The sequence below is a fragment of the Mytilus galloprovincialis genome, chromosome 6 (assembly GCF_965363235.1).
Source record: "Mytilus galloprovincialis chromosome 6, xbMytGall1.hap1.1, whole genome shotgun sequence".
NCBI classification, from domain to species: domain Eukaryota; kingdom Metazoa; phylum Mollusca; class Bivalvia; order Mytilida; family Mytilidae; genus Mytilus; species Mytilus galloprovincialis.
In genome coordinates, this window is record NC_134843.1 from 61,269,826 (window position 1) to 61,341,914 (window position 72,089).

At 32.6% G+C, this 72,089-nt stretch overlaps 1 protein-coding gene and 2 long non-coding RNA genes across 3 annotated transcripts; 2 read left to right on the forward strand and 1 right to left on the reverse strand.

The window, feature by feature from the left end:
- Positions 1-6,206: 6,206 nt before the first annotated feature.
- On the forward strand, positions 6,207-7,864 carry LOC143078240 (uncharacterized). Its single transcript, XR_012979127.1, has 2 exons — positions 6,207-6,354; positions 7,382-7,864. It is a non-coding gene; the product is annotated as an uncharacterized LOC143078240 (long non-coding RNA).
- A 7,146-nt stretch (positions 7,865-15,010) lies between these two features.
- On the forward strand, positions 15,011-38,441 carry LOC143078637 (uncharacterized protein KIAA1958-like). Its single transcript, XM_076253484.1, has 3 exons — positions 15,011-15,737; positions 36,173-36,646; positions 38,407-38,441. Exons 1-3 carry the CDS (start codon positions 15,011-15,013, stop codon positions 38,439-38,441), a joined length of 1,236 nt encoding a protein of 411 aa, XP_076109599.1.
- On the reverse strand, positions 21,692-28,726 carry LOC143080040 (uncharacterized). The gene is made up of 3 exons (XR_012979600.1): positions 27,813-28,726; positions 26,665-26,866; positions 21,692-26,369 (listed from the first exon to the last, which is right to left on the reverse strand). It is a non-coding gene; the product is annotated as an uncharacterized LOC143080040 (long non-coding RNA).
- Positions 38,442-72,089: the final 33,648 nt, after the last annotated feature.

Here is a 72,089-nt window from a genome sequence, read left to right on the forward strand (position 1 = left end):
CTACTGCAAATCATCTCAACTATCTTGGGGTAGGGATTTCCAATTAACCTTAAACAAATGAAAATAAAGTATGGTTTTGGAGGGTATAAGATTACAAAAAGGCTATTTTAGTCATGGATATCAACGTGTCAACTTAATCTAGCACACACATGTATATGCCTGGTATTTATGATGAGCACCAAAATTCCTGTTGATGGTGAATAGAAATAAAATAATTTCTTAGACTTCTACAGTTCGGTATTTAAGCCTTTGCCAAAGTTTGGTACCCCTTTGACTGTTATTGATGTATAAATATGCAGCAGCGATTGGTCCAAATAAAGACGTTTAATATAAAGCTTGTGTAGAATGTGAATTTTCCGAAGTGTATGACAAACGAAATGAGGACTGAAATAATCTATTCAAATTGATTGTTCGCTAAACAAATATCTCTAGTTACAAGAAATATTATCACTCCGTTATATGTATCACAGTCATGTCCACTATCTATTTGACTATTTCGCTTTTGACAGAATCATAACCATGAAATATACCGGTTACCGGGCCACGAGAAGTGATAACAAGAATAACAGAGTTGCTTACCCCTTCAACCATGATTTTATTTCGTTTAGAGTTAATGCAGATATAATTGTAAAACATACATATTTGTTTTTTTAACTTGGATTTAATGCTTTGGAACTGACTTTGGAGAAATGACGTTTGGGTTTGGCAATATGAACAACAAATCTTGAAGTACAGAATTTATTCATGCAAGTAAATTTAGCCTAGACAAGGTAAAATAAAAAAATGTTCATTTAAAATGCAAGACGTGGAATATTAAAGGAAACAGTTCTGTCTAGAATTATTTTATCTTTTTTCCCCAGCAATATATCGGGAGGTAAATTAAACCATCAAATTAAAATACTAGTATAATTGATACAATTTCAGCAATGTATCGGGAGTTAAATCAAACTATCAAATTCAAATATTATTGATACAGTTTCCATCCAGAGAATGTTGTTCTGCTATGATTCTCCTTGCTCAAGATTTTACCCTGGTGAGCATAATTATTTCTGACGTAAACTTCCATGCCTTCAGATACGTATTTGATGACAAACCCTGTTGAGCATGCGTCATCTAATTTCGTTTCCGTGTCTGTATGCAATACTCCAATGACGGAATTGCTCCTCATTAATTCTGTGCCGTATTCTCCGTAATTCAAAGCACCGCCGTCAGTAGAACGTGAATCGACACAAAAGGTCCATGTGATCCCGTAAACACCGGATGAAGGTGCTGTAAACTTTCCTGTACTGGTACTATATCCTGCACCGTAATTTGCCTCTGTTCTGTCGAATTTAATGATGGCTCCGTCTGTCATAGATGTACTTTGTGAATTGGCACTGGCTTCAGTAATATACGATGAAAATGCAACGTTGCAAGAACAACCTAATTATGAAAAAAAAATGATGTACACAAAATTATCCTATATTTACCACTTAAGAATAATTTTTTTATATTTATTGGATTTTTTTATGTTTGAATATCCTGCAGGCCAAATGTTCATCTTTTGGCAAAACAATTGTAAAAATATATCTTTTTTTAATAATATTAACATAAGGACACACAATTTTTGACTCTACATTGAATAGCATAAAAGAAAAAGGTTGAAATAGACGTTTATTTGTATATGTATTTTATATATAGTAAATCGCTTAATAAACCAGTCTATGAAAAAAAACCACTTTGTACCAGTGAATTTGTTATAGTCTTAAACGCCGGAGATCGTTGATTCGATCCGTTTGACCAATTCAATCGAACATTTAATTTGAAAATGGTTGCTTCTCCGCTAAGAAGTTAGGAGGATAAGTATGAGCAAAATAGGATTTACATGCCATTGCTGGATAAATTGTATTTTTAAAGGATTTACTGTTTGAGGTATATCGCATGAAAAAAAGCTGAATTAAAATGATTCATATGAATTTCATATTTCATTTAATTTCAAAAGATCTCTTCCTTAATATTTTTGAAATATCGCCTGCCGGAAATTTATCATTGATCAATTAGACTCACTACGTATACGAGCTTTGTTTTATTATTATGTTCTTGAGATTTTTTTGTACTATAAACTTGTGAACTAGGACGTAAAAAATCCAACTAAACAAGTTAGAATAATTCCAAGTATATTCATATGGCACAAACATGTTGCCGTCATGACATCGCATATGCATGCAAGTTCGTTTCTGTGTGTGTTGTATTTTAGTGTTGTGTCGTTGTTCTCTCTTATATTTGATGTGTTTCGCTCAGTTTTAGTTTGTAACCCGGATTTGTTTTTTCCTCAATCGATTTATGAATTTCGAACAGCGGTTTACTTCTGTTGCCTTTAAATCACGAAATCACAGAAACTTAAATTGATTTGTTGAAGGAGAAAGACAAACTCCCTGGCAGTCCCAGTTCTGATCCGCATACTATATACTAATGATGGAGTAAAGGAAAATAGTTCCGGAACGGAAACGATCAATGTACGGAGTTTTGGAGAACGAGAGAGAGAGAGGCAAATAAGTGTAACAAGAACTGTAGAAATATCGTCAATCTTTATAGTGAATCTATGAAAAAAAAGTTATTTAGCTTTAGCCCTGTCATAGTACCTGCCTCCGGAGAATTGTCTTAAACGCGGGAGGTCGTTAGTTCAAACACGCCCGAACTTTGAGAGTGCGAAAGAGGGAGAGAATGATATTTATAATTATATATTGAGTTAAACTTACCCTAACCTCTGGTTATCAGCATCATCCCAATCAAAATGAAAAACGCTGTATTTAATGACAATTCCATTCTATGATCACTAAAATCCTATTCGTGTAAAGTAATTACTTTTCTGAATGAAAACAATAACAAAAACAAACGTACACTCATATTATGATGAATAAAATTATATTAATAATATTTATTATATTTACAAATTTTCACATTTTCCCCCTTTGATCGACTTAAAGTCTTGTAAATGATAACAAAACACGTTATCAGCCACACACCATTTTGGTACGCGTAATTTTGTTATTTGTTAAATTTGAAAAATATCATGGCTTATCGAAATTTGTTTAGTAATACTGTAAAAATCTAAATGATCATTTCTTAAATCCTTTCTTATTAAAGATACAAATACATATATTTAAGTATCATATAATATATAATAAAACAAACATATTTTTTACTTACGTCTTTGTTAGGCAGTTAAGCTGCCTTATGCGAGCACCCTGGATTTTGGTTCCCCCCTGGGAATTTTTGAAAAAGTGCAATTGCTCTGATCTGGCAGGTCTGGTAGATTCTTTATAACTAATTAGACATTTTTTTCACACTTTTTGGTATGAAAAACAATAAATATAAGGAAGATTACCTTAAATGATCGTCGATTTTCCAAAAACAATTGATGTTCCCCATTTGAAAAAGTGCTAATTAAAAAGTTAAGCATAGCTTTTTATCGTCTGTGCTTTTGATGAAGATGTAAGTGAACTATTGTAAGAATAATTTCATTGTCGAAAATGTTTAAACGAAGGCATTAAAATTTGCCAAATGGCGCATGGATATAATTTTGCGGCTATTTTTAATCAGTGACGCCGTTGAATTTGGTGGATTCCACCCTAATAAAGGTAAATATTTAACCATTGTCTTACTTCCTCTCTGTATAAGTCTTGAATTTGTAAGAATACTTGATTATTTTATTTCTACATTGTATGAAGATATGTATTTGATTTAATTATTTAATGCAAGCGGATGTTATTATTATTTGTCATCGTGTATCTCCGTACTTGCTATATATCGTGAAAACCCCCAAACATTATACTCGATCAGGACCTTTGCAATTTCAATCGGGACCTCATTTGAATACGTATTTATAGATTTTGTCGATGTCAAGGTCATTTCTAAATGGTTTCCTTTATCGTGTTTTAGTTAGGCTTTGGTGTTACAGACTGCTACATGTGCTTTGATATAGCCAAAGGCGCTTCAAACAATATTAAGATTACTACTATATTATTAATTTGCTAAAGGACAGCATTATTTCACTTCAAAAGTCGCATATAATTGTAAAATATTAAGTACGAGATTTGTGACGCTTCCCAAGCCGTAATTGATTTGGATTTACAAACACTTTTCATTTTCCGGAAATGAAAACACATCATTTTTCGATGTTTCTTTTTGTGATTTTTATACGACCGCAAAAATTGAAAATTTTTTGGTCGTATATTGGTATGATGTTGGCGTCGTCGTCTGCGTCGTCGTCGTCGTCGTCCGAATACTTTTAGTTTTCGCACTCTAACTTTAGTAAAAGTGAATAGAAATCTATGAAATTTTAACACAAGGTTTATGACCACAAAAGGAAGGTTGGGATTGATTTTGGGAGTTTTGGTCCCAACATTTTAGGAATTAGGGGCCAAAAAGGGCCCAAATAAGCATTTTCTTGGTTTTCGCACTATAACTTTAGTTTAAGCGAATAGAAATCTATGAAATATTGACACAAGGTTTATGACCACAAAAGGAAGGTTGGGATTGATTTTGGGAGTTTTGGTTCCAACAGTTTAGGAATTAGGGGCCAAAAAAGGTCCCAAATGAGCATTATTCTTGGTTTTCGCACAATAACTTTAGTATAAGTAAAAAGAAATCAATGAAATTTAAACACAAGGTTTGTGACCACAAAAGGAAAGTTGGGATTGATTTTGGGATTTGAGGTCCCAACAGTTTGGGAATTAGGGGCCAAAAAGGGGCCCAAATAAGCATTATTCTTGGTTTTCGCACCATAACTTTAGTATAAGTAAATAGAAATCTATGAAATTTAAACACAAGGTTTATGACCATAAAAAGAAGGTTGGGTTTGATTTTGGGAGTTTTGGTCCCAACAGTTTAGGAATAAGGGGCCCAAAGGGTCCAAAATTGAACTTTGTTTGATTTCATCAATAATTGAATAATTGGGGTTCTTTGATATGCCGAATCTAACTGTGTATGTAGATTTTTAATTTTTGGTCCCGTTTTCAAATAGGTCTACATTAACGTCCAAAGAGTCCAAAATTAAACTTAGTTTGATTTTAACAAAAATTGAATCCTTAGGGTTCTTTGATATGCTGAATCTAAAAATGTACTTAGATTTTTGATTATTGGCCCTGTTTTCAAGTTGGTCCAAATCAGGGTCCAAAATTAAACTGTTTGATTTCATCAAAAATTGAATAATTGGGGTTCTTTGATATGCCAAATCTAACTGTGTATGTAGATTCTTAATTTTTGGTCCTGTTTTCAAATTGGTCTACATAGTCCAAAGGGTCCAAAATTAAACTAAGTTTGATTTTAACAAAAATTGAATTCTTGGGCTTTTTTTATATGCTGAATCTAAACATGTACTTAGATTTTTGATTATGGGCCCAGTTTTCAAGTTGATTCAAATCAGGATACAAAATTATTATATTAAGTATTGTGCAATAGCAAGAAATTTTCAATTGCACAGTATTCAGCAATAGCAAGAAATCTTCAATTGCACAGTATTGTGCAATAGCAAGAAATTTTCAACTGCACAATATTGAGCAATAGCAAGAAATCTTCAATTGCACAGTATTGTGTAATAGCAAATATTTTCAATTGCACAGTATTGCGCAATAGCAAGAAATATCTAATTGCACAATATTGTGCAATAGCAAGAAATTTTCAATTGGAGTTATCTTTCTTTGTGCGGAATAGTAGTTGAATCAACTTAAATCATTGTTTTATACAATATGCAATGTATATTCACTTTTACTACCAACTGATAAATTAAAACAATCTTTACCATTCAGTGATAACAAGCACTTTATTTTACATTTTAATATTTTATGATGTATTTAAATGAGTAGTTATTGTTGCAAACTCCATTTGAATTGAGATCAGTTTTGGAAAAAGGGAAAGGGGGATGTGAAAAAAATGGGGGGGGGGGGAAGGTAAACTTGTCTCATTTCAGATTTCATAAAAAAAAAAAATTCTTCAAACGTTTTTTTGAGAGGATTAATATTCAACTGCATAGTGAATTGCTCAAAGGCAAAAAAAATATTTTAAGTTCATTAGACCACATTCATTCTGTGTCAGAAACCTATGCTGTGTCAACTATTTAATCACAATCCAAATTTAGAGCTGAATCCAGCTTGAATGTTGTGTCCATACTTGCCCCAACCGTTCAGGGTTCAACCTCTGCGGTCGTATAAAGCTGCGCCCTGCAGAGCATCTGGTTTCATATTTAAACATTCGTGAAGTTTTCAAGAATCATAACTTTTCGTTTCCTTCAGCAACTTGATACTGGTAAACCACTTTTCTATGAAATTACTGTGAAATAAAACTCGCATGGTACGAAAAGAAGCCCTGTAGAAGGTAACGTTGTGCGTTACGAAGTTACGTTTTAAACAAGTTACAAACAGTTTTTTTCTTAATTCCTACATCAATTATTTATAGAACAGATATATTATTTTATTATAACATTGGCAATGGATGACAGCGAATCCGTGATCAAGATAACAATTTCAAATAAAATTGGAATGAAAATGGGGAATGTGCTAAAAAGACAACAACCTGACCAAAGAGCTGAGAACAGCCGGAGGCCACCAAATGGTCTTCAATGCAGCGAGAAACTCTCAAACATGAAGGCTTGCTTCAATTGACCCCTAAACAAAAGTTACTAGTTCAATGATTATGGACTTCATGTCATACTAAACTTAAGTTAGAATTATACACAAGTATCTATAATTGAAAATCATACAAGACTAACAAAGGCCAGTTGATCCTGACTTGGGACCCTAGAGAATTTAAGCATTACAAATGTAATTATAAGGGCCTCAATGAACACGGACAAAACTAATATATAAAGATTTTAGACATGAATATATAAAAAAGAAGATGTGGTATGATTGCCAATGAGACAACTGTCCACAAGAGACCAAAATGACATTAACAACTATAGGTCACCGTACAGCCTTCAACAATGAGCAAAGCTCATACCCCATAGTAATCCATAAAAGGCCCCAATAAGACAATGTAAAACAATTCAAACGAGAAAACTAACGGCCTTATTTATATAAAAAAATGAACGAAAAACCAATATGTAACACATAAACAAACGATTACCACTGAATTACAGGCTCCTGACTTGGGACAGGCACATACGTAAATAATGTGGCGGGGTTAAACATGTTAGCGGGATCTCAACCCTCCCCTAACCTGGGACAGTGGTATAACAGTACATTTTGAGAACAAACTATAAAAATCAGTTGAAAAAGGTGAACTCATCAGATGGACAAAAATACAAGTGGAAGTGACATGAAGCCTTTATGCTACATTGTATATGTAAAAATCTTAAAGCAATAATGAATATTATACCTGTTTGTATTTGTTTTTATTTCAGCTTGATTCCAATCTTTGGTAATGGCTAATACAAGAAGAGGCAAGGCATACATGTACATGTATATGTACAATACATGGTTCTCTGTAGCAACTGGATTGTCTATTCACCCCTATAGTTCCACAACAACAATGAAACTCTAGACTACTACATGTATGATGTTATGAAAATATTTACATATACCTACATGTACATCTACATATATGATCAATTTTGAAGATTGTTAATGCAAGGTCTAATCATGTCAACTAGTACAACAAGTTTTGATTCCGCTTTCTGACAGGAATTATTTATAAACTTGCCAGCAGTTACAACAAATGAATATTATTAATTGAGTTAAAAATTAAGCTCATTTGGACAGTGAAGTGATTTTGACGTGTATTGAAGTAGACATTAAACATGTTAAATGTTTCAAATTGATATCGAATTATGTGTAAATGCAGCATTGATTTATTTAAGAAATTAAGAATAAAGAAATATTAAAAACAGATGGACAAAATATTTGTATTAAATTTGTTGGAATTTTTGTCTTGCCAAAGATGACAGAGTCAAAAAGAGAGGCATACATGTATATATAGTTGTGTTGTTTTGTCAGCATGGTTAGCATCAACAATGTATTACAAAAATGTAGTTTGTGATTGTGTGATTAGGTCTAGTTTATGGGAGGTCAATGATATTTGGTAAGCAGTTGTGTTAGCATAAGTATATCTCATTACCAGAATATTTAGCCCCACCCCCTTTGTCATGGTTAATTGACTCTAAAACTTAGTTTACATGTATTAGTTTTTGATAAGGTCAGTTATTGAGGAACCACTAGTGAATGGTAAATGATATTTGGTGTGCAGTTGTATAAACTTTGTCTCTTTCAATTTCTATTGAGGATATTTGGCCCTGCCCCCTCAATTATTCTCTTTTTACTAGGAAACTTGCGTTACTTTGAAATTTCATAAAGCTTTTGATTATTTTACTATGAGGGAAACCAATCGTCATAAGTCAATGATGATTGCCATGTAGGTGAAGAAGCATTAGTACATTTCAGTTCCATAGAGGGTATTTGGTCCTTACCCCTCGGTCATATGCATGATCTATTGACTTTGACTATAATTATGATAGTTTAAGATACCAGTAATCTATGTGTTAAGGTTTGTTTAAAGGGGACAACTTATGAAAAGTCAATGGTATTTGTTAAGCAGTTGTATAAGTGTTGGCACATCTTATTTCCATAGGGATTGTTCAGTCCTGTACAATCAGTCATGGATCATTGTCTTTGAATATATTTTACATGTTAATGCATTTCTATTTTAATTGTATTATTTGCATTATCAAAATAACAAATTATCAAAATAACAAATAGGCAAAACATGTCTCTGTATTAAAAGCTGATTATAGATAAGACATGTACAATTATTATAAAGATAAGAATATGTGGTATGATAGTCAATGCATCATAATGAGACAACTATATATATATCCACCAAAATTCAAATGAAGAAAGTAAGCAATTATAGTTAGGCAACCATACAGGCTTCAAAAATGTTGTATCATGTTAGGCCATTATAACAACATCAATAAAATTGAGAATGGAAATGGAAATCAGCATTTATTGTAATATAACTTACAAGAAAATTACACCACTTCAGATAGTTTCAGCTATGATTTAATGATTGTGCATACAATGTAGGTGCACCAACTGATGCAACTAAAACTGCTAATATGGCATATTCATACTATAGAATATAGTTAAATTAAACCATACACCACTGCTGGACCCCATTATTGAAATTATTAATCTGATAAGAATATTCCTCCATGCAGCTTGTAACTATTAGCAAAACCTACATGTATACTGCATAGTAAGCTTTAAAAGACCAGGTAATTACAAATGTAAAACAATTAAACTACAGCAGTCTGATTTATGTACAAAACAATTATAAAAATGGATATGATATACAGCAACAATTACCAAATTACTGGGTCCTCAATATGGACAGGCACAATTTTAACTCTTCCCTTACATGTGACAGTGTACAGTATGTGCATAATCGCAAATATTAAATATTAAAAAAAATAATTGGACATAACTTTTGAAAGTGGCAGGATTGGATAGTGAAAACTTTAGGGTACAAACATAATTCAATACTTAAGAAATAGCCGAGATAATATTTTCACCAATTTTTCAACAATATTCGTCTTAACTTCTGCCAAGTTTGCCTCTGCTTTTTTTACTTAACTGCCTACAGCGCCTTTGGTGCTTTGATTTGTTTCTCTCCAGAAAACACTGGTACAAAATACATGGGTACGAGTCAATTTATAGTAAACTTGTTATTGTCTTCATCAACTATTGTGCATTCATTTAAGATGCACTTTTCCGGTTAGATCAGATCGCCGAAGGAAACATTTCGGTTGGCCGTCCAATCAAATGTTTCATAGATTTAAATCAGTGTTGTTGTTTTCAATAAACAACTTTTTTGTGGAAAAATTTACATTCACCGTGGCACCAATAAAAATCATATCTGTGTAAATAGGATGAAATGCAATTTTTTTTTAGCTATTAAACAACAATCTTTTCAAATCATCAAGTCTATTTATGAATAAATTTTAAAATGTCCTGTAAACAATTATTTGTAAAGTGTTGAAAGCATTGCAACAAATATATATTTTGTATCCGTTAACGATTGATTGATCAATGGATAAAAGTATGTTTTTATCTTAAATAAAGATAAAGTACCAGGCATTTCATCTTTCATCGAATTGTAGTCTCGAAGCGTTAAACCAACAGAGTGTAGCTTTCGCCAAGGGAGAGAACGGGAAAATAATGATAATAAAGCTTTAAAGTTTTTAATGTTTTCTATCAAACAGATCAAGGTTAGAGTAGTTGCAACTAAGTATACCCAGACACATGTTTTATTCTGTATATATAAATCACTTTTTTAACCATGATTCGTACAAATCGGTGAAAAAGCAACGGAAAAGATATTTTATTTATTTTTTCGTTCATCGTGAAATAGCTATTTAATTTGCCGTTTGTCCGTGCACATGATCAAATTTTCTCTTGGTTTACACTTAGATAAACCATGTTTCCGAAATGGTGTGTGGCTGATAACGTGTTTTGTTATCATTTACAAGACTTTAAGTCGATCAAAGGGGGAACATGTGAAAATGTGTTAATATAATTAATATTATTAATATAATTTTATTCATTATAATATGAGTGTACGTTTGTTTTTGTTATTGTCTTCATTCAGAAAAGTAATTACTTTACACGAATAGGATTTTAGTGATCATAGAATGGAAATGTCATTAAATACAGCGTTTTTCATTTTGATTGGGATGATGCTGATAACCAGAGGTTATGGTAAGTTTAACTCAATATATAATTATAAATATCATTCTCTCCCTCTTTCGCTCTCTCAAAGTTCGGGCGTGTTTGAACTAACGACCTCCCGCGTTTAAGACAATTCTCCGGAGGCAGGTACTATGACAGGGCTAAAGCTAAATAACTTTTTTTTCATAGATTCACTATAAAGATTGACGATATTTCTACAGTTCTTGTTACACTTATTTGCCTCTCTCTCTCTCGTTCTCCAAAACTCCGTACATTGATCGTTTCCGTTCCGGAACTATTTTCCTTTACTCCATCATTAGTATATTTAGTATATAGTATGCGGATCGGAACTGGGACTGCCAGGGAGTAGTTTGTCTTTCTCTTTCAACAAATCAATTTAAGTTTCTGTGATTTCGTGATTTAAAGGCAACAGAAGTAAACCGCTGTTCGAAATTCATAAATCGATTGAGGAAAAAACAAATCCGGGTTACAAACTAAAACTGAGCGAAACAATCAAATATAAGAGAGAACAACGACACAACACTAAAATACAAGACACACAGAAACGAACTTGCATGCATATGCGATGTCAGGACGGCAACATGTTTGTGCCATATGAATATACTTGGAATTATTCTAACTTGTTTAGTTGGATTTTTTACGTCCTAGTTCACAAGTTTATAGTACAAAAAAATCTCAAGAACATAATAATAAAACAAAGCTCGTATACGTAGTGAGTCTAATTGATCAATGATAAATTTCCAGCAGGCGATATTTCAAAAATATTAAGGACGAGATCTTTTGAAATTAAATGAAATAGGAAATTCATATGAATCATTTTAATTCAGCTTTTTTTCATGCGATATACCTCAAACAGTAAATCCTTTAAAAATACAATTTATCCAGCAATGGCATGTAAATCCTATTTTGCTCATACTTATCCTCCTAACTACTTAGCGGAGAAGCAACCATTTTCAAATTAAATGTTCGATTGAATTGGTCAAACGGATCGAATCAACGATCTCCGGCGTTTAAGACTATAACAAATTCACTGGTACAAAGTGTTTTTTTTCCATAGACTGGTTTATTAAGCGATTTACTATATATAAAATACATATACAAATAAACGTCTATTTCAACCTTTTTCTTTTATGCTATTGAATGTAGAGTCAAAAATTGTGTGTCCTTATGTTAATATTATTAAACAAAGATATATTTTTACAATTGTTTTGCCAAAAGATAAACATTTGGCCTGCAGGATATTCAAACATAAAAAAATCAAATAAATATAAAAAAAAAAAATGATTCTTAAGTGGTAGATATAGGATAATTTTGTGTACATCATTTTTTTCATAATTAGGTTGTTCTTGCAACGTTGCATTTTCATCGTATATTATTGAAGCCAGTGCCAATTCACAAAGTACATCTATGACAGACGGAGCCATCATTAAATTCGACAGAACAGAGGCAAATTACGGTGCAGGATATAATACCAGTACAGGAAAGTTTACAGCACCTTCATCCGGTGTTTACGGGTTCACATGGACCTTTTGTGTCGATTCACGTTCTACTGACGGCGGTGCTTTTAATTACGGAGAATACGGCACAGAATTAATGAGGAGCAATTCCGTCATTGGAGTATTGCATACAGACACGAAAACGAAATCAGATGACGCATGCTCAACAGGCTTTGTCATCAAATACGTATCTGAAGGCATGGAAGTTTACGTCAGAAATAATTATGCTCACCAGGGTAAAATCTTCAGCAAGGAGAATCATAGCAGAACAACATTCTCTGGATGGAAACTGTATCAATAATATTTGAATTTGATAGTTTGATTTAACTCCCGATACATTGCTGAAATTGTATCAATTATACTAGTATTTTAATTTGATGGTTTAATTTACCTCCCGATATATTGCTGGGGAAAAAAGATAAAATAATTCTAGACAGAACTGTTTCCTTTAATATTCCACGTCTTGCATTTTAAATGATTTTTTTTTTATTTTACCTTGTATGAATACATTCTGTACTTCAAGATTTGTTGAAGGGGTAAGCAACTCTGTTATTCTTGTTATCACTTCTCGTGGCCCGGTAACCGGTATATTTCATGGTTATGATTCTATCAAAAGCGAAATAGTCAAATAGATAGTGGACATGACTGTGATACATATAACGGAGTGATAATATTTCTTGTAGCTAGAGATATTTGTTTAGCGAAAAATCAATTTGAATAGATTATTTCAGTCCTCATTTCGTTTGTCATACACTTCGGAAAATTCACATTCTACACAAGCATTATATTAAACGTCTTTATTTGGACCAATCGCTGCTGCATATTTATACATCAATAACAGTCAAAGGGGTACCAAACTTTGGCAAAGGCTTAAATACCGAACTGTAGAAGTCTAAGAAATTATTTTATTTCTATTCACCATCAACAGGAATTTTGGTGCTCATCATAAATACCAGGCATATACATGTGTGTGCTAGATTAAGTTAACACGTTGATATCCATGACTAAAATAGCCTATTCCCTCCAAAACCATACTTTATTTTCATTTTTTTTTTAAGGTTAATTGGAAATCCCTACCCCTAGATAGTTGAGATGATTTGCAGTAGTAAAAAATAGGTCGTCGTTCCGCTTGTTCATATTGAATGTTGCTTTCGTAATGTCCGGTGACAAATATTTCATGCATATTTAGGACGGATATGTTCTGTTTTCGGTCCATTAATGGATTTTCATACAGACAATGGACACAATGTTGCACCGTTATTTTCTTGGCGAGGAGAATAATCATATAAATACAATTTGCAGCTGCTTCAATGTTTTTTTTCAAAACCTGTTCACCAGAGCTTTTCCAGGAATGCAACTGCTGATTATCACTATTTATTTCTAAATGCTATTAAATTTTAACCAAAGAACCAGCATCGTGTGATATCAATCTTTGTAGATTTCGTTGGTAAAGGTGAACCACGACTTTAAATTAAGTACACATTTTGTATACACTTTGTGTGCACGGTATTAAAGGGAAAATCCGCGATTTTTTACTTATCATCTAAATATGTTCGTCTTAACATAAAAAACACAATCACAAAGTTTTAAATTTATATTCCTTCTATTAACGGTGAAAATCAAGTATTTGTAACTTTTTTGCTTGACCTACGTGAGAAGGTTGTGACGTTTTAGCCCGATTTGTTGAATCCTGGGAAAAAATAAAATCTGTTAAAGTCTTAATTTCATATCACAATACTACGTAATTAAAAGCGCACATATGATCGTTGGTCGTAGTTAATAATCACAATATCAAAATGAACGTGCGTGTACCGTTTTGTATTATTGAATAAAACTTCCTATATAATTATATAAATATAAATATTTTCGAATTAATTTCAAAAATTATTGTTGGGATTTTTTCATAAAATATCTATTGAACATTTTTACTGATATTGAACTGAAAATATTTTACATTTTATTTACCATTATAACTTTGATAACCATTTCAATGAAAAATATGTGTGAACAGACTGAAAGTGTGTATATTATTTTGTAAAGTCATTGTATATCTCTCGATTTGAGGAGAATTGGTTTGAACTTTACCTTGCAGCAATTTAGCCTCAGGTGTACACAGGTGTGAATTCAAGCGTACAGAGCTGTGAATGTTGTCATTTCGAATGAATTAACAGAAAGGGTATAGCGAGTTTAATACACAGATGACAATAGAGCAAAAATAATTTAAGTAATATTTAGAGTATATTTAATTGTGTGTATCTTGATTTAAACTTTCGAGGGGGCGTGCCCCCGAGACTGTTTAAATGAAGATACACACAATTAAATATACTCTTAATGTTTTGTATCACAACCAATCAAAATTCAGACCTTTTGTTTTAGAGACACAAGTCTTATGTAAACAATTCCTGTTTGAAAAATTGCACGAGTTTCTTGACCCACGTGTTTTTACGCCGGCACAAATGATTTAGTATATTAAAAACCATGGATCGGAATACAAGTTACGAAGACCCGTTTAATGATGGCTTAAACATAGTTATGTCTCAAATTCCCGAACCCAAACCACTCATAATGGGGACTCAAAACGTTTTTGGGGCCAGTTCAAGCACATCCCTGACAAATGCATTTGATGACGACCTGGACATAATTCTGTCACAAGTAGCCGATCACATGGAACAAGAGTATGCGTGTACAGAATCCCTATCACATATGACCATTTCTCAATGTGTAGCGGAATATTTGGAACCTGACGATGATTTACCTAACTTTTTCCTGGGTTTTGGCGAGAAAACTAAAATGGTAGAGTCCTGTGAAAAGAGATTTGGGAATCCGGCAAGAAAAGAGGACTTGGACAAGTTAATAAACTCCCAGAAAAACTCAAATACAGAAAAAATTACCAAATGGGCTGTGGAAGCATTCATGAAATGGAGGGAACAAAGAAACAAAGAAAATGAGAATATCCCCCTCTTAAAGCATATGGATGCCGAAACCATGGACAGTTGTCTACAGCGGTTTGTCGTTGAAGTACGGAAACGAGATGGACTTGAATACCCCCCAAAATCACTGTATTATATAATTTGTGGACTTTTGAGACATTTGAGAGACGAGGAAATCCATGACAAGAATTTTCTAAATGAAAATGACATTAGGTTTGCCGTTTTCCGTAAGGTACTAAACGCTAAAATGAAGGAATTAGCCTCCTGGGGACTCGGAAGTACTACGAAACAGGCCGACCCCATTACCAAAGAGGACGAAGAAAAAATTTGGAATTCTGGAGTGTTTGGCTGTGACAATTCCGTGGCGTTACAAAATACAGTTTTCTTTTACAACTGTAAACTGTTTGGAATGCGGGGTTATGATGATCACAAAAAATTGGAGTGTGAACAGTTTTCAATCGGATGTGACGGTTCCGAAAGTAGATTCATCCATTTCACTGGTAGGACTAGTAAAACTTTCAGTGGAAGATTAAACCAGCTTCATGTGAAAAGTAAAGATATTAAACACTTCTGTCCCAAAACTAAAGGTGAGTTTTTGTTTTTTTTTGTTCAGTAACGTTTAGAAGCGGTGAAACAGATTTTTAATACTAAAAGCCTAAAGGTCTGATTGGAGGCTATGTTTAAACTGAAAATCTATTTCTTTACTTGAAAAAACAAAATGTATATATGATATTTGTGTAATACGCATAAGCACTGTATGCGTCTTAGGTGTTTTGGTTCATGTGGACCCTTTGTCTAAAATGACTGATTTTTCACCTAAAAATTTACGGAGTACAAACAAATCTATGCATTTGGAAAATATTTTAAGCATAACATGCCCTAGATAAATACATTTTAAATATTATATTTTTTTGTTTACAGCACTTCTATAACAGAATGCAAAATTAAACAAGTCATTGATTAACTTGCTTGCTATATTTGTTTGGATGTTTATTTACTATTTACTGGAACTTGATTGGACAATAAACATTAAATTCATTTCATGTCAATTCTTATTGTCCAATAAAATCCCAGTATATGTAAAAACTGACTTCAAACTCCGCCTACCTATTGTTTGCAAACAACCAAGCAAACATAGCAAGAAAGTTGATCAATGTTTTGTTTTGCAATTTTTAATTACATTAGATATATATTTCATTATAATACGTTATTCTAATTGGCTACACTGCAATCTCGCGTTATTCCTTAAAGGGAAACTTCGCAAAAAAATCAAAAATTGATATTATGTCCATTCTATATAGAAATGCTCAAATTTATAGATATTAAAGTTTTATTCCGATAGATAAGAGATCACCATCGATTTTAAATTTAGAGTATCAATTCTCTGCGTTCCGCCATTTTGTCGTCTTCCCCGATTAAAAATCACGATATGTCTATAAACCACAAAGGACCAAAACTACAGTAACCGATGTAGTCGTAATTGTGTGTCGATACCTTGTCAATCGTACGGTTGTTTTATCTGACAAACTAACTTGATACGGAAAATGTTTTTATTTTTTTTAAATAACCATAGTCTGTTATTTTTAAACTGTTAATATTGGAATTAGTTAAAAAGTCAAAGTTTAAATCATAAATAAGTGTTCCGTGAAAACTGTTTTCGTAAATCTAATTCGTTTATAATTCTTTAAAGTAATAAATTTTATTCAAATAAATTCGGATCTTCCCTCATCTGATCACCAGCATGACTAAAGGTATTACTCCCAAAGGTATTGTGAGGGGTGTGAGGTGACACGTCCAGGTATTCAAGCGATTTCCTGTCGGGCTTGCAAGTTCATGCATCGTTTCACTTCTGTAGGTATTGATCAGTGTACACGGCCGATAACTTATAACTCTCCATTTTTAACTATCAGGTGTATAATATACATCTCTGTCTTGCGTGTCCGAAAGTGATATAATATACTAGTCATTACTAAACTCATACGCTTGTTTATAAATAAAATTACTGGCGTAAAGAATATTATTTATAAAAATATAAATAATACCAAAAGAAAAAAAAGATTTGATAAAATAAAAATCTATTTACATTTTTTTCCCAAGGTTTAATTTGAGAAAATGTAATATATACTCGTTGTCAATAGTAAAGGACAAATTGGAACATACCAGAAATATTGATTTAAAAAAAATGTACACACTTGTCGACGATTCATTTCTACGCCTGGATAGAAAGTTACGGAGCTATGTCGCAATTTAAAATATATACATGTATACATTGAACATAAGAAAGAAACATACATTTTGTGTAAATTGGGGTAACAGTTTTGTAAATAGACTAGTCCACGTATGCCAACAGTATGTAATCATCGAATTTGATAGACCATTGTATACCAAAAGAAGAAGAAGAAAAAGAAGAAGAAGAAGAGGACCAATTTGATTTAAATACAGGTCAATATAATAACTTGCTTCGGTTCATCGAAGTTATGAACATAGTAAAATCACAAATTTATATATCAGTTAGATCGTTCTCCAATAAAGGAAGAAATTCGACATCATCACAATTGTTCCGACTTTCATGTAAAACATATGCAACTGGACGTACACTAATAAACCCCAAGGGATGTGAATATTTTCTAGGAAAACTTTTGAGTATTAAAGTTTCAAATTGATTTCGGGATTTATTTTCTTTCTTGATATTCAATGACAGCAATTTAAAGAATAAACTGCTTGTCCGCTTTAGGGGTATTCTTGCCAGTTGAACAGACTTATAAATACATTTAAAAATAGGGAAATTAAGATGACATTAAATTCGTTGTCTTTTTTTTTTTAAACATTGTTGGTCAAATAGCTAAAGTATTCTTCGTTGTGAGAATAAGACTATTTTAATATAAGGACGCTCCCGATTATGAATAAATTTGGTTGACGTTTTTCACACTTGAAAAGAATTTCGATTCGTAATTTTTCGATTCCATTCCAAGAGGATCCTTAAATTTCCTGTCAATTTTTTAAAACATCTTTTTTTTTCAAATAGCTGAAGTATTCATGCATGCGTTGTGAGATTTAAAATATTTTGATGAGAACATTAATTCCTAAATAGGTAATTAAAGATCACTTTGGATGGACTAAATTATATAATTGCAATCTGTTTGAAATATTAAAGGTTGGCGATTTTAATTTTAAAAAAATGCAATTTTTAGTTCATACACTCGTGTTAAGAAGGCTATTTTTATTTATAAATTTATTCAATTAAAATAATTCAGTATTTTATCGTTACAAAACTAATCAGAAGTCATAATTCATTTAAAAGTGAGCTTATGCAAACTATATAAAAAAACAGCTATCCAGTTATTGTGCGACCTTATTTCTCCCGTAAATTAATTTTAATTCTTTTTCTTACATTTCTGGGTCTATAACTATAACTGACTCCCGTATATCATTCATACCAAATGTTGTTCACACCTGAAATGCTGAACCGTGACGTCTAGGTGTCACTGAATGAAGATCAAAAGATTAGAATTACATAATGCTAATCTTTTAATTACCTTGAGTTTAACTACGAATTCAACATTCACTAAGTGTCACAAATTAATACACATTTAATTTCCACAGTACAAGCAAGTGAAAATGTTTTCTGGAATGAAGCAAAAAGTTCAGAATACAAACATGTATTTTTTAATACACTATCGATCGTGTCAGTTTCATATGTTTGTTTAAAGTATTTGAAGAAAAAAAATCATAAAAATGTTCTATTGTATTATTTATTTTAATTACTAGAATTCGTATAAAAATCCACACATGAATCCTACAATCTAAATTTAAAAAGTTGCATGGCTATCACTTACTATTCGTTGGTTAATAGCTACACCAAAAGTCGTCGATGCGCTTTAAATAGCGTTATTAGATGGTTAACGAACAAGACTTAAATGAGATTAATTTCACTCCCGGCATGCTCAAAGACTTAAACTACGTCACATAAGTCAGGAAGTTTGATAAAATAAAATTAATAATTCCCAATTTTCTCCTTTATTACTTTTCATATCGAAATAAAACTTGGTGAATATGTTTTTTATGGTATTATGAACATAATAAGATGAAAAGTGAAAAATCGCGAATTATCCCTTTAATGAGGGTTTGGATGGGGTTAAATGATTAAAGAATAATGCCCTTAAAAAATGAAGATTAGAGAAAAAAGGGGTTATTTTTTTGAAGATTACAGAAAAAAGGGGTTATTTTTTTGAAGATTAGAGAAAAAAAGGGTGAAAATTAAATGTTTACAGAATAACAGACCCTCCTTAATCAATTCATTACACAATATAATTTACCATCCATGATGACACAAGGTCCCCCAATAAAGTGCGCAGGTAAATTAAATAAAAGCTATGATAAAAATTGTGTTTTTATGATTCTAACTAAGTATTGAATGCTTCTTTTTGTAACTTCATAGAGTTGTAAAAGCGTTGATCGTGCGCATATTTTTAGAATGAAGCGTTTCCGCGCTTCATACAAAATGTACTTCTGTCAACGCTTTACACCCCAATGAAGTTGCAAAAAGAAGCATTCAATTCTTAATTAGAAACATAAAACTTAACAGGATTTTGCCGTGCACTTTTTTCATTCCGCCAGAAGGTGCCAAAATAAACTGTGTTGGGAAAGAGGTTTGAGATGCACATGTGGCATGTTTGTCTGTACTCAGAGTAAAAATTGAGTAGAACACACAGCAATTTTAGCCAACGGGTCCACATGAACATTAAGGAACACCATTTGTAGGTGGCATTAGTATATCAGCGACTCGATTTAGCATTTAATATTTGCCGCTGAACAAAAGGCAGATATATGTCAATGTATCTGTAAATTCTTAAACTTAATATTAATTATAATGACATTTTCTGAAAAAATTATCGCACTATATTTTTCCCTATTTGCAGTTGGATCCCTTTATCTTAAAACTTGAAAAAAAATCGAAGATGTGGTATGATTGCCAATGAGACAACTCTCCACAATTTACCAAATGACACAGAAGTAAACAACTATAAGTCATCGTACCGCATTCAACTATGAACAAAGCCCATACTGAATAGTCAGCTATAATAGGCACCTTGGCTTGATGACAAATGTCAAACAATTCAAACGAGAAAACTGACGGTCTAATTTATATACAAAAAATGAACGAAAACAAACCGCCCAATAAATTGCGAGTATAAGTTCATTTTAAAAATGGTTTATTGTAAAAAATTGAAAAACAATTCAAAAACTTCTATGAGTAGATACTAATCTTTTTGGATATTTGATGAGGATTTTAATTTTCGTTTCCGCTGTTGGTGTTAAAATAAAAAAAAACCACCAGAATTAAATTTGATACTGTCCACTCAGTTACACCCTTTAACTCATCTTGTTGTGTAAATATCTATTGTCCTGTATTGGCCATGTCTATCAAAAAATCAAAACAACACACTAAGGTTGTTACCTGAGAGGACCATCTCAAAGATGTAACCCCGCCAACTGTGAAATGTTTACATGTAATCTGAGAGGAACTATGTCAAAGATTTAACCCGTCCAACTTTGTGAAATGTTTACACATTCTACAGGATCAGATAAAAAAAAATGCCTATCAAAATTTAAAAAAATAAATTATCTTTCTGAAACACAAAATGCATTTAACTTTTAACTTGTCTAGTGGATGCCAGGCATTAAAACTTTTTTTCAACTAGGCAGGCAAGTCTGTACTCTTGATTTTTTTTTCGAAAGTTCAATGCATTAAAAATAATCTAGGGAACAATCTTATGGAAAGGCTAACTGAAAATGTTCAAGAGTTTGTAAAATAATACACCACAAAGATATGAATTTCCAAAAGCCAGTTATTCAAACACACCTACTCAATTGTTATGACTCGAAAGAAAGATATATTGACCCATAGAATCCATGATATCTCGGCCTATAACAAACTCGGCCTATAACATAATCGGCCTCCCAAAATCGGACTATAACAAAAAGTCAAACTCGGACTACTAGATGAATATAAGTATAATGTTGATTGTTGTTGTTATTGGAAATTAGTTTTCAATTCTTAATTTAAAATGAATTTTTATCTAGAATTAATTAAATAATTTATTTTTGAACATTTTTGAAGGGGATAAAAAAAAATACGTTAACAAGATATATATAAAAAGAAAAGTACAAAAAAACTTCTATTTGAAATTGATATATTGAAAATTTACCACTGATTTGTCATTCCAGTATTATTATTTGTAATAATGTCCCTCTCAGAATAAATTTTTATTATATGCATATCTTAATTGATTATGACATCATGTCAACGCGTGTATCGTTGACACCTTTTTAATCACCATAAGTTAAACAAACAACTGGCACATGTACTGTTGACACCTATCTAATCACCCAAGTCAGGACACAACTACCTGGAAATTGGGAACTAAATATCCAATTAAATGTGTCTTGTCTTGTATTGGCTATAACTGAACTTCAGTTTTTTTTTGTTGTTTTTTTTTTTATTACAAATCTTGTGTTATTATAAGACAATTCAGTGAATTGTAGTTTTTCTGGTTTCTGATCATACTTTGTATTGTGGACTCTTGGTGTGATTTATCTGTACAATGTAATACTATTTAATAAAGAAAACATAGGGTTTACAAATTTTACTTCAGTAGATGTCAACAAACAATTAACATAACAATGATTTCGTCTTTCAATAATATCTAATATTACTTACGAAAAATATAACACATAAAGCACATTTTAAACTCAAAAGCATTTTGTCATCATCTATAAGACTGAAAGCATGCAGATATAAATGGTCATTGTCAAAGCACACTTAAAGCATACATAGCACATTTAAAACTGACACACATAGCACATACAAAACATCCATTAATAAAGAACTACAGATAAGTGAAATTGTTAAGAAGCCATTCACTGTCAATCAAATTTCTCTTTGTTTATATACTAATCATAAACACCAAGGATTAAACTCAATAAAAACACGAACACACGCCAATCATTAAAATATCTTTTGTCAATAAACATAATAAATCACAATAATATTTCAAATAGAAGTTAATTATCCTCATTTAAACATATCAAATTCAACTCATATAACAAATATTTAATACATTTCTATATATAGTCTTTTTTTTCAAAAATATTCATTATAATCTCTTAAATTCGTATATAATTTTAATATATAAAGTTTTTTTATTCGTTGTAATCTCTTAAATTCGTATATAATTTTAATATATAAAGTTTTTTTATTCGTTGTAATCTCTTAAATTCGTATATAATTTTAATATATAAAGTTTGTTTTTTTAAAGTAAAAAAAAAAAACATCTACTAATCGTAGTCCGAGTTTGTTCAATATATTTCTGCATATAAATAATGGTAGGCAGAGTTTGTTATAGTCCGAGTTTGTTATAGTCCGATTTTTAGTCCGAGTTACCCAGCAGCGGACCCATATATGTGTTTTAGTATTGTGAGTTTAAAATGTTGTGTATCATCCTGTAGCCTATAAAGCTGTATTAAATGTACTAGTGCTTTTCTATACGTTGTTTTCCTTTTCAAAGCAATTTATGTGTTCTTTTCCCCCATTACATTTTTGTTCTTCAAGTTATTCAGCATACAATTTCTCAGCCTGGTAAAAAGTGATATTGACCCGGTTATAATAATATTGGACTGGTAAATTGCATAGCCTATAGGTTACTGGTATCATTATACGTGATGCTTTTCATATCGGCAAGATATGCGTGTTGGGAATATGACTAGGGCAATATGAAAAACACCACGTAATAGGCGGATTGATAATTTCAGATAAGGGAGTTCAGTTACCGCTCCCCCTTTTGGGCCCCTCTAAATCCACCTTTGATTCCTGGACGACTATAGTAAATACTTTGTTTTATGGTCCGCTAAAGTCAAAATAACAACTAACACATATTATGATGATGCAGGCCACAGATGTGACAGTTTATGTTTCAAAATCAATCATATCAAAAGATACATGTATAAAATTTGCATACACAATACTATCATTACAGTCTGAACCAATGAGCATATCATGTAATAAATGAAAAGACAAATGTCATCAATTATTGAAATTGAATTTTTTGAAAAGTCAATCAATTTAGAGTTATCTCCCCTTGACTATAAAATTTGTTAATAATAGTGTAACATTTCAACCTTTGGGAGCAGATACCGCCATGACGTATGAAGCTCTTATAGAGCTGAAAACGCTGCCCCAAAGTAAACCTGCATCATCCATCATCCATCATCCTACTTATTCAAATGATAAAACTTACGATTCTATATACAGACATTGAGTCCCACGAATGTCCTTATCCTAAAAAATCTACTTGATACAAATCAAAAATACTAAAAAAGAACAATTTACAGACATTGTGTCCTATCGATGTACCTACTTGATACAAATCAAAATATACTAAAAAGACACAATTTACAGACACTGTGTCCTATCAACATATCTACTTGATACAAACTAAATTATCCTAAAAAGACACAATTTACAGACACTGTGTCCTATCAATGTATCTACTTGATACAAACTAAATATACTAAAAAGACACAATTTACAGACACTGTGTCCTATCAATATATACTAAAAAGACACAATTTACAGACACTGTGTCCTATCAACGTATACTAAAAAGACACAATTTACAGACACTGTCCTATCAACGTATACTAAAAAGACAAATTTACAGACACTGTGTCCTAACAACGTATACTAAAAAGACACAATTTACAGACACTGTGTCCTAACAACGTATACTAAAAAGACACAATTTACAGACACTGTGTCCTATCAACGTATACTAAAAAGACACAATTTACAGACACTGTGTCCTATCAACATATCTACTTGATACAAACTAAATTATCCTAAAAAGACACAATTTACAGACACTGTGTCCTATCAATGTATCTACTTGATACAAACTAAATATACTAAAAAGACACAACTTACAGACACTGTGTCCTATCAATGTATCTACTTGATACAAACTAAATTATCCTAAAAAGACACAATTTACAGACACTGTGTCCTATCAACATATCTACTTGATACAAACTAAATATACTAAAAAGACACAATTTACAGACACTGTGTCCTATCAACATATCTACTTGATACAAACTGAATTTCCCTAAAAAGACACAATTTACCGACACTGTGTCCTATCAACTACTCAACATATCTACTGATACAACTAAATTATCCTAGAAAGACACAATTTACAGACACTGTGTCCTATCAATATATCTACTTGATACAAACTAAATTATCCTAAAAAGACACAATTTACAGACATTGTGTCCTATTAACGTATCTACTCAATACAAAACAAAAATATACTAAAAATACACAATTAACAGACACTGTGTCCTATCAATGAGTCTTCTTGACACAAGTCAAAAAATATTAAAAAGACACAATTTACAGACAGTGTATCCTAACAGCATGAACATTGTATTTCCTTAATACAAACCAACATAATTATGATAAATAAAAAAAAAATTGTTTCACAAATAACTGTATTTCCTTATATATTCTTATAATTTTACTGTCTCATATAACTAAATGCAAATGTGAAATTTTAAGATAACAGTCCTGGCAAGCTGGCTTCTGTCAACTTCCTCTGAGTAATAGTTGGTCATCTCAATGGTAAATGCATGAATTCCTGGTTTTAGGTTGTCCTTGTATCAGCTTAAATAAGCGTCATAATTCACCTTTCCCATTTGTCCACTGTTTCCATATTATATGAACTGTTATTCTTTATGCGATATGTAATGAGCTGTGACCCACAAGCCCTGTACAAAATATAAAATAATAAACGGCAGTAATTCATTCTCAAAAATATGTCATTACATGATCAGTTGTGAGACAAATAAACATGACTGAAGGTTAGAAAATTGTAGTTTTTGTTGTTGACTGTCATCTCACTCATTCTTAAAAGAGCATGTTATGCTAGGGTGAACATTGCTTTGAATAGAAGTTGATCATTCCTATTACATATTGTCTGTTTCAATGCATCTATAAATTGATTCAAAATTGTACTAGTGATTGGGAGTCTCATATCTTGATTTCTTCCCTAGTGCACTGATTTCAGTACCTTATTGATAATAAATGAAACAGTTGGATCAGGCCAATTATTAATTACTGTTTTGTGTGAACTTAAAAGGGAGCTGAACAGGTTTTTTGCATGTTGAAAATGAGTGGTTGAAACCGCAGTTGAAACATCTGTGTTGAAACTTGCATTTATCGCCAAAATTACATCCTAAACCCTTATGAAAAGAAAAACATACTCCACTTGGCCAGCGAGTATTTCCACTTTTGTTATTGTCATTCCCAGTTATAACCTTTCCTTGTAATTTTGCTCTTAAATATAGTTCTAGGTGTGTACTCCCCCATTGCGCTTCTCCTCTTTCTATTAATTTCCTAAATTCAATATCATAAAATTGCCAGTCCCCCCCCCCCCCTTCTCGTGACATTTCCATGATTATTTCCATATGGTGGGGAATTACAGACCCTAATTCAGGGGTTTTAGTGCAAATTATTGATGTAAATTTATTCCAGGCTGATAGCCATTGGTTTAGAGTTAATGTTTTCTTGTTTCGTTCTTCTGTAATGGACAATTCGGGGTTGTTCGCCCCATGAACCAGTTGTAATCTGTATTTTGTCTCATCATTTTCCAATAGGGAATTGAAGTTAATATACTGTCTGGCCCAGATCCGTTGTTTTATTTTATCTGTAACGTTTCCCCTTGGTTTGAGTGAGTAACTAACAAAGGCTGATTGTCCCCAAACAATTTGTTTATCAACATTTGGTTGTACAGCCAGAACCTCTGGGCTGACAACTACATTGTTACTGTCATTGTTTTGCTCTCCATTACCTTGGATGTTTCTGTTCAGATTGTCCACATGACTTTGGACCTCAGTCGCCTGAACATCTGAATTGCCATTATTTTTTGAAAATTTCCTCCATCCTCCTTTCCATACGGCTAGCTACCCTTTCTGTTACCCTATTGGTCAACTCCTCCATGACATCTGGTGATATAACTGTTGCATTATTTGGGGGGATTGAAGGTCCGCTTGGTATAGCGGTTGAAGTTTTCTTCCTCTGGGCGGCAGTCTTCATTTTCTTAATGGCACCTGCCACTCCATACGAGGAATGTCTTTTTGGAGGCATTGTCTGGAATATACTAATGTAAACTTAATACAATACTTTCAATCATAATTAATATTATATTTAGGACTATATGTTTTATTGAATTTGTCTATTTATTTTTCTTTGTATTTCAGCTTGATTATTCATGTTATTGTTATAAACCTGTTTGAATAATTAAATAAATCTGGACGATACTCATCCGTGTAATTGTTTGTTTGTATTCCATCATGCAAGTTTCTGCTTTGTGTTGTTATCTTGTATTAATTGATGGTTAGTGACACTTGAACTATAGTATTTGCTACTAGAACTTATATAGTAAGTAAGGTTACCTTGAGTTATCCAAGTATTTATGTGGCAAATGGCAGATACGACTTGAGGATTAGACGTCTGTCTTCATCAAGCTCTCTGGTTATTCTGCAATGTTGGTTAGTACTCACCACCGGAAGTTGACAGTAACACTATAGGTAAATGTCCGGGTTCGGTGATAATCAGATCCGGACAAGTCAATTACAACATTCTTCCCCCTTCTCTCTGAAAAGATTGTTGGTATAATGTAAATTTATAAAAAGAATGATTAATGATAGTTCTAGTTCTCTATCCTGAAGTCCTCTTTGTCCCGCTATGTTTTCCTTAAACTGTGAATGAGGTTACTGTCATTTAATCATGTCAGAAACTGTCCCACGGATATCATGATATTTCCATTGATTTACTTAAAACTTGAGGTGTTACTGTCATTTAACCATGTCAGTAATAACCCCCCCTTTGTCCTAATATTTCCAGTAGTCCTTTGAAACGAAAGTCATTCAACAGAACGGCACAATATTTACAGTTACACATCAAATACACATAATTCACATAACAGTTTTACAACACAGTACAATTGTTACATTTCCACATGATACACACACGCATATAGTTATTTACAGTTAAAAATATATACACACAAAGGTACGCTATTCAAACTTGAATAGCTGCTGAGCATTTCGGGTGGTGATGTCAGCAATTTCCCTTCCTGGAATATTAAACATGATGGACAATTTCTGTATAATGGATCTTATCAATACCGGAGAACTGTCCTCATAGTTCTTAGGGTGAAGGTATGGTGCATCACTCTCCAGGATGATGTCCTCTAGACTCATCTCGCAAACCTGTGAGCGGAGTTGTGGATATGTATCCTCCATTAATAGTAATGGAGAAATACCAAATTTGGTGTTCGGAAAGCACCGCTTTATATTTTCGTATGTTCTTTTATCTTGCGAGAAACAGTGCCAGTGGACTCCATGATCCCTGTCAAGTATCTCCGACATAATATCCAAGCACCTGTCAGTTATGTTTTTACCTCGACAGTGAATCACGACGGGCAACTTGCAATCTCTGGCCAACTCTAATTGTACTCGTAGTACCTTAACTTGCTCTCTCAAATCTTTCCCCCCCTGACTCACGTCCAATCCACATTCCCCTATAGCTATAAAATTACCTGGGATTCTTCTCTTCAATTCATTATAGTGCCGACCCACCTGGTTCCCTGCTACCTTTGGATGGATTCCAATAGTATGAAGAATTCTCTTATCCTCTTTTAACAAATCCTCATCTAGGCAAGCTGTCCACCGACTTGGAAAAACAAAATTAGATATTAGTTTTCTAATCTGAAATTTCTCATTATCTTGTTCTTCTTAAATGTATGATGGCAAGCCAGATAATCTGGCTTGTAGGAAGAATTTGTCCCAATGAAAATGAGTGTCAATGACTGTATGTATTGGATGTGAGGTAATTTTGCATAGAGACAATTTACAATTGTATGAAAGTAAGTTTTCAGAATCCTCAGATGATTTAATCAATAAAGCTAAAACCTTCCAATGTAAAATAGAATGGATGTAAGTTGGTGGAAAAACCGTGTAAGCTGATGAAGAGTGAAAATGATTTATCCTGTTGAAATTTAGCAAAAACGGTAGGTCTGTTTGATGAAAGGATGCTTTGTCACACTGTTCTAACGTTGACATCTCTCTGGCGAACGTTACCAATTTATCTAATGTGGAAACCTTGAACTGGCAACAAAGTTCTATGAGCAAGTCATTCATCAATTCCACCCAGTCAACCAATAACTCCTCTTTGTATCCATGTGTTTGCTCTGAATTATGATAGTCGTTGCAATGTATGGTTAGTGCACCCTGTTGGCCAAATTGAAGTTGGCAGGTCCAACATGCCAACAGAGGTGCAATATACCAGGGGACATGAGCCCGGAGCACATGTCTTCTTACATTTACAAACCTCCCAGTACATATACAGCATGGCCTTGACCTTTTTTTATTATTGCTGCTACCTTTAATTCTTTGTTCTTTCAGCAAACCCACTTCCTCTACTTCTGGCTCATAGTCTAGCTCTTCCTCTTCCATTCTTTAAAAATAAGATAAAGAAAAAACAAATTAAACATATATAACGTATATACACTATCTATACACAAACTACATCACTATTAGTCCATTATAAAATCTTTAAAGTGGGTAGGGGCCTTTCTGTCCCTCCCTCTGTTCCTCTCCTGCTTCCACAGTATCAGCTACATTATAGATTATTGTCTGATCCCCAAAATTATCATCAAGGTTCATTAGGGATTCCCAATCCTGTAGTGTAAAATGTTCGGCTTCTTGTGAGCTCCTTTTATTAGTCAGAAAATCTGACTGCCCAATTACCGGTATTGCTTCCAACAGTCAGAGAGTCTGAATGTGCAAGGCTACTGTCCATCATGTTCCCCGACATTTGCTCATTGTTACTGAAAAGCCAATCTAGCCCTAAGTCACACTGTTCTTCTTTGTCAGTTAAATCCTCCAACATTTTCCTCTCCACATTTTCTAGTATTCTTTTCTTGAGCCTTTGTGTCCAGATAGGTAAATCACGAATTTGACTGAGTTTTAGCCTATCACGATGAACAACTTCAGACGTCTTTTTGTTCCTAATTTTGTATAGGACCGGTGATTTAACCTCAGCTACCACAAAGGGCCCTTTCCATGGTGCCTTTAGTTTTGGACACACCCCAACTTTCCTGGCTGAATCTATCTTAAAAACAGTATCTCCTACCTTATATACCTTACAATTGACATTCAGGTCATATTCTTTTTTTTTGCCTCCACTGAGCCATTTTAATGTTTTCCCTGGCAAGGACATGTACCTCTGTCAGCGTCTCTCTAAGAATCTTTATATAATCTGTTAATTCTTTTTGTTCCCTAGTCCTGTTAGGTGCATCAAGACCCAAAACTAGGTCAATAGGTTGAATATTTTTCTTGCCAAAAACCATGAAATTTGGTGTGAACCCAGTTTGTCTGTTTTCTGTAGCTCTAATGGCACCAGTAAGTTGCTGTAGGTGAACATCCCAGCTATCTTGTCGTTTCTTAGTGAAGCACCTTATCATCTGCGCAAGAGTGCGATTATAACGTTCAACTTGACCGTTTGAAGCTGGATGATAAGCTGTAGTCCTTGTTTTCGTTATCTCTAGGAGTTCACAGAGCTGTCGTATCACGTTACCATCAACGTTTTTCCCCTGATCTGTATGAATCTCCAAGGGACATCCATATCTTGATATTGTACTGTCCATAAAAGATTTGGCAATTGTTTCTGCATGTTGGTTTGGTAAAGCACAACACTCAATCCCTTTGGTAAATTGATCAAGGATCACGAGTATATATTTGTTACCCATTTTAGTTACAGGTAGAGGGCCTAAAATGTCCATGTGTATCCTTTCAAAAGGGACCCCAGAGTGATATTGCCCCAAATCTGCTCTTGCCTTCCTGCATGCCTTCTTCTGTCTATTGCAAACATGACATGAACTTACATAGATTTTGCAATCTGATGACATTTTATACCAATATGCAGTCTTCCTTAGTTTTGATAGTGTCTTGTCCTGCCCTAGATGTCCAGAAGATCTTAGATCATGACAGCACCTGAGCAATTCATCTTTCAGACTGTCTGGGGTCACAAAAAGAATCCTAGAACCAACAGGGTCCTCCCAGATATAAGACAGTATACTGTCTTGATATCTAAGTTGTGACTTACATTGCCAAAGATGTTTAACTCCTGGACTCTGCATCTGTAGTTCCTGCTTAGAGGGAGTATAATTCAGTGTTAACCATGCAATAATAGTACTTAGGTGTTTATCCTGATTTTGCAATTGCCTCAAGTCATCATTTGAATAACTGGTAGGCATTCCCATTATACTAATATTATTGTCTGATGTTACATTCCTTATTGACCTAATGGTTAATCCTATAATGCCGACTGGTGAATTACAGCTGACAGATCTCGCTGTCAAAGGTACCACAAAGTCAACATCTTCTTCAAATATTTGCCACTGGTTCCTTGCTCGAGTGCAGTACTTACATCCTCCACAAGGAAGCAAATTAAGTGGTATCTCTGAGCTGTAGTGTGAGCAAAGGTCTTGGTGATTGGGTATCCTGCAAAGCCCATCTGCATTTGAATGTTTCTTACCTGGTCTGTGTTGAATGATCAGGTTATACTGTGATAACTCTTCTAGCCAGCGAGCTAACTGTCCCTCTATGTTTTTGAAGTTCATGAGCCACTTCAAACTGTTATGGTCTGTGCGTATAGTGAACTGGTTACCAAGTAGATAATGACGATATTGTCTGGTAAAGGCTACTATTGCTAGAAGTTCCTTCCTTGTAGTGCAATATTTTCTCTCGGCTGGTGTCAATACCCTACTTGCATAGCTTACCGTAACACACTTGCCATTTTGAACTTGACTCAATTCCGCTACAATAGTATTTTCAGAGGCATCAGTATCCAAAATGAATGGAAAGTTAGGATCAGGATATCCCAATACAGGTGGTGTAGTTAAGGCCTTCTTAATGCTATTAAAGGCATCTTGATGTTCTGATTCCCATTTAAACTCTTTTCCCCCTGTAAGGACATGTAGAGGTGCGGCCAGAGTAGCATAATGAGACACATGCTCCCTGTGGTAATTAGCAAATCCCAAAAATGATTCTAGTTCTTTCTTACTTCTTGGAACTGGCCATTTCTGTACAGTATCAATGTTTTTACGATCTATTGAGATTCCATCCTTGTTAACAATCTTACCTAAAAAATTTACCTCTTTTTGGAACAGATTACACTTTGATGGTTTCAACTAGAGATTATACTGCTGGAATCTCTCTAATACATGTCCCAGCTTCTGTAGATGATCTTCAAAACTATAACCCAAAATGTTGACATCATCCAGATATGCCAAACACTCCTCCCAAGTTAAACCCTGCAAAACTAACTGAACAACTCTACTAAAAGTAGCTGGAGAGTTACAGAGACCAAATGGCAGTCTGACGTGCTCGAAAAAACCATATTTAGTCACAAAAGTGGTCTTATAGCGGTCTCTCTCGTCTATTTCCAACTGCCAATATCCTGCAGCCATATCCACCGTACTCATGTATTGGCTTCCACGCAAAGTATCTAGACAGGTTTCTATTTTCGCTATAGGAAATAATTTTTTTGTTGTAGCCTTGTTGAGCCCTCTATAGTCTAGACAGTACCTGATAGAGCCATCCTTTTTCCGTACTAGGACAGGACATGCTGCCTAATCTGATATTGATGGCTGAATAACCCCTTTATCCAACATATCCTGTAAATGTTTTTGTTCCTCACCTTCAAACTTTAATGGAGTCCGCCTCAGACGATGTTTCACTGGAGTAACATCTCCTGTGTGGATACGGTGTTTAATTTCCCCTTTAAATAGGCCCAAATCCATATCCCCTTTCGCAAACACGTCCTGAAATTGAATCAATAATTCTGCTATGTCCTTACTTTCTGACAGTGTCATACCTTTAATGGTCCTTGAATACAGATCTTGTATATGTTTTGGAATAAGTTCATTCATATCTTTAATTGAAAGAGCTTGTCTGACAGAGACCCTGTCAGACATGTTTTTATCAAGATTTTGTGAACTTACTTGAGAGAGGTTATTATCAGCTTTAATGGATAAAATTGTATGTGCTGGTGGAACCATATTTGAGTTTTTGTTTGTCTCTGTTGTCAGGCTATCAGATATTCTGTCAGCCTCTGCAGCTTGATGTGTTACAAAATATGGCTCGAAATTATTTAATGACTTGTCAGAAAACCTGTCAAGTTCATTTACATCTGCCAAAGGTATAGTGCATTCTATTTCTGTGCCAATTCCAAATTTCAACCCTCCTTTCAAAGTGACAAACTTATTGGAGCCATTACGTACTACGGTTGAGACCTCCTGACCTATTTTCAGCACAACATTTGGTGTTAATAAACCTTTTAGTTCATAGTTCGGCTGTATAATAATATCAGAATTAGGTGTCATATCAATCTCAATTTTTAATACCTTCATTGACTGAGGGGGAACAACTGTTTTCCTCCCTACTGTTACTCTGTAAACATGTAAAATTTTACCCTCCTTATTACCTAAACAGATGGCGGGTATAAGATCTTGATTTATCTGTACGGTATAATTGCCTAGATCAATTATAGCCTTGAAATGTTCCAAAAAATCAATACCTAATATTACCTTATCTGTGATCTCTGCAGCCACAAACCTCCATTTGACTTTGAGTTTACCAACTGTCACGTCCAGGTCATCTGTGTATCTGGCTTCCATTTCAGAACCTTTTCCAGCCCCTTTCAATATTATGTGCTGCTTCATCTTTACTTTTGGCCCCAACTGTTTAAGAAGTGATGTACTGATCACGGAAACTTGAGCTGCACTATCTACAACAGCTAAAACTTTTTGCCCATTAAGAATTAAGTTTATGTACAATGTTTTTGAATCTGAATTATGTTTATACAGAAATAGTTCCTGAATTTTCGCTGTATTGCCAATATCCTCTTTTTTTTTATACATCTGTACATATTTGGCCACCATGCCCCGAGCTGATCAAGAATTGGCCGTCTTTCTTGATCCCTGGTAGTTTAAAGTGTTGCTACTTGGTGATGGAGATCTACTTCGCATGGGCGACCCATTTCGATACATTATCCTGCTTGGACAATCCCGGGCATAATGTCCTTCTTTTCCGCACTGAAAACAGCCTGTTCCCCTATATGGGCTTGTTGGCCTTTCTGGTGTAGGAGATCTATATGTACTTCTTGACCTCTGGTTTTGACCCTGATTTTGGTTAATTATATTGAGAATCTTTTTCACAATAATTTTTGTCTCTGCAAGATCATCTTCTGTTTTCTTAAGTCTTTTCTCAATACTAGCACTTACCCCTCTTTTATCATCATCTTTCTCCACAACCCTTACAGCAAATTTTTCTTCTTCCTGTTCTTGGACATCTTCTGTATCTGAAAATGTAACTCTTTTCACTTCAGACTTCTTACCGCCCATAATAACTTTTTGGTTAGCTGCTGCACTACGTACAAATTGGACTGCTTGATCTAATGATTCTGGGTTCTTGTCCATGGCAACTAAAGCAGCTCTTTTATCTAGACAACCTCTCAAAAATGCATCAGTAGCCAGCGTCTCAGCAAACTTCTCTGGAGTATAAGGATACCCATCAACCGCCAACTCCTGTGCCCTCTCTGCAAAATCTCTCAAATTCTCTTCATTTTCTTGCCTCAAATCCTGTAATAATCTACGTAAAATATGGGGTAATTCCTTTTTACCAAATTTCTCATTAAATTTCTGACAAAACAGTTGATAATTTGCCTGTAATGATTTAACCCTGTTACTGTAGTACTTCAGAGCCCTATCTCTTAAAAGTTCTATTAATTTGAACAATCTTTGCTCATCAGTCCATTTATATCTATCAGCTATGGTAGAAAACTGTAAAAAAGTATGGTCGCCAGTCACTTTTGCCATCAAAAATAGCCAGCTTTGGAGCAGATGGACCATATTTGTCGGGAGTTGAAGGGGGTTTATAATTTACTCCTGATTTAGATTCCCTGTCAGTTATTACCTTTTGAATTCTAGCAAGAGACTCTTGCTGTTCTATTTGAGATTGCATTTTCTCTGTTTTTTCATGATACCGGTCTTATTCCTATCTTTAGTTTCTAACATTTCTCTAAAATGATTTAATTCTTGTTTTACCTTTTGTAAGTATTCATCTCGCTCTTGCTCATACTGCTACCGTTGTTGTTCCAATATGGCCAGGTTCTTCTCTCTCATCTGGTCAGCCTATAACTGAAAACTAACAACCATGTCAGAACGGTCCTTTTCAATACTAGATATTTTATCCCTTAGTAATGCTACCTTTGACGCAAGATCTTCCCCCGATGGCTTAACTTCTTTAAAAGTTATTAGATTGTCTTTTAATAAAGATGCCCAAAGAGTACTAGAAATTTCTGTAATATCAAAGATGTTATCTTCAGTAAGTGTACCTTTTTCTTCTCTTGCCCTTAGTATGGCATTTGCTTTAGCCTCCCCAATGCCTTTTAACGACTTCAGTTGTAAAAATGTAGCTGTGTTAATATTCACTGGTTCTGTCATTATTGAATAAATCTATTTCTTATAAAATGAAATAAATATAAGACACAATGTCTTGCTATATAATTAATCAGTAACACTGACTAAATTGTTAACAGGCTAAGTTTCAGTAACACTGACACTTGCCTGTATCTCTCTGTCATTGACAATGACAAAGAAAAATGTATCAATCAAACTTCAGTTTCTAAAATGATTAAATAATTGTCCAATAAATAATCAGTGAAACTGACAAAGGATTATTGACAACTGTTTTAAACACTTAGAAAATTATCCGTATATTTCGTCAATTTCGAATCTTTTATTGTTTCAAAATTCAAAAAGAAAAATTTTGCCGCTACAAAATCATTTCCGGTATTCTCCAGGTGAGTTGAAACAAACTTCTGACACCAATATAGTATTTGCTACTAGAACTTATATAGTAAGTAAGGTTACCTTGAGTTATCCAAGTATTTATGTGGCAAATGGCAGATACGACTTGAGGATTAGACGTCTGTCTTCATCAAGCTCTCTGGTTATTCTGCAATGTTGGTTAGTACTCACCACCGGAAGTTGACAGTAACACTATAGGTAAATGTCCGGGTTCGGTGATAATCAGATCCGGACAAGTCAATTACAACAGAACCATGATTATGCATCATTGTCATTTTTTTGCGATTATCCACCGGAAGTTTACAACATATTACAAAATTTTCGAGTGCGGTTCAGATACGTGTAAATTTCCGTTCTCTAATTTAATCTCTTTGCAGGCATTTGATAACTGCTCCTCGTATTGACTTGTATAAATGGTATTGACCTTTCGTATTCAGATGTACTCCATCGGAAATAAATTTATCTTTGCATGAATATTTATGTGTCGTGTCATGATCCCGAAAGATAAATTTCGATGATTTTTCAACCTCGTTTTTTTTTATCATTTTATTTATTTATTGTGCTTTTCCGAAATACATATTCTTGTATGCACCATCTCTGACACTTGTATTTTCTCGGTTGTATCCATCTTTCTTAAATCTGAAATTAAATATTTTATAAAAATTGAATGTCACCAAATTTCTGTGTGTTCTTCCTTTGGCAGCTATTTGGAAAAGAGGCTGGATATTAAAACGTGTGCTTGAAGTAGCGCCCCCTTATCAATTGCAAAACTCCAATGAGTTTCAAGTTAGATAATCACATATGTACCATCCGTAACTGTTTTCTACATATTTCTAAAATTTACAAAACATGATAACACAAGACTGAATACAATTAAAATTTAGTCTTTCATTGTACCATAAAGTCACCTATGCTGCACATAAGTGTATTTAAAAAAAAATGCATGTTTAATGTGCAAGAAGGTTTTATAAACCTATTTGATTGTGCATGCTATACTTTATTAACTTTAATTGCTTGCTTTGCAGATAGATGTTGCATCGCTGAGTATTATGAAAAATATTTAGCTGCTCTTGGCAACCGTGGCCCGTTTTATCGAAGGCCCCTAGCCGGATCTTCAATTCGTTATGGGGAACAAGCTGTCGGCATAAGTAAGCTGAAAGGATTCATGAGAGAAATAACTTCAAAAGCTGGCCTACAGGGGAATTTCACAAACCACTCGGGCAAAAGAAGTTGCGCAACTCAGTTATACACCGCTGGTATCCCGGAACAGGAGATGATGTCCCGAACGGGACATAGGACCGAGACGGCTGTTCGAAAATACAAAAGGTCTTCTAATGAAATTCTCCCTGAAGTTTCAGATGTGTTGAATCCGCCTATGAAAAGGGAAAAACCGGGAAATGCTCTACTGGAAAATGACATGGAAGTTGATTCCCCAAATAAATCAACAGAATTACTCCCCAGGAGTCCTTTTCCAAAGCCAATGCAAGATATATCTACATGTAACTTGCCCGACCAGAAACCGTCAGTGTTCAACAATTGCACTTTTAATTTTTTAATCTTTTCATCAGACTGAGTCTTTTTGCAATTGTGACTTGATTGATATTATTCGTTTGAACATGTACGTGGAAAGGAATTCCAATTCTAAAAAGACAATTTTTGCACTTGTTTGTTTGGGGGATTACTATTTGTGGTATATATGTAATAAAATTGTAGTTTGAAATAATTTACCTTTTTTGTTACAACTTAAGGAAAAGGGGGAGGTTATATCATATTTCCCAACGAATTATAATTTAGTAGATTTCTTAGATTCTCGGTAATAATTCATCACTAATATTTTTTTACTTTAAATATTAGAAGATGTGGTATGAGTGCCAATGAGACAACTCTCCACCCAAGTCACAATTTATAAATATATAGGTCAAGGTGTGGTCATTAATACATAAAAATGTATATAATAGACAAAAGGAAAAGCAAGCATCAGTCTAAGAAACGTAAGTGAATTTGTGTGCTCGGGTGCTAAAAGATTGACGCATTTTCATTCATGTGACCTTAATACTGCTAACAATAAACCGTGCATTAACAGTACTCCAGTTAGAGCACGGTATAGATAGATCACAGTTGCACTATAATATCATAAGCTCCGCCTCACCGACGTTTATCCTCAAATAATGAACGTTTATCATCAAAAGAAAATACATCTTGTTGTGATACAATATATATTGTCCTTCCAATTTCAAAAAGGTTTCAAAAGAATTGGTGAAACAGGTTGTGTTGTTTACGCAGTAGATATATATACAAAAGTACTGACAATAATTACACTTAAAGATTTTTGATTGTATCACAATTTGAAAAATAGTTTTATGTATATTTTTTTTAATATGTTATACAAAATTATCAGCAAATTTAATAAAGTAGCATGAGTTGGTACAGGTTACTATGATTGTATCTTCTAGTAGGTTATAGGCTATCTATATTAAAATGCTACTATTTTTCCATCCGTCAATAACAATTTAAACATACATCTCTAGTACCGTCTCATATATTTGAAATTATCATTATTTATTGTAAACCACTATAATAAAATTGTTTCCCCAAGATTGCATCTCCTTGTGTTGGATACGTAACACATGTTTTAATTGTGTTATATACAATTATATTTCAAATAACTTACATTGTACACCGACGCATGTTGAATTAAAATTTTGTATTGCTTCGGTTTTGTACAATTGTACGAATTTACACAGTCATGTAGAAAAAGCCATACTGAAAAATTCTAATAAGTCTTAGTTTGATAATACTTTAAAAAAAATGAAAATTCAAACTGTTTCTCAAAATTGAAGACTTAATGTTATTAATCTTTAAAATCTGTATGAAATGGATACTTGTGATTCGTTCATTATGTATTGAAAAACAGACATTACTGTCTGTCATTTTGGTCTCTTGTGGACAGTTGTCTCATTGGCAATCATACCACATCTTCTTTTTTTATATATTTGTTGGTATTTTTACTCTTAAAATAATCAAAACGAGGAAACATGATTTGAAAAAAATTGAATATGGTGCTGATTATGACGTTTGAAGCAGGGAAAAAATCACTTAATAAAAGTAAATTCAGAAGTAATCATGTTCTTAAGAACATTCATTCTGTATTCAAATGGTTCTGATCTTACAATGCATGCTTTTAAAAACCCGCTTGGTCTTATGCGTTTTTGTTGTCTTTCATTTTTGCTAAGATAAATACAAGCTTTTTTCATTGTAGGTTTCCCACGGCGATATAGACAAAGGGAAAATTGAGATTCGGACGAAGCATCGGAAAAACAATTGCATTGTTGTTATTCAATGTTAGATTGTGATCGTCCTGAATATGTTTTTAAAATATCACTAGACTGCGTTTAAATCAACTAGATAAAAAAAGATTGTGTTTTATGGAAATAAAAAGACAAAGTCCTATATTATATAATATATGTTGAGTTGATATGACGCTAGAAAAAAGTAGAATGACAAAAATACAGTACTCCAACTTCCAAGGAAAATTTAAAACGGAAAGTCCGTAATCAAATGACAAAATAAAAAACTCAATCACATCAGACAATTAGATATCAACTGGCATATTCATAAATTGTTTCAGGCATTTTCTTGTGTAGAAAATTTAGGATTAAACCTGGTTTTATAGCTAGCTAAACCTCTCAGTTGTATAACAGTCGCATAAAAAGACATTATATTGACAACGATTTGTGATCAAAACAAACAGACATAATAGGTAAAAATGTCAAAAATATGGAACCAGTAGTCAATATTGTGTATAATCTTAATCACATTGTATAATCAAAATAAAAACAAACAAATGTGTGAACAAAAAAAAGGCATACAGACAAAGCACATAAGCAAAAACGAAAGACAAGAATAAAAAAAAAAATACCAGGGCACAATAACTTAAACTTCTATTTCTTGTTTTATTATTACTGCATTTTTTTTAGCTAACTTGTAGTTTCTCTTTAAAGTGTTATCATACTTTTTTTCTCAAAAACAATTGCAAATACTACAAACTTGATCTCTTTGATGTTTTGACGAAAAGAAGAACGCTATTAATTGCATATGAAAATGATCTGGTAAAATGTAAATAACAAAAATACCGAACTCCGTGGAGTATTCAAACGGAAAGGACGTCATGAAATGGCTAAATCAAAAGCTCAATCACACCAAACAAATGGATAACAACTGTCATATTCCTGACTCGGTACGGACATTTTCTTACGTACAAAAATGGTGGATTAAACCTGATTCTATAGCTAGCTAAACTTCTCACTTGTATGACAGTCTTTGTAGAAAAAGTCTAAATATATAATATATACAAATAAATTGAAATAAACAGAGTCAGAATATAATGTTATCCTTTGTTTCATAATAAACCAAACGTTTGGAAAAGCAGGCTATACATGTAGAGCTTTTGAGCAAATTCTGTTAAATGTGGATATGTAAATGAATTCCCGCGTATCAACCTATATTTATTTTTCTTCTGGCTGAAACCGTCACAGGAACATGTCTACTCTCTGTATATGATATATCAACCAAGATCAGGTAAGTTCAGGAAAAACCCTTAAAATAAGCGATTGATGAGAAGCAAAGACTAATACTTTAGAAATTGAGTTTTTAAGCAAATGCAAATACATCGAGAAAACAGCAAAAACCTATTTGCCGACGTAAGGAATCTATTGATTAATGTTTATTGATGTTCTGGAGAGCTGCCAAGTCTCACGCTTAATACTCGCTCATGTTCATGCTTTTTTGGCGGCATTTTCCTTTGATCTATTGTTTTTTTCTCTTTGATCTTGGCTAAATATACGCATTTGCTTCATGAAAAGTTGGCATAACTGTTTTTTTAAGAATCCGTATTGTTCTTTGCGTTGACATTACAGGGCAATCACTATTAATTTCTTTACAGCTGTGTGTATCACATGATGATGTAAATACTGTTCATACATGTATGAGGCTAGAACAAAGAAGTTATGAAAGAGAGAACTAGTATTTATTGATAATTGTTTGTTTTACGTTCAGTGGCAAATATTTCATAAATGTTCAGGATGAGAACTTATTAATAATAACCATAATTATCAGTAAGTATGCTGTACTAGGGGTCGACCGGAATGATGGACTAGACATTAGGAATGTCGCTGGAAAATAAGGGTACATTTGATAAAAATTTAGCCTTACAATATGTCACCTACATATACGGTCATACAAAGGGCCTCGGTGGCCTAGTGGTCCACGAAGTTACTACTGTAATCACTAGCCAGTCAACACTGAGGTTGTGAGTTCGAACCCCGCTTGTGCAGATGCACTCGACTTCAATCTTAATTGACTACCATTGTCAGTTTCCTATCGAAGGTCTGTGGTTTACTCTGGGCACTGGTTTCCCTCCACAAAAACATTTGCCGCATTGGGATTTGGATAATAGGACAGACAGATGCTCAATGTTGCTCTTTTGTAACGACCGTCCGTAGAATCCTTGTCAATATGGAGCGTCTGTATGACTGTTAGGGATCATGTATAAACACGCGGTCACGTCCGGTATGATGTCTGTCCAATATATCCTCATTTTCCAGAGGCAGTCTTAATTTTCTGTCCTTCAATCCGGGCGATATCCTTTTTCAGGACCTACTTATTATATTAATTATTTAACTTAAATCATTTTTGCCCTGAACTTGCATGAAATATCTGCCACTGGACGTAAAGCAAACGTCAAATAATCAATAAAATTCCCTTTTAAGCAGATTGTTTAAATTACGAAATAACTAGTCACACTCTCAAGCAATAAAGCAAAATGCTATAAGATCGTAGAATGCCTACTATTTATGGGATATCATACATACATGTACCAGACGAGTAGTGCTGTGTTTTCTATTTAATTTGTATACTCATAAGTGAAAATAAACACAAGTCCTGACATGTCTGTTACCCGATTCTATGAACTGTATTTTTGATTTAAAGGGCTTGCACATGTGTTGCTCTGTTGAGTTGTCGAACGTACTAAGGTGTCGGACTAATGGAATGAAGAAATAGCCTGTATATATATATATAAAAAAAAAATGAAATTATATCGCGTCGAAATAATTTTTTTTTTAGATCTTATTGCAAAGTGTCATTGATATAGCTTTTCTTGATATTCATGTATTGTCATCCACATAACTGTATTTGACTTTCAATCTTAATACTTATAATCTTTTATTCAAACTAAGATAATCGAAATGGAAAAATAGGTGTCATTATCTAATTAAGTGAATTTAAATTAAAAATTGGCACAGAAAAAACTTAACCATTTAATTATAAGAAAACGATTTTATTTCAATAATATTTTAGTCAAACAAATTAAGAAAGATGCATAGGCATCCGATGATACCAGGCCCAAATTGGTTCCAGTGTTTACTTTGCAGTAGTGTGAATCAGATTTTGGGGTAAAAACAGGGTAAAAACAGGGGAAAAATACAAAATTTGATTAAAATCTTTTTGCGCTTGAATTTCAACAAAAATTGATATAAAGGTATACTACGTGTTAGATAAATGCACTGAATAGTGTACTCAATACAATTAAATAGTCTTTTGAAAACATATGTATTTAACAGTGGATAATTTCAAATATTGTAATAATGTATAATTAAAATTTGTTCGTCGCAAGACATCTAAGTTACTGGTAATATATTAACTAGAAATCAATTTAAAGTATTAATATGTCGTTTCAATACAATATATGATAAGGGAAGAATCGAAGGTAGCCCACGTATTACAGAACAGATGTTACACCTTACTGGGGTATAAAATGCAGTAGTTTAGAACAGCAATTGCAAAACGGTTGTCTACCAGTCATATACACAACAACAACAGTCTAGAAACATCTCATCCACCATGAAGGTTTTCGTAATACTGTGCGCCTTTGATGCTTGTATACTTGCTGCCGGTAAGTCTCTTGTAAAATAAGTTTTTTTTTAATTCATTTCATGAAGTATTAAAATATTTTCTAAGATTTATATTTTGATTTATCGATTTCTACTGATATTTTAGTTTTTAACACGATACCTTTTCATACGTTTATTTGCAACTGTCTTAAGTCAGGAACCTGTTCGGTGTGAGCCAAGTCTCCGTGATAAAGCCGTACTTTGGCCCGTAATGGTTAACTTTTACAGCACTCATACCACATCTTCTGATATCTATTTAAGTCTGATAATTAAATTTTCTAAAAGAAATTTTCGGAAGACATGGTTTAATTATTTTTTATATTTTTTTCATATTTTATTGTTTCATGAAAGCAACTTATATTAGACAACTTATCGTTCGATTATTAGCATAATGGAGAGAAAGCTAGCATGCAATTTTAAATCTAAACATATTAAAGGCTATGATAATTAATATATTCATACAAATAATTTATTGATTGTTAACGTACAGTCACAAATATTTCATTATAATTCAATGCATATTAATTCACTAGATGTATTATAATCGCAATGAATATAGTAAAAAGTTTGAAAAACAAAAATCAATCATGTTTAAATAGTTATAATTTAATACTAAAGGTAGATATAATTTAACTATCAATGTGTCCCGTAATTACATTTCATTAAAGTAGAGACAAAATGCATTTAAGAATTGAATGCTTCTTTTTGTAACTTTTTGTGACCGGAGTACATTTTGTATGAAGCGTGGAAGCGCTTCATTCTAAAAATGTGCGCACGGTCAACGCTTTTACAACCCTATGAAGTTACAAAAAGGAGCATTCAATACTTATAATTACATTTTATAGCTAGGAAAAAACAAATCCGGGTTACAAACTAAAACTGAGCGAAACACATCAAATATAAGAGAGAACAACGACACAACACTAAAATACAACACACACAGAAACGAACTTGCATGCATATGCGATGTCAGGACGGCAACATGTTTGTGCCATATGAATATACTTGGAATTATTATAACTTGTTTAGTTGGATTTTGTACGTCCTAGTTCACAAGTTTATAGTACAAAAAAATCTCAAGAACATAATAATAAAACAAAGCTCGTATACATAGTGAGTCTAATTGATCAATGATAAATTTCGGGCAGGCGATATTTCAAAAATATTAAGGACGAGATCTTTTGAAATTAAATGAAATATGAATATGAATCATTTTAATTCAGCTTTTTTTCATGCGATATACCTCAAACAGTAAATCCTTTAAAAATACAATTTATCCAGCAATGGCATGTAAATCCTAGTTTGCTCATACTTATCCTCCTAACTACTTAGCGGAGAAGCAACCAGTTTCAAATTAAATGTTCGATTGAATTGGTCAAACGGATCGAATCAACGATCTCCGGCGTTTAAGACTATAACCAATTCACTGGTACAAAGTGTTTTTTTTTCATAGACTGGTTTATTAAGCGATTTACTATATATAAAATACATATACAAATAAACGTCTATTTCAACCTTTTTCTTTTATGCTATTAAATGTAGAGTCAAAAATTGTGTGTCCTTATGTTAATATTATTAAAAAAAGATATATTTTTACAATTGTTTTGCCAAAAGATAAACATTTGGCCTGCAGGATATTCAAACATAAAAAAATCCAATAAATATAAAAAAAAAATGATTCTTAAGTGGTAGATATAGGATAATTTTGTGTACATCATTTTTTTTTTTCATAATTAGGTTGTTCTTGCAATGTTGCATTTTCATCGTATATTACTGAAGCCAGTGCCAATTCACAAAGTACATCTATGACAGACGGAGCCATCATTAAATTCGACAGAACAGAGGCAAATTACGGTGCAGGATATAGTACCAGTACAGGAAAGTTTACAGCACCTTCATCCGGTGTTTACGGGTTCACATGGACCTTTTGTGTTGATTCGCGCACTACGGATAGCGGTCCATTGCACTACGGAGAATACGGCACAGAATTAATGAGTGGTAATTCCGTCATTGGAGTATTGCATACAGACACGGAAACGAAATTAGATGACGCATGCTCAACAGGCTTTGTCATCAAATACGTATCTGAAGGCATGGAAGTTTACGTCAGAAATAATTATGCTCACCAGGGTAAAATCTTGAGCAAGGAGAATCATAGCAGAACAACATTCTCTGGATGGAAACTGTATCAATAATATTTGAATTTGATAGTTTGATTTAACTCCCGATACATTGCTGAAATTGTATCAATTATACTAGTATTTTAATTTGATGGTTTAATTTACCTCCCGATATATTGCTGGGGAAAAAAGATAAATTGATTCTAGACAGAACTGTTTCCTTTAATAATCCACGTCTTGAATTTTAAATGAACATTTTTTTATTTTACCTTGTCTAGGCTAAATTTACTTGCATGAATAAATACTGTACTTCAAGATTTGTTGTTCATATTGCCAATATAATCCAAGTTAAAAAAACAAATATGTACGTTTTACAATTATATCTGCATTAACTCTAAACGAAATAAAATCATGGTTGAAGGGGTAAGCAACTCTGTTATTCTTGTTATCACTTCTCGTGGCCCGGTAACCGGTATATTTCATGGTTATGATTCTGTCAAAAGCGAAATAGTCAAATAGATAGTGGACATGACTGTGATACATATAACGGAGTGATAATATTTCTTGTAACTAGAGATATTTGTTTAGCGAACAATCAATTTGAATAGATTATTTCAGTCCTCATTTCGTTTGTCATACACTTCGGAAAATTCACATTCTACACAAGCATTATATTAAACGTCTTTATTTGGACCAATCGCTGCTGCCTATTTATACATCAATAACAGTCAAAGGGGTACCTAACTTTGGCAAAGGCTTAAATACCGAACTGTAGAAGTCTAAGAAATTATTTTATTTCTATTCACCATCAACAGGAATTTTGGTGCTCATCATAAATACCAGGCATATACATGTGTGTGCTAGATTAAGTTAACACGTTGATATCCATGACTAAAATAGCCTATTCCATCCAAAACCATACTTTATTTTCATTTTTTTTTAGGTTAATTGGAAATCCCTACCCCTAGATAGTTGAGATGATTTGCAGTAGTAAAAAATAGGTCGTCGTTCCGGTGACAAATATTTCATGCATATTTAGGACGGACATATTCTGTTTTCGGTCCATTAATTGATTTTAATACAGCCAATGGACACAAATTGAAAACATTGTTACACCGTTATTTTCTAGTCGAGGAGAATAATCATATAAATACAATTTGCAGCTGCTTCAATGTTTTTTTCAAAACCTGTTCACCAGAGCTTTTCCAGGAATGCAACTTCTGATTATCACTATTTATTTCTAAATGCTATTAAATTTTAACCAAAGAACCAGCATCGTGTGATATCAATCTTTGTAGATTTCGTTGGTAAAGGTGAACCATGACTTTAAATTAAAGGGAAACTCCGCAAAAAAATGAAAAATTGATATTTTGTTCTTGAAGCATAATAAACCACATGTTCATCAATAAAAAAGTTTAATTCTGTATGGAAAGAGATCAAAATCGATTTTTGAAATTAATTATCAGTTCTTGGAAATCGCCATCTTGTCGGCATGTCCGATATAAATTGTCACGTGACTTCTGGTGATATCTATAAACCACAAAGAACAAACAGATTCGGGGATTACCGACCGTGCGTTATCATCAATCAATCGGGTATTGCCGTAGACGTCATACATTGTTAAAATGTCTTGCTAAGTGTAGGGTTGTTCTGTCCAACAAGGTTGTGACAAAATTGTTCATAGTTTTCCCGATCCCACAAAACAAGAAAGACATGCATGGTTATGCAGCCTTAAACTAATAGCGAAAAGTTTCATCTATAGCAAGCTTAAGTTGGTGTGTGAAGACCATTTTGAACAACCTTCTTTCGAGGGAGATTGGTAATTATATTCTCTTAATAACAAAATAACCTAGCAGAGTAGTAGTGCTGATAGCTATAGTTATCAAATCCTTATATGATAAGATCTCGTTGATAAAAAAATATATAGATTTGATGAGGAAGAAAAGTTTCAATTATAAGTAAGACAAATGCAGTGTTCTTATAACAATCAATGATATTCAAAAGATTCATTAGCATGCTTCTTTTATTTAAAGTACATTGATTTATATCAAGAATAGTTCCGTATATAGACAAGGTAATTTTTCAAATTAATAAAGTTATACTATTATAAATAACACATTTTTTTTAATTATGTTATTCAACGGCTATTGACAAGGAGCGATGTTAGGAAGAGCTTTAGCTTGGACATAATATGTTGATATACAAATGTAATATAATATTTCCAATGCCAGGTTATAGAAATGTAAATATCGAAATATCGGACATTTCAATTTCTTTATTAAAAGAGTTGTTTTTTTGAACTAATCTTTGAATGATATACGGAATCATTTTAGAACGGTCATTTGTAAAGACACTTTACAGTAAAATGTGTGACCCTATCTGGTATATTCGGTGAAAAATGAAAAGGTTTTGTTTCCTTTTTAAATTTTATTTCGTTATCTTATTAAATATATTTTGGCTTCCTCCCGAATTGACAAAAGGTATCATGTCAGAATTATTGTTAGATGTAACGTCAGAGTGACAAATTCAGCTAGGTATTCCAAGGACGTATATTCGATACATGTCCCTGTGTATTCCAGTGACATCCTGTCGACTAAAATTCGTATGACACAATTAAACAATACAGGTTCATGCATGGTCTCTTTATTGGTGTACCCGGTGTGCACAGGTAACATTTATTGAACCACATATTTGTGTCCGATAATAAGTTTGAAAAAATTCATAAACATGATCTTTGAAATTTTTGAGAAATAGATAATGTTTTGTCATGATTATGGAGCCTTTTTGTGAAAAAAAAAATCTTCATGCAAATACAAGCTTTTGTCGATTGACAAAGATGCAGATATACAGTAATGCAACACTTATAGTCACTTGAAGATAAGCTGAGAATCCCTTCTATGTCTGTCCGGTTTTTTTGTGTCTGATGTCCCCTATATCTTTATAAGGATTAGGATGACACGGGAATTTGTCATTGTATTAACATTAAAAAGTGTAGATAGAGTGGCATATTGAAAACAATATATAACCGAATAGAGAAAAAATAAAGAGAAAGATCGACGAAAATGGGAACTAGTTATTGCAAAGAAGCGGATATAAAAAGAGAGGCACATTGGGAAACAAATGTTTGCATGACAAAGTTATTGTTCGCTTTGATAATTTTAGTTATACAAAATCACACATCGTGTTCCTAATTGATATTCACGTGCACCTTACTTCATTGTCAAGAATCAGTCCGGTCTGTAATGCGCATGCGTCACGGGACAGAGGTTTTATCGATGAAATCGGTCTGTTGAATTAAACGGGGAAAAATGTTTAAATTGACGATTTAAACCTTTTCTTTTCATAAAATCCTTTTGACTTTGTTATATTTGTGTTCATCAATATTTCAGCAACTAGATGATATTTTTATTATATTTTTCGGATTTGTCTTTCTTGATACCAATTTTAGTTTTGTAACAGTCATAAAGACTTCTTTGTTGTAAATTCTTATATGTGAAATGTAAATTATTACCAATAAGGTCACATCTTTAAAAAATAATTTAAAATACTTAATCAATGAACATTAAATTGACTTTGTTATAAAATAAAAGAAGAAAGATTGCTCTATCTTTCGATATAAGTTTCAAAGTTTAAAAAAATGTTCTTCATGCTACCAACTTGAATAGAAATATGAACATTTTTACTAATTTTAAGAAAAACGTCACGATATGTGTAAACTGATACACACAAGAATTAAGATGTTATACGGCGCTGATTACATGATCACAGATTATAAGATAGCGAGAGCTATCGTATTTATACTCTCCTTTAACGTTTTTTATTAATTATTTTATTTCAATACACACATTATAATTGTTACATAATTTGAATTATATATTTAAATGTAAATATATTAACAAATACGACATCCCCTCAAAAGTATTGATATACTGAAATGATTGAACAAGCATGGCATAAAATCTTGATTGTATGTCTTTAGCGAGGAAAAGACTCGTTGCAATACACAAGTAATGTACATACCTGGTTACATTCGAATAAAATAAAACGCAAAATAGGCAATATGTTTAAATTTAAACGAATATTATCAAATGTTTTATACTGTCGTTTTAATAAAAAAAAAATCTTGCAATATTGTTTCCTCCATGATTAGATTACACACACACACACACGCATCAATAAAGTTTAGATTTGTTAATTAAAACATGCCAAAGAGAGTTTCAGGTACACGTAGACATAATAAACAAGAGTAGGTGGTCGACTTAGCCGATAGAGTGTCAGAAATTATGTGTACAGAACAGGAAAATGATAATAAAAATGACAATTATCTGAAATATCGGCAAAAGATTAATCGTATTATAAGTTATTTTACATTTTATAACTGAAAATCAACGATGACGCTTCATATGCAATTACGTACTAAAAAGGAAATCAATTGGAGAGAGTTGTGCTTTGGACAGAAAATATTTATAAAAGAAGAGAGAATTGTTCCACAAAGAGAAATCTTACCAAATGAATACAGAGTTGAACGACTTATTTCCAGAAAATTAGAGAAAAGAAAGGTAGGCATTTAAGCTTAGTTTGGATGAAGTTGAAGTGTGTCATCTCTTTGAAATTCAAAACCACTTAAAATTATGTTAGTTAGTTTAAAACGAACTGACCATTCCATTACTGGTTATATAAAGACGTACAATTTCCATTTATTTATTAAACATGCAAACTTAAGCTTTGAACTTGTTTAAAATAGTGGACAAGCAGTTTTATCAATAAGAGATTCTCTGTTACCGTTTATACCATATATATATATATATATATATATAGCATCTGCTTCAAATATGAAAGCTCTTCTAAAAGATATTTGCTTAAAAGGGTCCAGTGTAATATTTTAAGAATCCACATATTATAACAAAATAATAGCCTTTTTTTTTTTTATCTATACGCTTTGACACTTTAATGCCTTAATTTGTATTCTTCATATAAAAAAAAATCTGTAAAGTAATAAAAATATTTTTCTTACAAATTTGTTGATAGAAGAATAGTTTTTCAAATGGAGAGAATGAAATACATGTATACATAATCTATCTCCACAAAAGAAGAAAAAATGGTGTCTCATCCTTATTTAAAATTTCACCCAGAACGAATACGCCTGTTTATTTCGTTGTGGCATTCATATGTTTATAGATAACTACATTTAACCCATACGCTCTTTCGTATTTATAAACATGACCTGATTTTTGCATTTGATTTTCATCAATATTTCAAATAACAATCTTATAGGAAAACTTTTTCGTAATGTTAAATTATTTGCAAACAATTTTGAGGTTCTTTTCAAAGTAACACATCTTTGATTTGTATATATATATTTACACATGATGCCGTGTTTGTTTGCTTTGTCCACTTGTCGCGTTATCATAAAGTACGATCTTTGATAAACTCCCGCATGGTACATATACTACTAATATATAAGGAGATAACTACATATCATTGATTACATTTTGTAAGCACCCCATTTCTAATATTTGCGTCTATGAGAGTTTTGTTTTTAATGAAATGCATTATATCAGATGTCTCGTTTATTCCAATGATGACGGATTTTTTTATGAAGACAAATTGTGAATTTTTTTGTCCAGACATTTTTTTCATATTGGCGCTTAATGGCATAGACCCCCCTTTTCTTTGCTTTGGTCTGAATATTTCGTTAATTATTTTCTTTTGCATATCTATATATTATCTTTTTTTGCAATGACTTGTCTGTTTCTCTAGAGCTTGGGATGTCCGCTTAAGATCTTCCGCCTTATTATTGAAAATGCGAAAAAGTAATTTTGGTTCCGAACAAGTTCTTAATAAGATACATATGTCCCGACTTCTCTTGTTTTTCACAATTCTTCTAAGAAACATACATTATATGTTATACTTTATTACTGTGTATGATACATGTGCCGATTCTTATATTCTTATCAATTTTTATATTTGACACACATCCCTTTTTTTACAGGAGCTTATGTACATGGTGAAATGGGAAGGTTACTCTGTTTACGAATGCTCGTGGGAACCAGAGGCTCATCTTAACCAAGTTTTGTTAAATACCTTCTATACACCAGAAATCGACGATTCACGTCTGACGTTGTCAGCTCGTAACTTTGAATTGGCTATACAACAGAGGCTTAGAGGGAAGCACAATACTGTGATAATTAGATTTGACCTTGATGTGTTCAGACATTGTTTTGGTATAGAAACCAGTTACATTTTACAAAGTGTGGATGATTTTGAAAAATTACCACTACACAAAAACTGGCATTACAACCTGAACGCCAGTGGACGTGGATTGAAAATTGCATTTCCATTAACAGTCAAACCCAAATTACATATGAAAAAAGTTTATATTTCTGAAAAGGGTGCTTTGGAGATGAAAACTGTGCCTGTCGAGACGTTGAGGATGATATGTGCCATTGAAGTATGTACTTTTGATCAGCTATAGTGTCCCGCAGAGAATTTTGTAAAACTCTTCTCCATTCATATATTTACATTCCATATATACCAGTCATGTCAGACGAATTTACAGCTTACTGCAAGCTCAAGCTAGACAAAGATTTAAAACCGGCTATATCAAATGCTCTTTCTCCTCATCTTCATAAAGATTTTCTAAGCCGAGGTGAAATTTCGCTGACTCTCGAAATTAAGAACAATTTTATCAGTGAAATTCACAAAACTAAAACGAAATTTTCCGATTATAAGTATATAGAAATTTTAAATACTCAGATTTCAACCTTTCAATTAAAAGGCACAGACCGACTTGAAGAAAGACTTAAAAAGACCGCGGAGCGAGTTTCTTATCAATACAAGACAAAATTTAGATGTGGCCGAAAACGTTCGTCTTTCAACGAGGGAATAACAAAGATTGCTGTGTATGACTCTGAACTTCAGGATGTGACTTCATTATCGTACCGCCTTTCAAAATTTGAGGAAGATAAAATCGAACTGTCTATTAGATGCAAAGAACTTCATAAACAATTACTTTCCGAAGAAAAACAAAGATCGCGAGGGAATGCCGATTACCAGAAATTGGAAACAATCACAGAAAAGTTAAAACGCGAAAACGACAGCCTACACAAATGCTTGGACTTGTTAGAAAAACACCATATTTCAAGTGTCGGTGGAAAACCGGTTGGTGATCTCGGCAAGTCTCAGAGATATGCTAAAATGCAAACGCTAAAGACACAATCTGCAAAGGCGCTATGGTTTGCTGAGACTTATGGTTTGACACCAAAAAATTTAGTTTTTGAAACCGAACACGGAGAAGACATCAACATAAGATTTGGAGAACAAACAGAAAGTCAATCGGAAAATGATGAAATTCGCCTGAAAGAAATACTTTTTCTCCTCGATAAATTTGCAATTAGTGATCAAGCATATCACGAGATAGCGATGAAGACAAATGACCTGCCAAAATTTTACTTAATAAAAAATTGCAGAGATAAATTTAACGAAGGCATACAGTTAGAACGGACGCCTGGAAATGTACCCGGCGCATTCTTGAATTTCAGGTCAGAAGTTGAGAATGCCATTAAACAGAAATTTAATGATGTTCCGACAGACGATGCTCAGAAAAAAGTCAGAATAAAGGTATCAGGCGACGGAACCAAAGTTAGCCGAATTTCGAATTATGTTGTAATGTCTTTTTCGTTGATCGATGACGAAACAAGTTTATCCTCGTTACATCAAAAAACTTTGGCGATCGTGAAATGCACTGAAAATTATGAAAATATTCGTTCGTCACTGAAACCGTTGTTTGATGATATCAATGGGCTCTATTCTGAAGGTACAATTTTGATTGAAGACCGTCAATATGAGATCGAAGTTTTCTTTGGAGGTGATATGAAGTTTGTACAATTATGCCTGGGTCTCAGTAGCGCAATCGCAGAATATGCTTGTCCATGGTGCAAGGTGTCAAAAATGGAAAGAAGTGACTTTTCTAAATCCTGGAATTTCTATCATTTAGAAGAACACCGGCGATCCATTGCAGAAATAAATTTGATTAGTAAGAACAGTAAGAAACAGTTTAGCGTAAAGAATCCACCCCTAATACAAATAGATCCAAACCATATCGTTCCAGACGAACTTCATTTGACTATGAGAGTGTTCGACGTGTTACTGCGAAATTTGATTGATGATGCGGCAGAAAAGGATGACAGAGCAGCAGCAGTAGGTAACAAAACAGACTATCTAGAGTCTTTAGTCAAAAGTATCAGATCATGTGGGGTTTCGTTTAACATTTGGACACCAAAATCTGGAAGGTGCGAAAGAGATTGGACTTCTTTAAGGGGAGATGATATGAAAAAAATTATGAAAAATTTACCAGAAAAGTTAATGTTCTGTATTCATAACAATACCCACGATCAAACGGTGAAACTATGGAATGACTTTTCCTTAATTTTAAAACTGATTAACTCCCCCGCTGTTGAACTCAAAACACCAGAATTTGTTTTCAATATGTGTAAAAAGTGGGCTTCTGACTTTATTGAAATCGGGAAGGAACGGAATGGATACCGTCCTGAAAATATTACTCCGTATATACATACGCTCGTCTATCACATCCCATTTTACGTGTCAAATTACGGACAGATTCGAAAGTTTAGCGGTCAGGCGGTCGAAAAAGTTAATGACAGTATTAAAACAATATATCAAAAGAAAACTAATAAGATGGATTGCACTATTGATACGATTAAAGTTAGAAAGCGAATAGAAAACTTATGCAGCGAAATGGAACGGGAAAGAAGGAATTATGTGAAAAAGAATGACGACTGGTGGGAACACCACATCCGTGTTACCCGAGCACAAAAGAAGGAGAATGTGTCGAAAGAGATACAAGCCGCAGACGAAAAGTTCCATGTGTCAACGGTAAATACCCAAGAACTTGATTTTTTAAGGTTATAAACATTTTTCGGTTAGTTCTCTGTGTTCCCTTTTTTGCTCTTATATCAAAGAAATTGTACATATTCATTCATTTAGATATCATGATATCATATGTAATCCTGTAAATAATGCCATTGTATCAGACATCTGTAGGGGTATTTTAGTAGATTTTTTTAAGGATGTATATACACAGCAAGTTAGCCTCGTATACCGTCTCATCTTGAGTATCAAACTGAAAATATTGATTATAACAAGCAAAGTTTAACCTTCATTCCATCATTTGATAATATCTGGTACATAATATATTGACAGTTTTCAATAGTCCCAGATGGTGTTTATCTTGTATATATGTACAAAAAAAATGTGCTTTCTTTCCATTTTTGTTTTTGTTTTAACATTTAAAGCATTTACGTCACTAAATTCTTGTAGGTTTAAACAAAAAAAAGTTTTCTTCGTTGCTGTTTGATCAATTTGTAAATGTATATATATATATATATATAGCTGTTTGTCCGATTATTGTTACAGCCATTGTAGTGTTTGTATATTGATTCACAAACTTCGGAGGCTTACGGCACGGAGTAGTAAATTTATTAAAGTTTGAAAATGTATTTTAGATATTGTTCTTTTATGCTTATAGACTTAGTTTTCTGTCATACCGAAAAAAACAAAAAAAAAACACAAGATAGTGTTTTACTATCACCAAACGAAAATTTCTGGTCATTAGTATGGTTTTATATGTTTATAAATATATTGTTATTGAAGTTTTTATATAGTTGATATAGAAAAGATGTTTTGTGATTGCCAATGAGACAACTCTCTACAAGAGACTAAATGTCACAGATATTAGCAAAGTCACCATATACGGCCTTCAACAATGACCAAACCCTTACAACATATTTAGGTAAAAAAAAATCCGAAACGACAAATGTATTTAAACGAAAAAACCAAGGGCTTATTCATGTACAATATGAAAAATATGTAACACAGCAGCAAACGACTACCACTGATATACCGGATCCTGACATAGGACAGGCACATACATACAAAATGTGGCGTTGTTTAACATGTTAACGGGCGCCAAACCCTTCCCTAACCTCGGACAGTGGTGAACAGTACAATATAAGAAAAAACAGTATATAAATCATTTGGAAAACTAGCTCAATCCATTTTATTACAATAGACTGCTTGATAAAGCTACCCTTGTTTATTGCAGTATTATAGTCTTGAAATAAATTGTCGTACTAGAGTAAACACACTTATTTTCTAAAATGTTTGAAGTCACGAACATCGGCTGGTCAGTGTTTTCGTTTTTGACAGAAATTTATGGCAGATCTTTGCTTGCTTTAGTTAAATTTATTAGAAACTTTGATATTGGGCGATTAAGTGCCCGTTACATTATATAGACTATTGTTCCGGACTGCCACGGTATTTATCCCTTTTTAAATGTCTACTTGTTATTTTTGTAGTTGGCTTGCGGACTTATTGACGTACAACATCACCTATTGTTCATAACAAAAACACATGCTGCTATAAAATGCTTATTTATTACATATTGTTCTGTTTAAGGTAGTAGACATTATTTAGTTTATAAACGTGTAACAAACAGCCAGAACAAAAAAAAATGTTTCCAAACTCTTAACCAAATATTCAAGTTAAAAGACAAAAGAGACACAAGAAACAAAAACAGGCCTTCAAATATTACCATTAAAATAAGTGATATTAGAACAAACAAAAGCATATATACAAAAAAAGCATAACACTATTCCTCCTATAGAAATATGAATAAATCGGGGTATTAGAGTAAAAAAAAACACAATTAAAATCTAAAGTAGAATAAGATGACACGTAAATTGTTACATTTTACTAGTAAACTTGTCAAAACCGAAAGCAAATTTATTTTGCATGTTTATAACATAAATTTGAGATAAGAGACAAAAACTACAAGGTGTTAATTGCCTGGCCTCGTTATGTAACCATGCACGCTGGGATGTTGAGATAGCAATGTATACTCCGAGTTATCTGTTCTTGGAAGGAATTTTTCAATAAGATTGGATTACCTCCCTTAAACCGGACTAATTCTTGGCAATGTGATGTCTGCATAGCGGCATGGTTATTACTTAAAAAATTTAAGTTTTCCATTTGTTATATCGTAGTGTTGCTGTGTTTCTTTATTAATGATTGTTTATTTTCTACCTCATTTCATTCGTACTAAAATAAATATTTTCTGATCTAACTAAAATAAACAACAAACAAGAAAGGTTGTGCGTTCGTTACAAAGATCGCATAAATTTTATATAATCAACGAGTCAAACAAAAAAACAATACAGATCAAACATATGTATAAATGTCACCATGTTATATAATTACATAAGCACCAAATGTACAAAGCTATTTCTAGATGGAGGGGGAGGGAGGGAAAGCTAACGCAATCTGGAATATATAATAACACGTCCTTTCTAACTTTGTAACAAACGTCGCATTAATCAAACAGACCCACACACATTCCTTATATACCCTCAACCGAAACCGTCCGTGCAAACACTTAACCCGGGAAAATATACACAGTAAGGGAAAACCCCCTTAATGATATAACGGAACGCAAAGAAATAGATGTAAACTGTATAAAAAATCTTCATACCCGTTTAGTTATTGCCCATAGACGTTTGATTATTGTTACATACGATATATATATATATAGATAGAGAGAACCTTTCATACATCTTAAAGTAAAACGACATAAGAACCCTGTAATACTAGCTACTCAATATGGTTGTATTGGAATACAGATTGACAACTAGGCATTTGGTTTTCGTCAGACACAAGATAAATAATCACTCTTAAAAACGTATATATGCATGCAGTTTCAAATATCAAGAACAATTAGCGGTCGATGTCTATAGGTCACTGGTCCGAGATCATGTAATATTTGCCACATGACGCTCATATTTCTTTCTACCATCATCATTTTATTCATTAAGTATTGCTGTAAACATCGATGTTTTTACACCTAAACAAAATGGGAGTAGTATATACCGTCAGAGCTTCTTCGTGGTATATATTTGTGAAATATATACTTTTTTTGAGAGAACACTCACCAAACCAAAACGAACAATATAACCATGCAGGCATTTAGTTTTCGTCAGACACAAGATAAATAATCACTCTTAAAAACGTATATATGCATGCAGTTTCAAATATCAAGAACAATTAGCGGTCGATGTCTATAGGTCACTGTTTAGTCCGTTTACAAACTGTTTAGAGTCAGACATGCCACTTGTACATGCTTGGAAGCCTTCATGTACCACATTCGACGATGGGAACTCTTCTCTGATGGTGTTGACAACATAAGCTTATATGGTAATTCTGGTTATCTGTATACAAGTGGTTGGCCTCGTCTGTCCCAACAATCATATTAACAAAACGCTACTAGTCTGCTTTTTCTGGTAGAGAGGACCTCTGGAACTCATCCACAATGGCACTTATACGTCAGAAAACTTACAAGTATACAAGTAAAGATTGTTTCAAGAACAACGAGGTTGGGACGAATTAATCTATATAAAATCGTCAATAGCACTTATACATTACTAAGATATGCCTTTTATTACAACTACTGTACTAATAATTTGGATAATTGACCGCTATCCTGTTCAACATTGCACGCAATTATCATGCATAGAATATAAAACAAACTTGTAAAAAAAAATCCTCAAACAAAATAATGTATTAGATAAGATTTATAATATATGTCCATTAATGAAATAAACGATAATTTATTAGCATTCTTTTCACAAATAATTTAGTTAGTGATTGTCAGATTAATTTAAATAAGTAAGAACTAAATGTTTAAAAGAAGAAAAAAATCATGCTAGTTGCACAGATGTATTTTTTTCAATTAATCACTTTAAAATTGCAAAAGATTTGCGATACTTAGCCTTTAAAAATCGCCAGATTTAAACACAAGTTAAAAAATTCCGGTAAAGTAAATCAGATGTGCAATAATTTTTATTTGGGAAACGCAACATTTAATTTTTAAGGTTCTTTCAACTTAATATTTTAATTGTTTGCTAATTGCATAGAACATTATCGGAAATTGTTCCATTTTTATGTTGCATACACTTCGAAATTAAAAATTAATTTTCAATTTTATACAATTACATTATTGTTTCTCTATTGTCATCGGTATACCCTTTCTGTTAATTCATTCGCAATGACAACATTCACAGCTGTGTACACCTGAGGCTAAATTGCTACAAGGTAAAGTTCAAACCAATTCTACGCAAATCGAGAAATATACAATGACTACAAAATAATATACACACCCTTTCCACACATATTTTTCATTGAAATTGTTATCAAAGTTATAACGGTAAATAAAACGTAAAATATTTTCAGTTCGAGATCAGTAAAAATGTTCAACAGATATTTTATGAAAAAATCCGAACAATAATTTTTGAAATTAATTCGAAAATGTTTATATTTATATAATTATATAGGAAGTTTTATTCAATAATACAAAACGGTACACGCACGTTTATTTTGATATTGTGGTTATTAACTACGACCAACGATCATCTGTGCGCTATTAATTACGTAGTATTGTGAGAAGAAATTAAGACTTTAACAGATTTTATTTTTCCCCATGATTCAATAAATCGGGCTAAAACGTCACAACCCACTCTCGTAGGTCAAGCAAAAAAGTTACAAATACTTGATTTTCTCCGTTATTAGAAGGAATATAAATATAAAACTTTGTGATTGTGTTTTTTTTATGTTAAGACGAACATATTAAGATGATAAGTAAAAAATCGCGGAATTTCCCTTTAAGTACACATTTTGTATACACTTAGCACATGCACGGTATTAAAGGGAAAATCCGCGATTTTTTTTACTTATCATCTAAATATGTTTGTCTTAACATAAAAAACACAATCACAAAGTTTTATATTTATATGTCCATAAAAATTTAATAATTACATTAGATGATCATAGCTAAGAAATGTAATTATAAGTATTGAATGCTTCTTTTTGTAACTTCATAGGGTTGTAAAAGCTTTGACCGTGCGCACATTTTTAGTATAAAGCGCTTCCCCGCTTCATACAAAATGTACTTCGGTCAACGCTTTTACACCACAATGAAGTTACAAAAAGAAGCATTCAATTCTTAAATGAAATTTTACTTTTCAGGGAAGCTGATACCATGGAAAAATAATGCAGTTACATGCCTACAATTGAATGTTGTCCACACATGGTCATCTGATGTTATTCCTGCCATTCTTCCACCAGGTATATAATGGTTTTCTCGATGTTTGGTCTGTGTTATTTACTTAATTTATATACCAGACAATATGATTATACTGATATGGTATGACCTTTCATTTATACGGTCGGACCAAGGTTGATGAAAACAATTAGAAACTTGTAATATATTTTAGATTCATCTGGAGTATAAAATACCTTTTTGTCATAAAAGATGTTGAATCATGCTTTATCAAGCAAATCAAATATATTGGATTCAAGAAAAGAATCTTTTTCAATCTTCCATTTACTTTGAAAAAAAAAAATCAAATGTAAGGTAGGAACTTATTATGCATTAGTTCAATGTTGAGTACTGAAAACCTCCAGGGAATGGAACTATAAGATTTGGTCACTCTGATCTACACTTTTTACTTAAGTAACCAGTTACATTATGTCTTACATCTGTTTCTCAACAAATATTAATACTATCTTGTATAAACAGTATTATCCATATCTTTTTAGTCATTGGATATCAAATGAATATTTTATCAAATGAATATTTTTTATTCTTGTAGATAATGAATCTGAGGCAGATGATGAATCTGCCCAGCCAGCTTTTAAAAGAAGAAAAACAGCTGACCATGTGTTTAACTGCTCTAACGATGACTGTGACAGATCATTCAATACAATGACATCACTAGATAATCACCTTCTTCTTGGCAATTATAATGTGCATGTGGAAAAAAAAGTAGTAGACAGGTGTAAAGTAATGTACAACAATAAACTTCAGACCATTAATGCCATCACTTTTCAGTCTGATGACTCTGAAAAAGAAAACACCACTGATGTACCCGAGGAAAGACGATGGGCATTAAAAGTGAAAAAACCCAAAGTTTTGTTCACGGAGGCCCAAAAACAGTATTTGTTTGAAAAGTTTAACATTGGCAAAGTTACTGGGAATAAAGAAAACCCTGCCAAAGTTTCCAGAAATATGCCATATTTTCTTAAGGATGGTCAGAAAAGGTTTACAAGGGAACACTTTTTGACAACTTCACAAGTGGCTATTTACTTTTCCAGACTTGCTCTGAAAGACAGAAAAAATGATATGCAGGACCAAAATGACTTTACAGCAGCATCTGCTGACAAAAAACTCTTTGGTCTGAAAATTTTTTTTTCTCATGTTTAAATATTGTGTGGTTTCGTTCAGGGTCACTTATTAAGAACAGATTTGTGGGGCATGAAACAAGTTTTTCTTTTATGTAAGAAGGGCTACATCAGATAAGATTTAAAGACATGCTGAAATGTTATAATTTTTAATAAAACTAATTGTACCACAAAAGTGGAACCAGTGTAACCTCTTCTCAGTGCTATCACTAGATTTAATTTAGATTTTATCTTGCTTTAAGGCCAATAGAATGTATGTAATTGACAGTTGATGTCAAATGTAGACCATTTTTATATGCATTACTACGGGAAAATTAACAGTGACCCTGAACCTACAATGTATTTTATTGTTCTTATTAGAAAAAAAGTTCATTTCATGATGCTCATGCATTTGTTATATATTGCAGTGGTGTTCTAGGCTTTTTTTTTTAAAACTACCTCTACCCTTTTCAGTTAGGAAAATTTGTGTCATTTGAGAAAATTAGGAAAATTAGAATAAACATAAATTTGACTGAAATTTCAATTGTCAGTTCACATGAATACCCCACAAATCTGCACATGTATAAATGATAGAAAATAATACATTCTTATGATATAAAACAAGTTAATAGAAAAGTTAATTCACAAGAAAAAGAAATGATTTATAGATTTTATTGATGGAGAAGTTTCCAAAAAAAAACTTATAAAAATTATTTGGGGGGAAATTAACAGAATTTTTTCCGATTGGTCTAATTGAGGCAAATTTTTTGAAAAATAATTAATTGCATCAGTAAAATTGAACTAGTGTAGCAGCTTCTGGTACATTACTAGATTTTATACAGATTTTAAGGCCAATGAAATGTATGTAATTGACAAATGATTTCAAGTGAAGCCCATTTTATTTGAATTACTTCAAAAAAATTGATAGTGACCCTGAACGTATGTGATTGTATTCTTATTGTTCGAATCAGAAAAAAATCTGATTTCATGATTGCTCATACATTTATTATATATTGTGAAATAACATGTGTTTTCATGTATTATATGCCAAGTGCACATATTATGACTTGGAAATGGACAAACAACCTTGCAATATGTGCTTATAATGCCATGACGCAGAATTCTGAATTTTATTATATAATAGTTCTAAGCTGGTTGTAATTCTTGTTATGATGGTTTTCCTTGGCAACCATATAATTAGTTTTAAACTTTATTATTCAGAATAAACTGTTTTATTATATAAATGAAGTAATGTGTTAAAAAAAATATTTAAAAATTAATTGTTACTTTGTTGCTTTTTTTCAGAATTTTTTTTTTACATAAAAAGTGCTTAAATATGCATTTTTCAAGCAATCACTGTACTTCGATGCAACATTTCTCCATAAATGTTTTTGTGTGTATGAATTCTCATAGCCTTGAAGATCATTTTGTGCTATTGCCCATATTTGTATGTATTGGGCAAAATTGTAAAAATAATTGATGAATTTTAATAAAAAATATGTTTTTTTGGGCAAAATGCCAATTGACAAATTCAGTGGCAATATTCATTAATTTTTATTTTTTTTTATTAGAAAGCAATTTAATTGTTTAAATATATATATCTAGTAATGTTAAATGAAAATAAACCACCATTTTTGCACTGATATTGTGTTTTCTTTTATTTTGAGGTCAAAGTAGACCAAATTTACTTGTTTGTATTCAAAGCGAAAATATGCTTGATGGTTACCATGGCAACCAAGACATATTTTCGTCATATATGGTTATATTTATTTATTTTGGTCACTATGGAGTAGATATGGCAAATATTAATAAAATCTGTGACATTGAGTGGCCATACCTATCCTTCATTCTTTGGTTTTTACATAGAATTAATGTTTAAAATAGTTTCTTTATTTCCTGTAAATCCGGGCGGGAAATCATTATTTACTTCGACTTTCGAGTCACCAGCTGGCTCTTTTTAACCCTAACTTTTCTTTTGCTCCTCATTGCACTTTCTGTTGTTTTTGTGACAAGTTTTCAGGAGAAAGGGGAGTAAGGTGGGTCGGTAAAAAAACTTGTCTTGGTTGGAGCACACACGTCAATATAGCAAAAGCTGTTGGATAATGATGTTATTTAATCACAGAAAACGACGATTGGTTTTCGTTTCCATGTTGTTTATACTGTAGTTAGACATTGTATTCCCGTAGCAGTTTTTGTTGTGTTACAGTGCATATTAATTACAAGTCTACAACACGCCACTTTTCGAGTGTAGAGTTGGTAATGTAGCATTGCTGACAATTTTATTTACGTTGACTTTTGTGGAAACATGAATTTCAAAAATAGTACCTGTCATACCACATTAGTCTATTTTTATCACACAGTTCACCTGAATGAAATCAGCAACTAAAAATTGCTACTATAGGATCGTACAGAGGTCATTTTCTAGATTGGGATTTGTCTTTAAATAGCATTACAATTTTGAGAAAATCCGTGCTGATAAGTATAAGCTCACTCTTAGAAATAGATTCATGTATATGTATAATATATATGTTGACGATATTATTGACAGTTTTTAGATGTTTATATTTGTTCTTTTTTGCAAGTGTCATGATATATTTTATTGATTGGAGTTGTTTCCCTTCGTGTAGTAGTATTACATGTTAATCGAAATAGTTTTAATGATAAATAAAAAATTGAGTAATTAAAGATGGCTTTATGAAATAAACTATTATTTCAAATATAGAGTGATTACAGTTAAATGATGTTGTATTTTGTAAATTAGGCCAAATGAAATAATAAAAGATGTATCCCAGCTAACACATAATATTTTCATGATATTATTGACTAGTTATATATATGTTTGTCAAAAATATTTACCAACAAATATTTTATAGACATTTTTTTTTAAATCAGAAATTATGCATGAATGATATTTTAACAATAATATTTCATCCCAATGTTTGATTGCTAATATAAAAACATTTTTTGTATATATTGTTTTATAATAGATAAATAAATATTCTTTGCTGAAGTTTTTAAAACGTTAAATAGACAGTTTTCTAAATGAGAACAATTGTATGTCGAGGAGATATTTCTTTGCAATAATCAATCAATATCTGATGGACATTTTTATATTACATTTAATATATATATATTTTTAGATGTGTAAAAGAAATATTTATAAAACATTTTTGAGTAATATCTATGTAAAGCATAGGTTTAATGCATAATAAAATATCTTTTTGATGTAACATCAGTATAATTTTCTTGTCCTAATTAAAAATATTATGGTAATATCTAATGAATATTTCAATAACATCATAACAATATATTTTTTCGATTTTATTTAGAAAATATTAGTTACAGACTGTTTCATAAACATTTTAAGATACAAGTAAACATATGTTTAATAGATATTTGTAAGATGTATGAGAAATGTTTTGCAAATGTTTGTTAGTGATATTTGAGTGAAGCACATGTTTAATATGAAAAAAGAAATATTTTATAAACCTTTTTACATAATATTTCCAATTGATATTTGTAAGATGTACGACAAATGTTTTTCTAATGTTTGTAAGTGATATTTGTGTGAAGCCCATGTTTGATATGAAATGTTTTTTATATAATTTTTAATCAGATTAACATGAATGTCTCCTAATTTTTGATAGAAAAGTTTTAACAATTCTAATCTAACTTAGATGAAAATTCCAATCAAGTCAAAAGAAAAATTATCTAGCGAATAACGATTGTGTTTGAAGAGCATTGAGGACTCAGTCAAAAATCAAATGATAAAGTCATACCAAATAGGACTACGATAATATGTGCCTGGAACTAGAAAATTCTTTGTTTAATTTGTCTAATTCAAAGTTTTTAAAACAATGTTTATAAAAAAATATCATTGATATATTTCATGCCAATAAAGAAATATAAGCCAACATAATGTGCCAACAATATGCCAACGTATTAGGTACTTATCTCCCCCTTTATACCACATAATTGAAAAATTATTTTTTATATTATTCCAACGTTCTTACAAAAAAAAAATGTGCTCTTCATTCTCTTTATCTAACATTTTCAAATCTGTGTAGTCATTTAGATGTATTTACCTAAATGATTGAATAATTTTATGCACAAACAAAAAATATTTAAAACCAGCCCAAAATCATTCAATTCATTGCAACAAGATCGATGAGGGTTTACAGTTAGATGATTAAGGGACGACATCAAAAGTTCAATGAAGGATAAAAATTAATGATAAAAAAAAAAAAATGAAGGATAAAAAACTTAATTCAAATAGTTTTTTCACTGACCCCCCCTACCCCCCTATTAACTTAATTTGGGAAAAATTGATTGACCCATATGGATATATGTAAAAATCAATGTCGGATAACCAAATCTTGCAGCAGTTCAACCCCCCCACCCCCAAACTATTTGAATTAAGTTTTTTATCTTACATTGATCTTTTGATGTCGTCCCTAACGACTTACTACTTTAGATGACAGAAACCAATCCAAGCCGTACAGTAGACGTCGTAGTTGGCGTATCCGCGTTAACATGCACTCCAAATAAACTCATCATAGATACCAGGACTAAATTTTATATATACGCCAGACGCGCGTTTCGTCTACAAAAGACTCATCAGTGACGCTCGAATCCAAAAAAGTGAAAAAGGCCAAATAAAGTACGAAGTTGAAGAGCATTGAGATCCAAAATTCCTAAAAGTTTTGCCAAATCCAGCTAAGGTAATCTATGCCTGAGGTAGAAAAACCTTAGTATTTCAAAAATTCTAAATTTTGTAAACAGCTAATTTATAAAACCATTGTATTATGGGGAGTGTTATGCCGATTAATGTCCGAGGGCTGTATCCTAGGTGTTGGGTGATTGACCTACAATTCACTGCCTCGCGGCTTTGGTCCTGATAACACTTCCTGTCATCTATAATACTACGTCCGAGACTCATCTACCAGTACTCCATCATCGAGGTTAGCGGGCTGCCAAGCTGACCTAACTGGCCCTGAAAGCAGCCGTTGTGAAGTAAACCAACATTAAAATAGTCAACAAAAGAAAAACAACTTACCAAAACCAAGATGGCGGCCTACATATTGCGTCCTCTACTACCTGTTCCTGACCCACGGCATCAAACTATGATAAAGCTCACCAATCGCCTTCGGGCACCGAGCCGACCGTGCGAGGGCTGTATAGCCAGTCAAGGTCGTTAAACACTTCCATATATATATACATGGTTAACAGACTATAATTTAAAAAACATTTGGTAGACATCCATAAAACATATCCTGGACATGAGAAGAATATTTTATCCAGATGTTTGAAATATGTTGTCTGGATATTTTCAATTGACACTGCATAATTTCAAAATTATGTTATTTCAATATAAAATCAAGATATTTAAAAATAATGCTCTTTAAGCATTCAGAACAAATATTTCCAGAAAATATGCTATTCACATGAGTAAAGCCAGATATAGGTGTCATACCACCAATTAAAAGTCCCTATCTGTTCAACCAAATTTTACAATTTTCACAGCTTTCTAAATATTTTACCTTAAGTTTAACTTCATAGAAACCAGGTATATCCTGAATTGTACATGTATCAGCTTTCTACATGCCAATTTTCAACAGATGTTTAAAATCATATAAAAAAGAAAAGGTCTTCCGAATAGAGGTACCACTAAAAATAACCCCTGGTTTTCTGGAAATCTTAAATTAGTATACTATGGGGTGCATTAATCCTCAATGTTGAATGCAAACTCATAAACAAGTAAATTTTAGCTCAAAATGGTCTTAATATATTTCTCTTTCACCAAAAGTTTCATTTCTGCCTATTTGTTGGTTAGTTTAAGTAAACAATGACATCAAATGCACTATTTTTTGTCCGAGTAGGCCTACTTTCACATACGTTCTAAATTTAAGGGAGTAATTGGTGGTATGACACCTATATCACGTCAAAAACATGTTTTTGAATGGTATTTTGGTTACATTTTGCACTGTATTTTAAAAATACCAATAAAATGTTTTTGTGCTACCTGGGATGTTTCCTATTAGGCCGAAAAAAATACATCTTTGCGAAAAATAGAGGAGGTAACCAGGTTTGTATTTTTTTTTTTTATTTTTGCCATTTTTTTTACATTGAGTTTATGGGAGGGACATTCTGACTTTAACACTTGCTTATTGATAAATGGCAAACAAAACTTTAAGGGTAAACTTAAAAAATAGGGAAGGTAGCGTAAATTAATAGGAAACATCTTTTTTTTGGGCTTACCTTATCCTCCCAATGTTTAAGCTCAAAATAAGCCTACCCTACAGTTTTTTTAACCACATCGAAGACAAAGATATGTTTAAGTTTTTGGCTTATACAAAATTTATTGGTCCAATGTTTAGTTTAAATACATGTGTGAATGAAAATCACCTCGAGAAGCAAGTCAGTCTAATTTTAACGTCCAAGACCACGTTTTTTCAATCTCGCAAGGTAGGAAATAAAATTTAAATTGATCCTGGTGTTTTTGAACGGTTCTTTTTTTCTATCAGATAAATTAAGTTGAACTGCTAGTTAAATTTTAAATATCAGAGGCGGATTTCGGGGGGGGGGGGGGGTTTGTTTGAGAAAAAAATTTGGTTGCTTATATAGGGAATCACTGAGGCGTGACGAAATCGGGCCCCCTCTTAGGCAGCCAGTGGGCCCCCACTTATGAAAATTTCTGGATCCGCCACTGAATATGTGTAAATTTATGTAATCCGTATATGTTCCATAGACTTTATTTCATGTAGTAGGGGAATTAAAAAACATCATGAAATTTGATATTAGAATATCGATATTGATGACAAATCTTTGTCCGTATACACTACATAGTATCGATGTTGCTTGCTTAACGTCCAATGGAAAGTTAAGTATTTCATGCTTACAACACTTATACTGTAAACCAACTTATTTTCGCGGATAATCATTCGTTTCGTGTTTTATCCTGTCTAGTCCACTTCGCAGCTATTTAATTTCGCGATTTTCTTATTTACTTGAGGAAAATCCAAGTTTTTCTTATTCGCGGCAATTTATATTCGTGTTATTTTTCTACTCGCGAAATATGCGAAAATAAGTTGGTTTACAGTTTATGATAGGTAGGGTCTGCAAGGTGGGACGAGCGAAGTGAAGAACGGTAACTTTAAACTACCACTTGAAAATAAAGGTGTGTTGGTTAGGGAAAGAAATTTTGTGTTACATATTGTCACATATGGAGCCCTCGGAGTTGTTGCATAGGTTCTAAAACGTACATAGGCACTCACTATGCACGAGACAAACACTGTAGTACAGTGTAGTATATTCGTGTTTCCACTTATTTATTTTCCGTGTTTCGTGTCGGTACTTTTAATTTCTCGTGCTTGTCCCACATTTGATTAAAAAGTAAACCGGGACCACATTTAAAGCCAGTCCGGAGATTTTTAAGTATAATTATAACTATTCTGGTTCAAGGATATAAATTGCTATCAAGTTACTACGAATAATATTATTTTTCAAATCAGAATGCAACTATCAGGCGCTAAAAGGTGACTGCAGGGTCTTCATGTCCATTAATAAAGAATAATGACTGCAGATCTCCAAGAACAGCGGATTAATATTAACCACTTGTACTTTTTCCCATAATATTTACGATTTTATTTCTCGTGCTTCGTTTTTCCCGATTTATAATTTCCGTGCACTGTTTTTGCGATTTTTATTTCACGTGTTTCCGTCTTCAGAGTCCCCCCCCCCCTTTACCACCCTCTTAACTGTTAGTGACGACATCAAAAGTTCAATGAAGGATAAAAAACTTAATTCATATAGTTTTTTCACTGACCCCCCTACCCCCTCTTAACGTAATTTGGGAAAAATTGATTGACCAATAAGGATATATGAAAAATCGATGTCAATTTAAACAAAACGTACAGCAATTTGACCCCCACCCCCAATTTATTTGAATTAAGTTTTTTATCCTTCATTGATTTTTTGATGTCGTCCCTTACAGAGTGATTTCAGTATAACTATACTATTGTACTATTATAGATTATCGTCGAGATGGATTTTCTCACTTGAGCCGGTACGAGCTGAGATGACCAATGATAATCTGTTTATCGGTATTTTACCTATGACGACGATGTCAATTTCATTGACAACGCCACTGCCCCCTTTAGTTTCTAGCGATAATTTTTCATGTCACTCGACTCTGCTGAGAAAAGAAGTCTGACATCAGTCAGCTCATCTTGGCAATGTCTTCACAACAGACGTCTCATAACACAAATTTCTAGGACAACACGAAGAGTATTATGAGCAGACATTGCTTATCTTTGCTGAAACACACGAAAACATCTTAATATAAATGGTTAAAAAATTTGCTCCAGATAAAGTACGAAATTTATTATACCGTATAGCGGGCTATTTTCGCTGGTGTAAAATTAAAGAATTTTCATTGAATAAGTTATACGAAATATTTTGGCGGTTAGTGTATTGGCGGATTCAAAACTTTTATCAATACCTTTGTATTTGCACTTTTAAATTGGCGGAATTTATTTGAACTATTTTGTTCTATCCGCGAAAATAAGCGAAAACAATCCGCTATACCGTACTACAACAAATAACTTACATAAAAACCCGAAGAAGTTAACGATTAGCCAGAATGTATTTGCAATTGTAGTTAAGCCAATTTCGATGTTTCATTGAATGGCAGTATTGTGATTTAAAGTCAAGTATTGTCAAAAAAAATATTATCGAGTGGTTGGGGTAATATGTACAATAGATTTGCCATAGGCAGTTACGGTAACATTTCTTCTATAGCACACTCCGTCTCGTTAACTTGGATATGTATGAACATACATGATGGCTCGTTTCGAAGCCGAGACATTTTCACATATGTGGTTAAATTTTCGGGGTACGAAGTGAGATTCATTTCTTTGTTAATTAGCATACTCGGAAAATCGTTTCGTGATGCAGCTCCCTGCGGTAAAAAAATCTTTGAAAATTTAATATTTTGAATAATTCAATAACTCCATAGTTTTTTTTTATCAGATTATAACATGGCATTTTTTATCAAATGAATTATCTGCCCAAGGTTCAATATCAGCCCAAGAGCCCAAGAGCCGATATTGACCGAGGGCTGACAATACATCTGATATGAAAAATGACATGTTATGATATTTTTATCATATGCTTCAACAATGGAGAAATATAACAGTTTAATATATAAACTTTTTTTCGTGGTTCTCACGTAGAAGTTCAAAAAGTTTACGGACGTCGGACGCCAAATGTATTACATCCGATTGAAATTGTTTTTGAAACATATGCCTCAACAGAAGGGATAAAAACAACAGCATGGTTTATTTTTATATTGACGATAAAGAAAAATCAACAAACCATAATAATTACATTAGATGTATGTTTCATTATAATACGTTATTCTGATTGGCTAACTAGCTATCTCGTGATTTTCTTAATCAATTGCATTACATTACACAATGCAACCGTAGTTTTCATTCATGATGACACGAGGTCCCACAATAAAGTGCACAGGTAAATGAAATAAAAACTTGATAAAAGGCGTGTTTTCATTAACCTATAGGTAAAAATGTAATTATAAGTATTGAATGCTTTTTTTTGTAACTTTATAGGGTTGTAAAAGCGTTGACCGTGCGCTCATTTTTAGTATGAAGCGCTTCATACAAAATGTACTTCGGTCAACGCTTTTACACCCCAATAAATTTACAAAAAGAGCATTCAATTCTTAAATGAACACTGTTTGTTAAAATTTGTAAAGTAACTTTCTAAATTATGCTGGAAACTTTTAAAAATGCTATTATTTGAACATTTTTTTATTTTTTTTATTTTACATAATATATTATCCAGTATCGTAATAATTAATTTGTACTCTACTTTGATTGTAATGCTTTTCACTGAAAATGTGCCATTGAGGTGTATTTTCCGGAATTTGCCGAGTATCGCCGGAATGCCATGACGGCGTGCACAAAGCTGAGTCCACAAACGTAACGTCTGCAAATTACTTTTATCATTGACGAAGTCGACATTTCCCCCCAGAAAACCAACGCGTAATAAAAACAATGGACACTTAGTTTAGCACATAACTTTAAACATAAACATTCAACATATTTCTTTTCATTTCATACAACAATGTGCAGCAAATGCACATTCTGAAAATATCTATAAATATATGCAAAGAGCAGTGTAATAGCAACAATAAGCAACTATATCGTGGACCCTATTCAGAAAATAGCGTTAAAACGTCATTTCTTTAAATTGTAACATAATAGTTGGACATCCAAAAAATTCAGGTGTTCAACCTGGACGATCGAATCATTCATATTTTGTAGATATTTTAAAACCTATGCACATTTGGAATATCAAGTTATTTTGGAATGAAAAAAAATAGCAATTTCACATTTATTTTGACCGATTCCTCCATATTCGAATATTAATCTTTCCAAATTACTACTTCTTACACATAACAAACTGCATTCCAAACACATCCACCATGGCCGTTTAAATTTTGTTTGGCGGTCAATTTCGTATAACGTCGTAGTCCGAATCTGAAAACTTCTACTATACGAAAATGCGGGAAAATAAGTTTAATTTGTATGAATTCTAGGTTAAAACTCGTTTTGCTTGCTTGTTTAATGTTACAAGTTTAACAGATTTTTGCCGTTTTCTCTATGTTCGTTACATACTTTATAGATTTAATTTTGATAAACTCACGAGTGATGAGAATTTTCATGGCTAGCATTTATCTTTTTATCATAAAAAAACCTTCCTTTTTAAAAGATTGTTGAAACACAGTTGTATTAAACTACCTTTAAAAGCGCATGTTACAGTTGCCGTCAACTTTGTGCACACCGTCCATGCGATAACGTTAAGGAAAGGCATGTGATAACAATCGAAGCATGTGATAATTTTTTTTTATATCAGCCCGCTCAACACCATTTCGGGAAAATATGGAATTCACGTTAATTCAATGCTGTTATCATACTGTAGAAATTATGTGTTATTTGCTCTAAGTATATGATAAACAAATTTATTCCATGGTCCTCTACTGTTTAAATCAACTCAGTCACTTGTTTAAGGGACCGATCAATATTTATTGGGGGTGGGGGGGACCGGTGCAATTCATATTTCTCCCTTAAAAAAAATCTATGTCCTATCCTCTCAATATACCAAAACAAGTTTCTGTCCTATATGAAAAATCTACTAAATAAGTATATGTCCTATATAATCTATGAATAAATTAAACAGACTTAAATGCCATTTTTATTAGATTAACATAGTTCGGATATAGTAGTCTTTGCATTTGTATGAAAATTTTAACTGATCTCCTCCTTGAAGAAGGCAAATACGATTCATTTTCAATTTTTTATTCACTTTCTTTCACGAAGAGTAATAAAGTACAAAAGTTTATGAACAATTTGAATTATCTTTTTTTTAATTTAATTTTTTTTCTGTCTTTCGACTTTGTTTTTTCTTCTTCTTAATTTTCTAGTTAGAATGTTCCATTGTTAAATAATTTTCCCTATTTTTAAAGATATATTTTATTTATTCCTACCTTTATTCAATGATTTCCATTTGGTTAATTTTTACCGAACTGATGGCAGTATATCATTTCACTTTAAATAGAATGATTAATTTTATAATTTTGGTTTGTTATTATTTATTTTTTATACATGTATATTTTTTCAACCTTTAAAAAATCATTTCATGATATAAACATAATTGTATTTCCATTGTTGTAACTTATCAGTTACTTGATTAATCTTGTTTATTTTGTTGTATTTTTGTATAATTTGTATAGCCCATTTTCTACATTCATACATATGCCATAAACATATTGCTGTCCTATCAGTGCTGAAGACTAAATAAGTAGAAGTCATATCATAAATTAAGTAAAAATAAATGTGTGTCCTACTACGTTTTGCACCGGTCCCAACCCCCCAATAAATATTGACCGGTCCCTAAAATAGAAACAGGTTCAATATCACTACAGAGAGATTCTTTCTTTACTAACAACTATTGTGAATAGCAGATGATCTGAATTGCAATCACATTTGTGCTTGTTTGTTTCAACTCTGACTTGACATCGGAAACTCTTAAATTAATCTTGTAATATTACAAACAATCTTAAAGAGGAGAACTTTATTAATCTCAAACGAGTTCAATCCGGAGCGAGCAGATACTATATAAAAACACAATATATAGTACTACGTGTAGTATACAAAAAGTACATGGAAAATGAAAGAAGTGGAATAATATCATTAATTTAAATACTTTATCAGGTATTATTGCTATAATTTCCACCCAGAGAATGTTGTTCTGGTATGACTGTTCACGCTCAAGATTTTACCCTGGTGTTCAAAATTATTCCTGACGTAAACTTCCGTGCCTTCAGATACGTACTTGATGATAAAACCTGTTGAACATGCGTCATCATATAATGTTTCCGTATCTGTATGCAACACGGCAATTAAGGAATTGCCAGCCATTAATTGCGTACCATATTCTCCGTAATTTAAAGGACCACCGTCAGTAGTTCGCGAATCGACGCAAAAAGTCCATGTGAACCC

What these genes read in the sequence shown, in the direction of transcription:
- LOC143078637 (XM_076253484.1), top strand. Translation starts at nt 15,011, where the DNA reads ATGGTAGAGTCCTGTGAAAAGAGATTTGGGAATCCGGCAAGAAAAGAG. An exon ending in CTTCTGTCCCAAAACTAAAG is followed by an intron (nt 15,738 to 36,172) that starts GTGAGTTTTTGT and finishes CTTGCTTTGCAG; the next exon opens with ATAGATGTTGCATCGCTGAG. An exon ending in AATGCAAGATATATCTACAT is followed by an intron (nt 36,647 to 38,406) that starts GTAACTTGCCCG and finishes TTTTCATTGTAG; the next exon opens with GTTTCCCACGGCGATATAGA.